Consider the following 72,089-nt stretch of genomic DNA (forward strand, 5'->3'; position numbering starts at 1 on the left):
AATGTTTCTGGGCATCTACCACCTCTCTGGGCAACCTGTTCCAGTATTTTACCACCCTCATTCTAAAAAAATTATTCCTTGTGTCTAGGAAAATAGAGAAGAAGAAAGAGATGCTGTGAGATGCTATCTTGAATTTCCTTTCGGCCACCCGTGTCCTTATGAACCTCATAACAGTATTGTGGAACAGGAGGAACCTAACCCTGCAGTTCCTCTGTGAATTAAATTATTTTTGCTCTGACCTGTTCCAGATCACTCCCAAAAGCACTGTATACGTAAAAGGACAGAAGTCCATTTAACAGCAGTATCTTTGCACAGAGGTAGTTGCAGGAGACGGACAGGTGAATTACAGACAGCATCTTAAGCAGCATTTGCTTCATTGCGGAGCTATTAATCAGATGAATTTGCATCTACTGTTTCAGATTCATAGAACGTAACAACTAAAAGACTAAATTATTATTGTCTTGAGTCTTTTCTACCCCGAGTGAGACTGCAGTTTGCTGCCAGGAGCTTTTCTGCTTTGGATGGGTGTTCTTCTGATAAGATAATATATTTTTAGGATGAGTTGTGATGCTGTTATTTTGCAGAAATAGTCCTTGGGATATGGGCAAAAGATATGGATAGTAACCATGACAGTGAATTCAGGAAAACAAACAAACAAACAAACCACCCAACACTCTTCAGGGGCTGGTAATTAGTGTCTAAGTCAATAGGTGGTGCACTATGTGCGTGGAAATGATAGAGACCTGCTCTGGCTGTTTCACTAAGGGTGTTAAGAATTGGCACTTGGGAAAACTTGTTTAATTTCACCCAAATAATTGCTTTCAGAAGCTTGAAAACTATAAGAGAAAATAAAAGATATAGGTGTTTTTAAGATGATGTTGACAATAATTATTGGAATGGATTATATATATTTCCAATGCTTGTGTTCAAAATAGGATTCAAATGTTGTATTTGTTTCTTTTGATAATTACACTTGGCTTAACGAGAACCAGAATTTCCTGAGTACTTGGAGAATATACTCAAGCATGGAATCATGTTTAGGAAATTTTGCTCATGTAACACCTGTATTCAACCACCTGTTTTCCAGGAAAGGACAAATTTACTCCAGCCAAAGATTATGAAAATATAGTAATTTCTGTGGAAGATCTTTCTTTATGCACCATAGATTGCATTCATTTTGCATATGGGGCTTATAGGGGAGCAATACAGAAAATTAGTGGTATTTCAATGAGATCAGAATGAAGCCTGCATAAAGCCAGATGAATTTGAGATTTCTTCTCGTAGCGTATCTAAGAATTTCTTCACTTGAACTTGCTATTCTCTCATTGTTTGAAATTAGTATGCATTATTCTAATACTGTAAAACACTGCATCAAGTAGGTGTTAGAAAAACAGCTTCTAGGAGATCCTGTCTGAAACCACTAAGCGCGACAGCAGAACTCATCAAGTCATGTCAAAAGCTGCAGCCTCTTAATGTTGCTTAGTCCATTACTTGTATTAAAGGAAATCTGTCTATTTGCAGTCTTTGGCACAGTATTTATGTTTTAAACTGATGAACAGAGATCTTTATGATGGTGATCAGTGGCTCATGATTCTCTTCCCAGTGAAGGAGCCTGTGCAGTCACAACTGTCCCTTCTGCAACAGCTTTCCAGGTTTGGAAGTTTCTTTTTGCTCTGCCTTGCTTGAATTTAACAAGGTCACATCACCTCTAGTTTTAACGTACTTATGCCATATTCATGCAAAAGCACAGGCTACAGGGAGCCCAACGTACTGCCAGCTGAGCCTGTGGGAGTGGGAAGCAGCATCTGCCAGCCTGACACTGGGCCCAGGAGAGCAAGCTACACTCAGGAGGAGAAAGGAGAGGGGAGACTGAATTCATTCATCACCCCCTGGCAACTGCTGTTTTGTTTGATTCGCATTTATCTGAACAATTCCCCCGCATGCTGGGATCACAGGCTGACTGGGAGGGTCTTGTGCTCATGAACAGAACATGCTTATAAAAGTGCAAACCAGCCTCAAGAGCTGTTGCCCATCACAACTAGTAAAATTCAGGTGTCAAGAGGACTATGTAGGAATTCCAGTTCATATGCACAGAGGCACTTTAAACACTTACGAAGACTTTTTAATAAGACTCATGCATCTTCTCCAGCAATTTATCTTTCGCTTAGTTACCCCAGCTATTTTCCTTTCCTTCCAGGTTCCTTTCTTGTTCTGAACACAAACTTTAACCTATTTTAACCCTATTGTTTTAGCTGATTTATGCTAACAGTCTAGTTGCATTACTGCTGATATGTACCCGCTTCTAGTTAAATGCTCCAGAGATAATCCTTACAGAGAGGCAGACCACTCCCAAAAATTATTAATTTCGCTTTACCGGAAGTTTACTCATCATTTTATGTTCCTGAAATTTGACAGTATGAAGGCTGCCTGTGCTGCCTGCAGTTCATCTCACTGATTTTCAGCTAGGGTTTTTGAGAGGAAAGACAGTTTCTTCAATATTGTGCACAGCACAAGCAAAATGGACAGTAAGTTCTGATGAGCTCAAAACCTGTAGGCCAAACTGAGTATCTTCTTGATGCTAATGAGGATAGAAGTTGAGAGGTAGGTGCTATGTATTTTTTTAGCTTTAATTTCCAAATGAGTCCACTTCTGTGGCGAAGGTGTGAAAACACAGCAGAATTTGGATGTTACCAATGAGCTGGTAGAAAGGAAGTGTTCTGTGCCTGGCAGGACGTGCTGTGGAACAGATCACAGAGAGCAAAGGAGAAATCAGAAGATGACAAAAGAGACAGGATTTGCCTTTTGTACTTTCCTTGCTAAACCTCAAGTGTTAATTTAAATGTGTTGTGGTTTTGTTTTGTTTTGTTTTGTTTTCCTTCCTAGGCAGCAAATCCACCTCCTAGTCCTAGCAATAACGTTTGCATACATCCTAGTGGATTGTGTGGACTGAAAGGTGTTATTTTATCTTTTCAGTCCTTGTAGGAACTTCCTGTTGCATAGATAATCTATGTAAGAAGAGACACTCTTGCCATGTTAAAGCATTTAACTATTTTCTTTTTAGAACAACAATAAAAATTATATTTTGACATACCAAGACAATGACTGAAATACTAACATTTTATGAATCATCATGGTCCAATGAATCAATGCAGGTATTTACCTGTAGTATGTTTTACTCAAGAAAATATAGGCTGTTATTTTATCATAGCAATTCCCCTTGTTAATTCAGCACACAGCTGTGGGCACATAGCAGCTACATGCAGGGCCCTGTTTTGATATTTGTCCATTTTCCCTTAAGCTATTAATTGCAAGCGAGAACTAAAAATTGTCTTTAGAACCTTATTCCTCCTTGCACTGTTTGGAGGTGCCTTCAGACTCTCAGCCACTAACCTCTGGAATGGTGCTTTCTCCAGGTGATAGGGATCTTCTCCTGGATATTTTCTTCATGCTTCCCTTTGGGGGTTCCTGCTGATGAAGTCTCTCTCACCTCTCACCTTACCTGCTTTTGCTCTTGTCCTCATGGTCCTTTGTGTGTTCTCCCGAGTGCCTTCCCCATTCCAAAAACACGGCTGTTGGAATTACGGTTCATTTAGGGTTTTCAGAAAAGCACTGTATGACAGTACTCTCTTAAAAAGGCCTCAGAGAAGTCTTTACTTCTTGTGGTGTGTTTTTTGTGACAGTGAACATTAGCAATACCAGATACTTCTGTGTCTCACACAGAACTGAATGAATAGTAAGAGCCTAACAAACCCTGATCTCCCTGACAAGACAATCAAGTTTAGAGGTTTCTTGTATGGACTTCTGCATATCCTTTTGAAAGCACACAGCACAATTCTCTTAACACCAAGGAGCTTTCTGTCTTCAAGGGTAAGATGAAGCCTCATTTTCCTTCTTTTGGCCATTAATCCTGTTTAGCATTTGGAAAAAAGGAAGGAATTATTTCTACTTTTGAACTTCTCATACTATATTGTGGACTTTTCAAAAGGTGGTGTTGAAATAAAGAGTCAAATAGACAATCACACCTATAAGACAGTTGTAGGCAGACTTTGAATGCTCTAAGAAAATATTTTACAGCAATGGGCTAAGATGGTTGCATTAATGAAACGTATTGTAAATTCTGGGTATGAATATCTGCCAAGGCATCTAAGCAAGCAACTTAACTCATTGAATAGCTTCTTTTGGAACACTGGACATGCTTTATTTCATTTTTTTTTTTCACAATTTATTTAAACATCTCACATATACAAAATACATTTTCTTTCTTTTTTAGAGAAATGATTTTTTTTTTTACCCATTGTAGAAGATGGAAATGAGATTTGAAAGCAGGAGCACCTGATTTTGGAGGAAGAAGACAAAGATGAGGAAAATTGATCCACATGCTTAAGCTGCGGGTGAGACAGGACATTCTAAGTTTTGAGACAGACTTCAAAGAAACAGAAAAGTGATACTTTAAATGCTACTAGCACCATCGAAGTTCAAGTATTGGAAAGATACTCTGTAATAATAATTAGCACCACTATATTTTTGAGTGGAACTGAAATACCTCAGATCATATGGAGAAGTTCCTACAAAAGATGTGGATCACACTTGACTTAGTGTATGAGGTAGTTTAAACCTTTGTAAGTCGTGGTTTTAAACTTCCTCTGTGGAAGATATTCAAAGGCCACAAGTGGTGCAAACTTTCATGATTTTTTATTTTGTTTATTTTTTTTTCTTTACAAAGGTTGACATTTCCCAAAGCAAGGTGGTAAATCCTGAAAGACTTCCAAGTTCTTTTGGGGCTGTATTAAATTTCATTGCACAATGCTCCAATCAATTCTTCTCCTTCTCTTTCGCCCAGAGTTTAAGCAAGTAGATGAACAGAAGAAATGGAAGGAGTCAGCTTTCATTATAAAAAGAAATGACAAGAGAATAATTTGGGAGAGGCTTTAAGTTAATTTTAGTTCATTCATTTGAAACAGACTGGGCCAATGTCCACACCAAATTCTTGGTCAGCGCCGCCAATATCCAAAGGTGCAATGTCAAGGATGGGCAAGCGAGATGGCTTATTTGTTCTGTATTCAATAATTGTTTTGCCCCATTTATTGTTCTTTTTCTGCAAGAGAAGATTCATTACAATTGTTATTGCATTGTTCATAGTACTGAGAATTGTTTCACCTGAATGGATAATTTCTGAAAGAATTTCATATTAATTTTGCTGAACATTGTTTGCAAGTCAGATACCCATGTCCAATTTATTTAGATCTCTGATACAGAGAAAATATTTACATTAATCTTCTGAAGTCATATGTGTGATGCTTTACATAAACTACCATATTATTCACACTGATGTTAAATCCTCAGAGAACCCTGCCTGAGTTTTTCAGGACTTAAAGATCCTCCCCCTCCCATAGCTTGTGCACAATTTTCTCATCAGTCTTCAGCTTACACAGGATCTGGGTCTGGTCCCTCTGGAAAGCTTTGTCTTTTTCCTTGCCACACTGCACAGCAGAAGGTGGCTTTGTTTGTACCCCACTCCTTCCCACTTGTTAAAGATCTGGCATAGTTTGTTTTGTAAGCTATTTATCTTAATTGCACAAAATTTTGCTGGTCTGACTGAGAATCTAATTCTGAAACTCTGTTCCTCATCACGTGCTTAAGCATGGGCAATCATGGTGCCTGTGGTTTCTGCGTTACTTACAGAACAGCCATCCTCGAGAACACTGAAAGTGAATCTGCTGTTGCCTTCAGCTCGTAGCTCAACATCATTGGATCCCTGCAGTATAACAGCCTTTTTAAGATTGCCAGTTTCCTCATCCATGTAGGCAATGCTGTTCTTGCAGTGGTAGGTGATGTTCTGGGAGGCATGGTTGGCCAGCAGACGCATGAAGGCAAGTTGGGTGGCCATATCCTTTGAGGTGACTCCTTCATCATTGTATTCAAACTGGAAAACAGAAAGGAACCCGGTCAGTTGTATTGCTGGGGAATGGTGGATGTTTGTAGTGGAAGTATGTGATATTTTTTCTAGGAACATGAGAAAAAATAATCACATAAGTCTGTGCTCACTTGTCTATTGCAACTAAAGAACATCAAATAAAACTAGTAGGAGGTAGGTTGAAAACCAGACATGAGTGGATGTAGTCAATTAAATTGTAGAAATTGGTTCCAAGATGGGGTGTTAACATAAACTTACGTGGAGTCTAAGACAAGATCACACAAGTTCAAGGAAATCTATTGTTTCCGTAGATAGACAGAAACAATGCCTGTCTCAAGAAAAACCCCAAATCTTTTTTTTTTTTTTTTTTAGTTTAATAGAATAGTGTCTGTGGTTGTTACAAATATTTACTTCGTTCTTATATTCTTTTACAGGATCTGCTTTTAGCCACCGTAAAAAACATGACCCCAGACTACCCTGGACCCTTGTTCTGAGCCAGTGTCATCAGTCTTATGTTCTTTTACTATAGATCTTGGACACTGTGATTTCATAAAAACATCAACGCAATTTCATTTAAGAATTATGTAATTACATCTCCTTAGATGTACAAAAGCTATTTATTTGCAATTGGCTAGTACAGTGTCTAATGTGCAATTATGTTCATTTCTCATTTCTAATTACACTGGCAATTCTGAATGTTACGATGGCATACACTCAGGATCTGTGGTGTGTAATATAAATATCTTTCCAGGAACAGTGTCATATGTAAAAAAATCTCAAAACAAGAAGCAAAGATATTTGTCTTACTTTTTCAGACAGTTTCTGGGCTGTCTTTGTACTAATACACCATATTTCAGTCCAGGCTTCCCTTGGCAATAGCCATTAGTCATATGGAATTGATCGTTTGCAGTCACCAAGAAAAATTAGAACAATACTGAGAAATCCTTTTAGTAAATTGTGATCCTAACCAGAACTGGAGCTCTGTTCCCTTGAGATAAAAGGTAGTTCCCTTTTTCATATTTCTCCTCTAGGAGAGTTTATGTGTTTGCTTGCTGAGAGCCTGTGAATTGGGAATTCTTCAGACAGCACTGTAGGAAATGATCATCCTCCCATAAATCACTTACCTGGCTGCCACCATTGATAGTTTCACCAAACCACACATGCTTCTTGTCCTTGGGGTTCTTGTTGACATACCAGTTCTTAGCAGGAATATTGTCGGGATTAGCATGGATGCAAGTCTCACCAGTGGCAAAGTCACAGTACGCTCTAATGGCATCCGCAGAGCAGCCTTGGTTAGGGTCAATCCAGTAGAAGCCTGTGATTGAGGACAGAAATGCGAACAATAGTTCACTCAGCCTAACATTTGCATTCAGTTTATATTCACTTCTTTGATATAGGAACTCAGAGGTCATAAATATCACAACTAGGTACAATACTAAGGTGATAACTGGTATATGTATTTTAGATTGTTAATGTATAAGGAATTATATCCGAAAGCTGAGTTAAGTATTCTTGTATTATTTTGGAAAATTATTGCAATAATTTTTCAACAATGGCTATAAAGAGCTTTTCGGAATGTCCTTACATCTATTTTCAGTGGAGGCAGAGAGAAATTAATTAGTCATTTAGTATTTTCACTGGGTGGCCAAGGATACCATTCATCAAAGAAAGGGAACTGCTCCCTGAGCCAGAAAGGGCAAACATCTGGCACTAACATACCGCTGCTCCATTCTGGGTGGCTAAGTCTTAGGTCACGGCAGGTGCGAGCTGGGTTCTTTCTGGAGCCTTCTGGGGTCAGCAGGGTCTCAATTTGGTTGTTCAAAGTTTTCAGAGTGGCATCAACTTCATAATCCTTGGGTCTGAGAGAAGGCTGATCAGCCCGGTAGTATTCTGCATCATAGCCAACTTCGTATCCACCGCCATTTGGACCAGGGGGACCAGGGGGACCAGGAGGACCAGGAGGACCCTAAAGTTTTTCAAAAGCAAAAGACAAGCAGCATTCTGTTACAGATATGGTTCTCTCGACTAAATGCTTCCACAAATGCATATTCCTAATTAACCCCTAGCACTCTGAGCTCCAATCTGAGGCAGCACATATGGACCCACCCTGTGGTGACTACTATGGGCCTCAAGCATTAGAAGATGCACAGCGTAGGACTACCACATTTTCTTTGGGTATTTGCTCTCTGGCCATAAGGAATGAACAAGGACTTCAGGTTTAGGCCTATCAGGGGAATGTTTAATGCTAAATACCAACAGACATTTGGAATTATTTTTTAATTTAATAAATAAATATTTTCCTAAACTGCTAAGGTTTTGAAGTGGCTGTCTTGTAACTGTGACATAAATATGTTTATTCAATTAACAACAATAAGTTATACTCACAGCAGGGCCTTGGCTACCATGAGAGCCACGTGCACCAGCAGGGCCAATAGGTCCAGGGAGACCATTGCGACCATCTTTACCAGGAGGACCAGAAGGACCAGGTGGACCCTAAAAGGAAACTCAAACAGTTTAATAACAGTAGAAAACACTACGAATAGAGATTCATATAAACAGGAGTGTACATATATATTGCACAAAAGGAATGGGAGAGTTATTTGTATATGTTCTTAAATTCACATACCCTTGGGCCAGCAGGGCCGATATTACCAGGAGGACCTTGATCACCATGTTGGCCCTATAGGGAAAGATACATACATAGTAATTAAAAAGATGCAGTGGCACACATTTGTATTAGCATGATTCATGGAGGAGATATTTGGGCTCAGAGAATGAGAATCTAGGGCTAATGACATTTATTAGCAGAGTTGGGGTATAAAATGCTGGGTTTTGGGAGGGAGGAGGGAGAGCGTAAAGAGGCATTTAAGAGAATAACTTATAAAAGCCTCTATATTGTTTCTTCAGATTTTCAGAGAAGACTTTAAAACAAACATCAGAATTCCTAAAGGGGATACCAGAATTTAAAAAGAAGAAAATCTACATGTTACTTCTGTTACTCTTTAACACAAAGCTTTACAATTTATGGCCAAAATAAGAAATAATATTTAAAAAAAGGCAGAGCTTTTTGAGCTCTGTGCAGGCCAAATGCAGTTGAGTTTCAGGACAACTAATGCTACTTACAGTTTTAAAGCCAACTATCAATGGCAATATAAAAATTCATCATTTTGTCTGAAGACAGCTGAGTGTTAAAGAGAATCTCATGGCCTTTGAAAGATGATACAGAATGCAGTAAGTGGTATCAACCTGCTGGGTTGTGCATATGTAGTTGCACACTAGGGTGACCTTATTTCCTTTTTTTTTGCTCTTTATATTCAAAATACTGAAAATCATTTACTTACAGCAAGACCAGGAAGACCCTGCAATCCATTGTGTCCCTTCAAGCCAGGCAGACCTCTTGGACCCTTATCACCAGGTAGACCTTTCTCACCACGTGGACCTTGTGGGCCCTAGAAAGGGATATAGGTGTATGAGAAATAAAATAGAAGGCTTCAAGTATGTACCACTGTCAAAGCAAGAATTAAGCATGAGCATTCTACCTTATGCCACAGGTTGCTCCTGTTATATATATATATCTATATACACACAACATATTAACATACCCAGGAAGAGTGTCAATCCCAAAAGCTTCAGGATTGCTCCCATACAAGAGAACACTCATCTTAATTCTAGGTCTATAAATATTTGCAGCTCCTTAAACACTACTTTTTGGACCCATATCTTGAGCACAGTCACAAGTTCTTATTAATAAAGCATGTTTTCTCTTCTTGTGTCAATGTGGTATTGTATTTAGAAATCAGACTTACAGCAAGACCTCTTGGACCAAAAGCACCAGCAGGACCCACAACACCAGCAGGACCCTGAAACAGGAATAGAGCAATGCTTGTCAGTGCTGTATATTATACCTAAGGAAGATTCCATGCTCAACACATCTCTGCAGAAAGCAAAATAATTATCCACATATTGTAGGGACTTGAGGTATAATGTGTATATATGATGGACAAATGTTAGTGCTGTGTTAATAAAAAAAATTAAGGTCTTATCAACTTACAGGTTCACCACGGTTTCCAGGCTTTCCAGCAGGACCAACTTGGCCATGAGGACCAGGAGCACCCAGTGCACCACTGGGACCAGGGCTACCAGGAGCTCCACGCTCTCCCTGGGAACAAAGGAGTGGAAAGGGACAGACAGTGTGTTACTACTGACTTATACTGGAATATTTCTTCCATGATTACGAAATAAAAGAACAAGTTACCTTGAAGCCAGGAGCACCATCACGGCCTGGAGGACCATCATTTCCAGGGTTGCCCTGTTAAAATACCATGAAAAAAGCATTAAATTCCATCAACCTTCATCTTACATGGAACTGTGTGTCAGTCTAATTGCTCCCAATGAGAATAAGAAGACATTGAGATGAGATAGCATAAATTTTGACAATAAAAAACTCTTCCTTATAAATGCCACTTTCAAATCCCCTATATATATTAAGTGTTCTCAGAAAAATAAGATGGCCTTTTAGGTCTTTGCAAGTTCAGTACAAGAAGAAAATTACTGGATTTTGCTATATTTCTCTAAATGAAAAGGTCAAGACAATAGTGGTCTTCATACAGTTTGCACTCTTCTAAAAGTGAGACTTACTTGTTAGATGAAAAATGCCAGTGGCGAGAAAAGGACTTACACAGTAGTCAAGCTAAATTACTTTGTTGTGGTACTTCACAAGCTTAAATGACTTCATTTGTGAATGTTTATTTCACTTCAACTGTTTCACTGTGTACGCTAGCAAAGCTTTTTTTTTTTTTCCAGAAAATTCTCATGGAACAGAGATTTTATTTCTCTTTAATACTTCTAAAATAAAATTACTTTTCTCTGATCTCTTTGAAATCCTGTGAGTTTCAGGACTCACAGGAGTCTCTTGTTAACAATACTTCAGGTTATCAAATAAGTTTTTCTGATAAGGTCCAGAGAAAGCTTTATATAGTCATCCTTACAGTAGACAAGTTTAACTGTTCTTATAATGTAAGTAATGTATAATCACTGTATTGATAACTTTCTTCAAGGTGAACTACTAACTTGGATGGTTAAACTGGATGGGTAAGTTTATTTGCTGCTCTGTGTAGAACTGGGATCAGGACCCTGTCCTGCAAGTAATGACCCATAAGGCAGGGCAGCAGAGGAAGCAGTTTGTTCCACTTCAGTGTTCCCACATTCTCCTTTCTGCATAGGACTCAGGTCTTAACTTGCACTGATCTCTGCTGTTCAGCAGAACCGACCACACAGGCCCGAGTTTGTTCCATCACGTTTTTAGCCTACAAGTATACTTCACATTTTGTGGTGACAGAATGCACATTGGAAAAACATTATCTAGTTCAGCCACAATGTTAAAGTGCACCCATTTTGTTAGGGCTCCAAAGTAGTGCTGAGTGTTGCACACGTCCAATAACTGAATTCCAACATTTTGTGTAACGTGCTTCATATGCCTTCTGAGTGGGCCTAAAGTTAAATAACACTTTGTCTTTAATGCCACAAATCAGGAGGCCCCTCAAGTAAAAGTGGCTGCAGTTTCTATACTTCCCTGAAAGATATGTATATTGCATCTAATATGATCCTTATGAAAATTTGGTGATAACAAGCTTTCCTCATATATTCCTAGCAGAATAACCTTCAGTCGCATCTGCTTTTTCTGTCTGTCTTTGGCTCAGAATAAAAGAAAAGCAATCCTGAAGAGGAAATAAGATGTAGCTTACATCACGACCAGCTTCACCAGGAGCACCATTTGGACCAGGAGAACCCACAGGACCAGAGGGACCACGGGCACCAGGAGGACCAGCAACACCCAGAGGACCAGGTTCACCCTAAATACAGGAACAGTGATAACAAAATGTGACATTATAATACAACACAACCAGTCTTACAGAACTTTTGGCCTATATCTAAGAGAAACATTTCTCTGCAATCAATTCTGGAAGTGAAACAAATTCATGACACAAGAAACATGCCTAACTATACAAAATATTATCTTCATTCTAAATGTTCATCTTCTTCTATCAGAAACCTCTGATTCCATTCAAAAATATGCTCACCTGCAGACACAAGTCTTGTTTGTCTGCAGCAAGCAATAATTTCTTCCACTGCTCTAAGTCTGTGAGGTCCATATCCTCTGTTTGCAGCAGCAATGGAAACAGCAGATTCCACATCTCCTTTTCCCTTGTTTCCCTTAAGAGGAGACCTAAACTTTTTTCTCTACATCTATCTGTTTAAATGAGTTAACTAGCCATATACTCACTGTTGCTCCAGAGATGCCTGGAAGACCACGTTCTCCCCGAGAGCCAGGCAGCCCAAGGATACCAGGAGCACCAAGAATACCTTGAGGACCTGGGGCACCAGGAGGACCCTATGACATGAAGAGAATATTATTTATATTAACAGAGAAAAATATAATTTTTATGGCACTTCACATTTCTCATTTGATTTGCTCTACAACAATATCAACTGCTTTTCAAGGATCTCAATGTATGTTAATGCTAGATCCTAGAAATTGCAACCAAGCCATATGACTTTAAACTACAAAGCTAAATAACTGTAAGAATGTAAAGCTGGTTATACTCCCCTCACAACTGTTTTCCAGTGCAAATGCTGTTAAAGAACAACACTATATACATTTTTTCCCATCCCATTCAATAACCGTGGGTGGTGCATGAAAATTGGGGTGTTAAGTATGGAGAGGATGACTGTGTGAGGGGATTCCATAGCAAAGAGACTGACCATCTGAGACTGATCCAGAGACAGCCTTAGAAGATCTCTTAGGTGGTATCTGACACCTCCAAACAACCCTTAGAGCTCTATATTGACCATTTGAAGGGTAAAGGTTATCTAGTCAAGTGGCTTTTCCATTTCCTTGAAATTTGAGCATACATAGCAGTAAACTTGGCATAAGTAATCATCCTGACAGATTACCCAAAATTATTATCCTAATTTACAGTCAGACCTACTAGTTCAATTACATTTTTCACAATTGAAATTAAATTAGAGAATAAAAATTAGAAAATGTATTGCTTTATACTGGACATTAAAGGGGAAATTTTCAACTGTCACTTTCAAAATTTTAATGTAGATGTCTGACAATGACACTGAAGATTTCATTCTTAGCTGCAACTTCTGCAGATCACAGAAGATATTTGTATAATTTTTTGAGAAAGACAGAGTGTTATTTCACACAAATGCATACTTCCATAAGACATAAATATGTCTGATTTTAAAAATGTCAGTAATTCAACTATCAGGCACTCAACATTAATTAATTTATTTGCATAATTCTAAGCCATCCTGGGGCCAGACAGCTTTAACCTTGTGATCCCCTCAAATTAGCATTTCTGATGCAGAAATGAATAGAGATTGTTTTAAATGAATGTTCACATGTTCCTTCTTTTTCCATCTGTGATGCTCAATTTCAAAGTAGGAGACTCTGCTTCCCTTTCTCAGACTAAGTAGCAATTTCTTCTGCAGTTAGCCTTTTGCTTTCACGTGGATAATTGCAGAGGAAGATGCAATTTACCACAAAAAAAGAAAAAAAAGATAAAAACCTGACCCTGAGACCAGGTTCACTTCCTATGACGTATTTGTCAAACATGCCTACAAACACTTGCTTGAGTCTCAGTGGAGCTTCTGCTTAAAAGCTTTGCTAAATCTGAGGATAAAAAAGGAAAGCCCTTCACAAATGGCCAAAGTATCTTAGAAGCCATAACATTTACATGAAGAAAAACATTTTTAATGAGATATCATGCTCAGGAACTTACAGCAGCACCAGCCTCTCCAGCTGGACCTTTCTCACCAGCGAAACCAGGTGGGCCAGCAATACCTTGTTCACCAGTACGGCCAACTGGACCAACATCACCACGTAGACCTCTAGCACCATCTTTACCAGCTGGGCCAGGAGGACCAGGGGGACCAGTGATGCCCTAGGATTGAGTATGAATATGATATCATTACAATATAGACCCATTTAGTGGGGAGAGCAGAGATAAGTTTCATTTTATAAACATCATAAAAATCGTGCTTTGCAATAAACAGGTTATCAGCTGTTCTGAAGCAGCAGCTTCTGTTGCTTCTGTTATCAGTAGATAGGTGTAATCAGTAGAATTATTGGACTGAGATTTTTTTTTTACTCAGCGCAGGTGAAAGTGGCAAAATTTGTCAGGAAAATATTGATTTGGCTCTGAATACATTAATATAACTAAAATCTATCAGAAAAACCTATTCAAATTCAACAGGATTATTTGGTTTGGATACTGAGATTTAAAATATATTAAAATGTAGGGTTTCTAACAAAATAAGTGCCTTTTGGTAAAGGTCAGAAACCTTTAAGAAGAAAACTACAAATGTTAATTTGAGATTAGAATTTTTGGCTGAAAAATAAAGATGCAAGGATTCACATTCCTAAAAATGAGAGGCTGCCCTACTTAAGATAGGAGCTGAGACTGCAAATACTTTAGAAAGTGTGGACAGAAGATAACCTTAACATTATTTTACAAATAGGACATGACTTTCTTATTCCACTCAAAATCAGTGGCTATGCAGTTACTCACAGTGAACAAAAGCAAAAGAAACACGGATTTTTTCAAATGGTTGGGCACCTCAAGATGCAAAGGGATGCTTGGTGGATTATAAAAAAACCCAAACAAAACAAAACAACCAAAAACTAAATGCATAACTCCCCCTCTGGGAGTTTAAATAGTTTAGAGACTTCTTATCCAGTCCTCTAAGGATCTAAGGTGATTTCAGTGCAGTTAGAATTAGTGTCCATGTAACACAAATCAGGATTATCTCTAACCGGTGCAACTTCTGATTTATCGCCCCTTAGAACTTCTTCACGAGTTACTTACAGCAGGGCCAGGAGGACCAACTCTTCCAGCAGCACCAGGGAAACCAGTCATGCCCTAAAAATAAAAGTGAAAAAGAAGATTTGGTTTAAAGGAAACAATGACTTCATAAAAAGCAACAATGTCAATGCCAAGAGCCTGAAGACTTACAGGAGGACCAGCATCACCACGAGGGCCAGCAGGACCAGCAGCACCAGCGGGACCCTATGTATGAAGGATTGAAAAAGACAAATGAATCAATCAAACACTGTTAATCTTCCCTATCTAGAATAATGGCTCCATCTCACTCTCATTGAAATTAATGGAAATTTTGCTTTTTTAACAGGAGCAGGACTTGGCCCAAAACCACAATTCCTGTCCTGATACTATTCTCACAGACATTTAAAATCAGTATCATAAGGACTGAGAAGAGTTGCATAAGGCATTTATAACTCGAACGAATTTGCCTTGCAACTATTACGTGCATCTAAGAAAATCTGAAAGCCAAAATGTGAAAGATATAGTAAAGCAGAGAACAGCAAGCCCTCTGTTTGCACTGTATGACTAATAATAGCCATATAATGCAAGGATCTGGTATTGCTCTATTAGAATGATACAGTAGGAACCCCAAGCCATGTTATCTTACACTACTTTACGGTACTTGAAATACCAGGGCATGATTTTCTATATAATTTCAACCAGTTTCCCAGTAATGCGCTGCATGTATGTGAAGTAGTATATATCTTTGGGCTAGAAAGGTGTTAGCACATGAAAAGCCTGCGTGCAAGTGAGTGCATAGACAAATTTGCACATTTGCTTTTGGATGACTGGGTCTGAAAGTGACAGAACATCCTGTCTTTGAGAGGAAGATACCATCATCCTCAGCTCAGAACTTACCCACAATCACCCCCTGAATGGTCCAAGATATACTGATTTTGCTGATCTTCAGGGCAAGTTTTTTTCTCTTCATTTCAGTTCCAGACTTACAATCTGAGCCCACATAAATAGATTGACAAAGTTTATATAATGTGTGAATATCAGTATGGTGACTTTCCTCACAGCCTAGTTTGAAGTTTTGTTTCTTTTTTTAATTATCTTTTCAAAATTCAAGGCCTTCAGGGTACCATATTGCTTGCACAGCACAGTTAGGAACCAGAGACAGTGCACTTACTGGTGGTCCAGAAGCACCAATTGGGCCAATAGCACCTGTTGGTCCACTTTCACCCTTAGGTCCCTTAGGCCCACGCTCGCCTTTAGCACCAGGCTGACCAGCTGCACCCTATGGGCAGAAAAACACATTGAACAAGGAGTTGGAAAAGCATGCACAGAAAATACAGCAATGGTGTGGCATCCATAGGAGGACAGTACAAAAAATACTCACAGGAGGTCCAGCAAATCCACTAGGACCTACGGGACCCGGCTCACCGCGTTCACCCTAAAGAGAGGACAAGGAAGAGAGGACTAGTTGGAATGGGCTTTTAAAGGGCATTTTTCTCAATATCATGTCTCTGACACAGGAACAGTGGTAGGAATTGCTACTTACAGGGATACCACGTGCACCAGCAGGACCAGCAGGACCAGCAGAACCTGCTTCACCCTAAAACAGATTTCCAAAACGTTATGACATCACTGCAGTCAGAATAGGGGTGACCTTGTGGTACAGACACATTTGGCAATGGAGAGAGTGCTACTGAAAATACTTCTGTTTTGACTCACCCTGTATTTATAATTTCTAACAATACTCAGACAGGATAAAGAATCATTCTGAGCTAAGTGTTGTGGTTCATCACCATATCAAAAGCTCTTCTCACAGGGTGAGGAGGATTGTGAGATTAGCCTCAGCTGGGAAGAATTCAGACAAAGCCTACATCAGAATCTTCTCCCCATATAACCCACTGCCATGTAGATGTGTATCTCTTTCCTGCCCTTTTAGGAACAGGTTGGGGCTGCTATGGGAAACTTCACCGAATAGCTCTACAGTCCCAATAACACTTGCATCCCTAATCTGAAAAACTTGCAGAACTCATGCACATTAGAAAGATGGAACTGTTTTTTACAGAACCCCTCATCTTAAATATTCATGCATGGGTAAACTGCATAAACAAACAATACACTTTTTCATTCAAAGACTAGACTTACCCGGTCACCAGCACCACCAGCAGGGCCAGGAGCACCAATAGCACCAGGGAGACCCTATAGGTCAAGAGACAGGATGTCATTTCTAACACAATGTAAGCAGGAGTGACTATTAATATTTTTTCTCTTTCCTCCCGGAGACAGGTGTGTGACTTTCTTCCAGCTGTTTTCAATATAAAGGACACATGATTTTATAAAACAAAATCTATTCAGCTGTTTTCCTTCCAAAGTATAAAGCCTAGGACCAAACAGCCAAAACCTCAAATTAATGACAATTTTGTGTGGCTTTGCAGGCTGCCTTTAGGATTAGCTGTCTGGGCTGAGCCCATAGAGTTAAACAGGATATTGTCACACTGAATAACTGTCTATAACATACAAGGCTCTCTGCTGATGTCGTTTCTCTGCTTGTGTGCATGAGAAGTTATCACTTTTCTCTCCCCCCAGATTTAAACATCCCTGGACAAAGGGCAAAAAATCATATTGATTTGTATCGAAAGTGAGCAGATATAAGAAAAAATGCAATGCAGTGGGAGATATAAGTCCTGAACATCCTTTTCAGTCACTCAAGTTCTGAGGTGTAGCAAGGTAAACTCAAGTAGAACCAAAAGATGCTTACACGAGCACCATCTCTTCCTGTTGCACCAGCATCACCTCTTAGACCTGGGGGACCCTAGAATACACACAGCGGAAGAAAAATGCATTATTTTATATATATATATATATTCTAAACTATGAATGTAAATCTCTCCTCAAAATCACTTTGCTTTTGGTCGAGAAATAACCACATGTAAAAATTATTTTGGGTATTCATGTTTTACTTTCTATTTGAAACAGGAAAAGAACTGTTAAAAACAATTATGTCATAGGAGTGATCACAAAATGACATATGTTGTGTATAACAAAAAGTTACATCCAGGCCATCACTAGCATTAAGAAATCACACCTGCACTCTATTCCATCTCCTTTTTTAATATATCCTACTCTTCTGCATTAATCTGCATATTAGTACATAGTGTTTTATAAAAAGTTGCAAACAGTTTTCATCTTAATTTCCTTACAATTTCATTTATGCTAAATGACTATGGATTTTTTTAGTCAAAACAAATAAAGCAGTTCTAGAAATTTCAGTTTACAGTTTAAATAATGAACAGAAGAGAATATGGAATGAGATGTACATAAAAAGATAAAAATCGATCTATAGATAATTTTATAGATAAAGCAGAGGTAGCAACAGGGCTTGCAACCAGACTTCACAGCTTTATATAAAGGCTTACATTGGCTGAAATGTTTTCTGTTTTTATAGACAGCTGATTTTTGTAACCGATTTACTTATATCATAGTCACTGCACCTGGAATAGTCAAGGATTGGATCAGAGACTCAGTCCTTTGTGACTAGTAGGCACATTCCTACTATAAAGCCTGTACTCAAAGACAGCTTTAGTATTTCTGTGGTAAAGATAAGCTCATTGTTAACCAAACCTGTGAAGCACTAACTGCCACTTAAACCAACTCCAAATATTGAGCAAAGATCAAAATACAACCTTAGAAAATAGTCAGTCTGTTGGACCAACAAACCCTTGACTTATTCACTACTAATGAGTCATCATGTAATACAGCTTCACAGTAAATAAGTCACATGGAGGTAACCTGCAGTTTTTTTTAAGTTCATGAAATCCAAACATGTCCCAACCTGTACATGCCATAACAAAGCAGGTTAGACCATACACCTTACCTTTTCACCCTTGCCTCCTGGAACACCAGCAACACCCCTCTCTCCTGGGATTCCACCAGGGCCAGCAGGACCAGGACCACCAGCAGGACCAGCATTGCCAGGCTCACCCTGCAAGCAACAGCGTATCATGTAAGACAGGTCGAATCATTCACACAATTTTGAACAAAATTTTGTCATTACTACTTTGCTCATCATTCTGCTTGCTTATTAACAGTGTGAAGTAGCAGCATTTCATCTTAAGATATTCTACTTTTACTTTTTCAGCTAGTGAAGGTGCCAGATGTGAACACTGATTCTGTGGGCTCCTGAGCTTTGGGGTGTCCCATATTCTAAAGTGAACTTCTGTGGAGAGACTACCCACAAAATATCTTGAAAACTAAGCCACATATTCAATTAGCATTGAGCCAACATTATTCTGGTAGATAATGGCTCATTATTGTGCTTATGTTTTGGGGAAAATACTGCTTACTTGACACAAGAGCTTCCTGTGTATAAGGTGGGTCTAAATAGAAGTCAGCATGAATTTTGCCCAAAATATTGGGCCCTATCATAAAACAGAATAATAGTATATCCAGGTGACAAGTTGTATTCAAAATGATCCCAAACCGCAGTTCTACTCCCGCTGCCTATAGTGCTAAACTAAAACCTTTAATATTGGTGTGGACTAGCTGGGATGGAGCTTTACTATGTGAAGAAATGACCCAGTGGGTATATATGGTGTATAGGTAACTACCTGTTACTAGGAATCACTTATGCTCTCAGGAAAGAGAGTTTTGGATTGACTTCATCAGGAATTCCACAGGGAGGCAATGGCATCTGGAAAAGACGTACCTTGTTACCATCAGGGCCTGGTGGGCCAGAGGGACCACGGCTTCCAATGGGACCAGCAGGACCAACAGCACCACTTTCACCAGGAGGACCACGTTCACCCTACAGGAGACAGTCTGGTTTGAGTTTTTCCTTGAATTGTTCTGTAGCTTAAAGGCTTAAGAGCACTGACCAGTAGGAATGATGATGCGACACATTTTTAGCTGAACAAACCTTTAAGAACTGTATTAGAATTGTGTGGATATTAACTAAACTGGACATAAGAATTTGCTCTAGCTTTTATCAAAAATATAGCAAAGTTAAGTACTAAAGTCTTGCATCATCGTAACACCTGACAATTAAAGTACAGGTACTTCTTGAACATGGATTTTGGCTGCTGTGCTCATTCTGGTAACAGTGTCTTGCATGCTATTGTCAAATGGAGCTTCTTATATGAATTTGAGAGCATGTAACAGATTCTAGTGAAATTAGAGGCACAGTAATTGGCAAACAATTATTTTTACAGTGTCAAATGCCTGGTGAATATTGGAGAACACAGGCTAAAGCATACTAATGTGACCTGTATGTTATACATGTTTAAGGATAAATTCTGAAACAGAGGTTATCTGGAGAAGCGGAGGTAGCCAGAAACTGGGCTTAAATGCACAATAGATCTAACAAAGGTAGAAATATCAGTTTTACTAAAGGCATCTCAAATTATCCCAGTGTGATCAAGCTGGACATCAGTGAATAATCTGATAAGGCATATTGGAGATTTTTTGTTATGTTGGAGAATCTAGGAGTTTGAATGAGAACTATAATGTGGCCAGAAAACTGACTCAGGGAGAAGTACCATACTGCTGAAACGTGCCAGTGATGCAGAATGCTAACTTATGTTGTACAGATGTTCCCCAATTAATATATCTTTTCATTGTTTTAACATATATTTTGTTAATATCAAGAGAAGCAGAAAAGGAAGAAAGGTATTTATGAAATATGCAGATACCACAAAGGTAGAAGCTCTTGCCAACAGGAAGAAGGGCTGACATATTACACAGAAGAAGTGAAGAACCTGCTCTCTGCCTGTCACAGTAGAAGTGGCACAAAATTCAGGAATAGAAAGTACCAGGCCATTTATTTAGGTAGAAAAATGAATATTTGTGCTGTAAATGGGGGGATTCACCTGGTGAAAATGACAGAAGGGGAAAGGTAATATACCGTAGACAACGATATGATGCAGACATGAAAAAGGCACATGTGACGGCACAAGTAGTGAGGTATTTTTAGGAAGTGTTAATTTTGTTGTACAAAGCATCAGTAAAAATTTTGTTGTACAAAGCCTCAGTAAAACCTAATTTGGAGTACTGAATGAAATACATTCTGGCTGGGTACAAGGTGCTTAAGATAAGCTAGAGACAGATAAACGCCACTACAATGATAAAGGGAACTTGGCTTGGATAGATTCGCAATATGAAAGTTTAAAGAGTTATTAATGCAGCCTCAGGGTACTAAATATAGGGAGGAAAAATGCTATTTAAACTGATTGACATGACTGATAAGAGTGAATGGGAATATTTGTCATGAATACATTTAGTCTGGAAGTCAGAAGAAAAGAAGAAGCACTAGAAGGAGTTTAAATACCAACCTCTTTATCAGGGGATTTGGAAAGCAAATAATTAATCAAGCATTTTATAAACTACTGATTGCTCTGCATAAATGGGACTTTCCTGCCAGGCAGGATGGCCTCCACACAAAGCTCTATACAGGTGGAGGAATAAAGTGAAGTGGGAGGTATAGTTACTATTATTATTGAACACATTATTAAGACAGTCTGTACTAAATTTCAGATGAGTTACTCACTCTTGGGCCAGCAGGACCAGGGACACCAAATTCACCATGAAGACCCTAAAAGAGAGTAGATGTATTGGTAAAGCTTATTTCTGAAGCAAACTCATTAGCTTAAACTGTGCTTTGTTTCTTAGCAGTAAATAGAAATGCTTCTCAAATTGAAGCAGCATATTGAAAATCTTCAGACTAAAATGCACAATATCTCAAAGCACACCTGAGATAGTAGTTTCTTATCTGAAGAAAGAGTTAGCTATTAAATTCCAAGCTCATTTTTCAGGTACATGCAATGTAAACTCTAGGGACAGAGAGGGATGTAACTATAAACTTTAGGGTGTTATGACACATAGCATGTGCCATTTGCAGATTATATCACACGCTTTAACAGGACAGAACCTAGAGCCTGAATTACTACTGAGCTACCTCAGTTGTATGCCATTGTAAATCAATTGATGTGCAAAAGCACACAGTTGGAGTAATACAGGTTAGATTGAACCTTGAAGACTTCAAAAGAAATGTGAAGTAAAATATTTTTCATGTACTGACTTGTCTGTTGGAGGGGGGGCATATTTTATTGCTGCTTAAGGCCTGGAAAAGTAATGATTGGCTTTCCTCAGTTTCATACCAAAACTTTGAAATAAGTACTATGTTGGAAATTCCAACAAACCTTCTTCATTTGTGGCTAGCTTTAACAAAAGGAGCTATTAAACTTTGCATATAACACAGATTGCTTTGCTTTGGCAAATGGACCCAACAGGCTTCACCACATGTGCAATTGTAAACATAACGCTTATGCAATGCCTGCCCCTACTTGTGGAGTACTGTATCTGTCACTTACCCTTTCGCCTGGTTTACCAGCTTCTCCAGCTGGACCTGAGGGACCTGGCAGACCCTAGGCATAAAGAAATAAGAATACAAATCAAGTTAAGGCAGAAGCACTTCCTACTTTGTAAACCATAGGTAAGACTGAGCAGAGCACGCAGTTACTTACCTGGAAGCCAGGAGGGCCAGCAGGACCTTGTTCACCCTTTCCACCTTGGTTGCCCTGGATGAAATGGCAAACAAGTGATTAACTTGGAAGGAGGAATACAGGACAATGGATTTTAAAATGAGAAATCCCAGTAATGAAAAATAAATCACAAACTGGATCTGTGAGGAGGATGTTACTTACAGTGACTCCAGGAGGACCCTGAGCACCGTTGTTTCCCTCTGGACCAGGAGCACCCTAAATGTGTTCAAGTAGAAAGCTGTTATCAGTTTTGATTCGTTATGAATAATATCCCTCTAAAGTGATTCTGTGCCAAAACCAAAGGTCTCCAACTGCGTATTTTGAACTTAACCATTACTTGTGAGAGCTTCACTGTCAAAGGGTACTAAAGATGCCTACAATTTTTAATTCTGGTGACTGTTTTTGTTATTGCAGCACATTCATCCTTAAGGAAAATTATTTTGGAATTACAGATTATAGGAACCTTGCTGATAGCATTTTCCCCACAATAGACCAATTATTTGGTCGCTTAAATACAAGAAGGATAAACTAGAAACTATGCACTGTCCTAAAAAATTTGCATGGGGTGTACTATTTTTTCCTCTTCATATGAAGCTCATACCGCATAATGAATTACCCAATTAATACCCAAGAAGGGTAGTTTCCATTTATCCCTTAAGTAATAGTCCCCACTGGCATGAAGCTAGGTGAATGCATTCCCAGGTGCTTTTCTATTTCATCATCTATCCATGCTTGCATAAGACAATGCTATTTTATTACAGAGGTTTTCAAAATCTACGTTTTTCTCTCTAGGGGTATGAAAAAGAAAACATATCCACATACCCGTGGGCCAGCAACACCAACATTGCCTCTTTCACCAGGTTTGCCAGGTTCACCCTGAAGTTGAAAGAAAAAGATATAAAAATTAGCCAAGATTTCATATTAGATTTAGTTTAAACTACTAAACAGAGACAGATACTCTCCTTGCCAGAAGTTTTATTGTAATATTTCTTTAACTGTAACTAAAACACCCACAAGTGTAATCTGCCATTCTATCCACTTAGAAAGCACAGCTCAAATCAAAATGTCTCTTCAAAACTCAATTCCTTTATTTTTTGAGATCATAATTCATAACGCTCTGCATAGTATCCTATGCAATACACTATACATATATATATGCATCAGTCTCTATGTACAACAGCACCACAAATCCAGCAGATGATTTTTGCTATCTGTGGCCTCTGCGTGGCAGGTCAAGAGCCCCCCCTGAAATAATTAGTAGCTTTCTTCTAAAGTGAGTGAGCTTTGGATTGTGCTCCATAAATAATAAGACTCTGGAATTGAAACTTAGGCCTGGTAGCCAGCCTGTACAGAGCTTTTACTGAAGAGTACATACAGAAATGATAAAATGGAAATGAAGAAATTATAATGTAGACATATATTATTCTAATCACTCCAATGTCTAAATATTCCTAAACTAATTACATTGTTTTCCATTTTTTTTAATCATATTTTAGAGAACTGGAAAATAATTTAAAACAGAACTCTTGAATATAAGCAGATGCCATCCAATAAGCTGTACAGGATGACACAAGATATGTTCAATTGTTAGAGTCGGGGACCTACAGATTAGTCTGGAAATACCTTCATAGTAAATAAAGTTTCTGTACTGTACTTACAGTGGGACCTTTTGGTCCAGGGAATCCAATGTTGCCAGGCTCACCTCTATTTCCAGCTGGACCGATTGGCCCAACCCTACCATCTGCTCCAGGGAAACCCTAGAAAAAGAAAGCACATTGTTAAATGGCTGGGGTAATTTAATTAGAGTTCAGTTTTAGGAAAAAATGTGTACTGACAAGAAACAAATGCCCTTTAACTTTTAATCACTGCTTATGCATTGCATGCTCATGCATCCCTCCATTTTTCTCCTTTTTGCAGAACTGTGAATTTCTTCTTCCCCTTCCAGCACACAGGCTAGATTTGAGATCCATAGAAATGAATGGGAAGTTTCTCACTTACTTTTCAAGTAATATGGTAGTAAAATATTGCTGGTTTTACACAGGGTTGTGTTAGAGCTTAGTGCTGAGATCTCTGCTTTTTAGAATCTCAGTCTATGTCTATGTTTCACATGCAACGGGGAAACAGAATGAAAAGCAAGATACTTACAACAGGACCTTCCTTGCCAGCAGGGCCTGGGCTTCCAGGTTGACCTGGGAGACCCTGAGGAAGAAAGGGTTTCATGTTTTTACAAGGAAATCAACTCACCCAAAATTTAACCAGTGTTTTGGTTTTTTTTTTCCCTACATGTATGCATACACAGACAGATGCCAATGTATCAATATACGCTGTGGAAACAGGACTGTATCTCCTATCAAGTTTAAATCTAAACCACACTGAAGTTTAATTTGGTGGTGTGTGCTCCCATGTCAGCTGAAGATAATTATAGGTAAGTACCTGTGTCACTCAGATAAATTAATTTAGGCTCTATATAGCAGAAAATGTGCTTAAATATTTGCAGATGCCTAAGAGAAGAGTTCACTCTTCCACTTCATGGGGTGGGGTGGGAAGAGAAGATCAACTAAGATAAAATACAGTTACATAGACATAATCTGGCTGCAGCCAGCACCGTGGAAAGTGGATGGCTCTTTTGCAAAATAAAATTGAAATAATTGAGATCAGCCATCTCACATGATTTTAGCAGGGTTTGCTTTTATTTTAGTTAGCTATAGAGGATGCACACACTTCAGCTGTGATCTTAATGATCACATTCTGTAAATAATCACAAGTGGAGTCCCCACTCAGAAGTCAGTGCTGAATGCAGTACAAGGGTGCACTGCTCCACGACAAAGCAATCAAATGCTACCACATGCAAAAGAAGCTAATTTCAATAAACATTTTGATGCTTCTTAATAATTTCCTCAAGAATGTTTTTTCGATAGAGTGGTGGAAGTGCCCTAATTATGGGTAGCAGAGGCTGAATTTTTGCAGTTGGATTTCTGAATAATTCTGTCCCTAAATTTTAAGTAATTTTCTTTTTGCATAGTTCAAACTTACACCACAGAGTTTAAACTTACTCTTGGACCCATAAGACCAGGCTCACCAGGACGGCCAGCATCACCATTAGGACCCTTAGCACCAGCAGGACCAGTAGCACCACGGCTACCAGCAGGTCCCTACCAAAATAAATAAATAAAATTAGGCAGAGGTAGAAAAAAGTATCACACATCTGTATATAAAAGAAGATGGTTTAGAAGTAGTGACCCAGACAAGAATCTTACCATTACACCAGCTCTGCCATCAGCTCCAGGGAGACCACGAGATCCAGGCACGCCCTGCAAGTGAACACAACGCAAATCAAGAAAAGAAAAGACATAGATCTTTTCCTGTAAGGTGCATTAGTGATTGCTAAATTTCAGCCTTCCAAGCAGGCCTGCTGAATTTGAGGTAAGTGCAGCTCTGAGCACATGTACCTCAGTGTAAATGTATACTGTGAAATAAATCTCTCTCACTTCCTTTAGATTTCTTTAAATTCTAATCTGCTTGTATCAGAGCATTTTCACTGTTCATTGTAATCTAAAGGTGGCTCCAACCAGCAGTCAGGGTCCCACAGCCTGGCCCACACAGTTTCAGCCTTTCTTCTGTGCGGAGTTACTGGCTTCTCTATGACTCTCTGTATCCTACCCAAAGCACAATACTGAAACTTTATCTCTACAAAAAAAACCTGGTTGAAACACTGTCTTTTTTCCTATTATTTTCCAGTGAAGTTCTGCTCCTGCATGAAGCCACATGTCTCCTGAAATTCACTGAGTTATTTCCTCACCCAGTGAAAAGGGTTCTAGGCACTCTTGAAGACAATGAAGTGAAACCTTCTGCTTCATGCTACATGTGAACCAATTATCTGATTTAAGCAGTTAAATCTCATTACAAAGCTTTAAGAGTAATCAAAGAGAATGCACTAAATATTGCACAATGGATAAATCAAAGCAACCTCTAATTACTTCAGGGATAAGATAGTACACAGCATTAATACAAAGCAAAAATAGATTTGCTCCCAACTAATAAAAAGGCTCAGAATGGCAAATGATCTTTGCTTAGCAGCATTAATATAAATGTAATTATTCATAATTACTTAATTTGCATTTCTGAGTCCAGCTTTATCTCCTCTTTCTTTTTTTGCTTCTACTTCTGGAACATGTATAGAAAACCTACTCTTAGACCAGCAGGGCCCGGGGGACCAGCAGAGCCAGGTTCACCATTGCCGCCTCTCTTGCCTTCCTCACCGCTAGGACCAGGAGGGCCAGGGGGTCCAGCAGCACCCTATTTCAAGCAAACAGACAAAAAGAAGAAATCAGATGCTGTGTTGCAGGTACTACCAGGCTTTATTAATCAAAAAAACCTTAACATATTGCCATACTTACAGGTTCACCCTTGTTACCACTTTCTCCCTTGGCACCAGCAGGGCCTGGTTCACCCTAGAGTCCAAAACAAAAAGAGAGCATAGAATTAAGCATCATTTAAAAAATCTCTTTTACCTGAAGAACTTTTACATGAATCAAAATGCTCTTTAATCATCCACTGCCCTGCCTGCCTCTATTTTGATAAATAGTCAATTCATCTAACTGTATTTTTGGCTTAACAGGCATGAAAATAAACATCTCAAAGATACTTAGAAATGGCAATTATTGAACAATGAAACATCCAGGGCTGATTCTTCTACTGAGGATACCCACTGAGGGCCTGATTGTGAGATTGCTGCAACATCTCTCTCTTGGTAGTATCAACATGGATAGAGCTTAACAGTCCTTGCACCCAAAGGGTACAAAGTGAACCTCTTTAGTCTCAGCATCTGAAGCAGGCAGCGAGACACAGAAATGAACTACAATGTTTAATTATAGTGGAGCAAGACATAATGTCTGCATTAAAGCCAAAAATATATGCGGAGGAAATCTTTTACAACTGTGGACACTGTGTCCAATTTTCAAATGAAGACATACAATATAAAAGGTCACTTACAACAAGTCCTCTAGCACCACTAGGACCAGCGGGACCAGGAGGACCAGGAATACCACGGGGACCGGGCAGACCAGGAGCACCAGCAACACCAGGAAGACCCTGTCCAACAGAAGGAAAAAAAGGTATTATAAGTCCATTATCTTTTCTGTTGAATTAACTGATTTTTTTTTTTTTTTTTTTCAGAGCAGACAAGTGTGAGTAAGGTTGTACTTACAGCTGCACCTTTAGCCCCTGGAAGACCATTAGCACCAGGGTTGCCCTATTAAGAAACATAACAATACTGGTTAGGTCAGAGTCTCTTGTGCACCTGTCCAACAATAGATAAAGTCTGGCAAGTTACTCACTGGAGGGCCAACAGGACCACTAGAACCGGGAAGTCCAATCTCTCCTCTTGGACCAGCAGGACCAGCAGGACCAACATGACCAGCAGGTCCAATTTCACCCTGTTCGAGAGAAGGATAGGGCCCTCTATCAGCATACACAGTGTCAGGGCAATAGTGGAGTAATCCTATATCAGCCTGACATTAAGAATACAAGTTGGTATATATATTCCCACTTCAGAGGCCAAGAAATCAAGGAGTTGAGAGCTTTTTTTGAACTCTAAAGGCACTGAAGCTAGCTAGGAAGCCTAGCTAGGCCCCATCAAAGCTGATAGCTAGCATGGGAACAACAGATTCTCAGCATATCTAAGAAGCTAAACTATCACTGAGGATTACACAGAACCTTGACCTAGAAAATCAGGATCACAATCACATTCTTATGTGCAGCCATGTGACTCCGGCATTGGCCTGAAATGATGCATGGTGTATGAGACCTAATTGACCATTATCTTGCACCTTAAGATGCCATTTGCACTGATGCAAAATGCAAAAAGATGCCTGATTGGAGTGCTGAAGGATAGTGTTCACATTGCAGTAAGTGACAGGAAAAAGGTTCTTGGTTTTACTCTCTGAAGCTTGTAAGTTTACTACCAAAAAATGAATATGACAACTTCTCTTCAGCAATTCTCTGGACTAGTCAGAGTTCATCCTGGACACACAGCCAATCTTCTCTTGAAATTACATGCTATAACCACACTCACACCTGCATCAGAGAAGACTTCATGGTTTCCTAAAGTCTCGCCTTTTGATAAAAATAACCAGAATGGGATCTCATTTTTTCCCTGTGCTCTCTGCAGTTAATATTAAGAGGTCTAGCAAACAATACTCTAATTTCTTCTAAAGTTGATCAAGATAAGAATTTTATTTGTTGTGACCTGGAGTTCATGTATTGGTGTTAAGGATGAAAAACTGTATCACACTACATGTCAGTGTATGCAGCTTTGAGCTTCTTGGTAAATGGCAAGTGAATTTTTTAAATGCACTGTATGGGGACATTCTGGTCCAAAATCCTCTGTCCTTCCTTGTACAAAGTAAAATTCAAAATAATGAGAGTCTTACCCAGGTAAAAAAAAGCTAAGATCAGAGTCATAAACTGAATTATCTAAGTTGCAGTCTACAAGAGCAATATGGTATTGCGCTAAATCTGAAAAGTTTCTCCATTGTAATTGCAAGAACTTATACTGGAAGGAGTGCAATACTCAATTGCAGCTTCTTGGCCCTCCACTACTTCTGTAAAGCAATGTAAACTGCTACTCTGTTTATTTATAATGATCCATGTTACCTTTGTGAGGTGTATACAAATGCACCATGTAAGAAGTAGTAAAAAAATAGAAAGAGGTTATGTGTCTTTCTGAACCTGCCTAGCATCAATCTTCAGCTGGGAAATAACTTCTGTATTTTAAATTAGCATCCGTATATGATTTAACTAAATACTACAGGGATTCGCCCTCAACCTGATCCTGATAAGAAAGCACTCTCATTTCAGATAAGGTGGTTTTTTTGCTGCCTAGCAACACTAGTTACTATAATTCATGTTGACTATGAAATGTACCACTAGAAGCAGATATTCATACCTTAGCACCAGGAGCACCGGGGAAGCCTGGAGGACCAGCAGCACCAATAGGGCCCTAGGAAATGGAAAGGAAGCAGTCGTGTAAAAGTATTCAATGATGACAATGACAGAAGTATCTCGCTTGCTGAAGTAAACAGATTTTTTAAATGTACATTTACTTAGACACTTCTGCCCATTACCACCTCAGAGCATCAGTTGCCTTTTGCATCTTCAAACTGACAGATTTGGTTCATTACAAATGATTAAGAGCAAGGTCAATGCTGAAAAATATTTGCAGTGCAGCTAACAAAGTGTGAATTAAGCAGACGGGTAAAACCTTGCCCTGAGGCCAAACACCTGAGAAAAACTAAACAGAGGATGAGTAGAGGCGGGCGTCTATCTGCAAGGCAAGATGTCTTGCTCTACAGTCCCACAAGGAATGAAGGGAATTGCTGCACCCTGCAACAGCAAGCATCAGGTGGCTGTTTCCAACACCTTTACCGTGCAGGGTACCTCTGTACGTTTCCACACCAGCAGTCTTTCTGGACTACTGGTGACACACAAGAGCACTGTGTTGGTGACAGGATTTGTCCTTCTTCACACGTGGGAAAAGGGCTGGTAAGATCTCTGCACCACTTTACAAGCCAGTGCTTGACACAATTTAGGCTGAAGTCAGTAAGGATGTACTAGAAATTGGATTAGGCTTAACAGCAGCTGAGGTCAGGAGTTGATTCTAACATGTCAATGTATTAAAACTCTTGATTCATACCCAGAATATACTTCTTAAGGCAGGGAACACATGCAGACCCCATGCTGTTTCACTAGACTGTTTTCTTATGGCAAAGCCAATGGCACGTCAGCTTGAAGAGAACTTCCACTGATTCTTCTGTGTCTAGATACTGCTGTGAGATTTATAATTGCGATGGGACGAGCATCCTAGCGTACAGTACCCAGACACCACAAAAGGAGATATGCTGATGGATTCGCAGCCTTTGTTATTCTTTAATGTATACAAGAAGAAATACAGAGTTTTTCTTCAGTTATTAATGAAATATTCAACTAATTCATAGCTATTGGGGATTGATATCTCCTTTTTTTTTCTTTTTTTTGTGAGCTAACATCTTTCAGTTATAAAACTGCCTGAGAAACTCAAGGGAATAAAATGGGTCAGCTGCTGTAGCAAAGAGGAATTGGCTTCTGACATTCTATAACCTACTGTGGTTGTTATAAACTGGGTACCTGGAATTCTCACTGGTTTTGCATAAGAAGAAAAAAAAAAAGACAAAAAAAGTAGGAAGACTAAATGCCCTGTAACATATGTATGAAAATAGAAGTTTTCTGAACTGCCATGACAGTGACTCTTTTATGTTTTAAATTCCCAGTGGCAAGGAGAATATAACGATATTTCTTTAGGTTTTTTTGTTTTTTTGTTTTTTTTTTAAAGAGTGTTAATAAATACTATACAGAATGTTTATAGCATCATATGTGTAAAATAACTTTAGCCTGGTGTAGATGCTGGGACCCAATGCAACTCCCTGCTGCTGCCCATTCAGAGTAGCACCTCTGAAGCCAGCAGCTCCAGAATATTTTTTCTATGGTAACTCATTTGCCTTCAAGGTGGCTAAAATGCTTTGGTTCTACTGTGAATTATAACATCAGATCTTGGCTATAAAGTCTCTATTTGCCTGCAATTCAAATGCCCAGTCACATATATTTTTCAAGTATCCAGTGTGGGAGAACTGAAATGAAATACAGATGTGTTTAATATAAATCCTCAGGCTCTCAGGATACTGTCTGCAAAAGGCTTTTGTTTTAATATGTTTTTTTGTGATGGTCTGACAAGGAACAAAGAACTGTGTTAAAAATGTCCACACAAATGACTTATCAGAAATCCAAGAAATCCTCTATAAACAGAAAGAGAGACACAAGGCCTAATGAAACATTATTGTCAAGGATCAAGACTGGAACTTACAGCAGGTCCAGTGGGGCCAGCGCTGCCATCACTTCCACGAGCACCCTGTGAGGAGAGAACATGATAAACAAAGTTTGAAAAGAGATTCAAAGATCAGGGAAAGCCACAGTAAGGGGCTGGTCATGATCACAAACAGATAGATGAAAGACACTTACAGCTGGTCCAGGGGCACCTACTCTTCCTCTCTCACCAGGGAGACCACGAGCACCCTGAAAGAAAAATCAAAATAACTCATTTATACCTATTCACTGAACAAAAATGTATAGATTTTTGTTTTCTTCTACTAAGTCTCTATGTAAGGTGTGTTGCAGCCAGACAGTTCCATTCTAAATATTCACATACTATCACATTAGGGTATCTAGCAAGCTGGAGTGTCAGTGATGACAAAAATTGACTAAAAAGCTGGCTGAATCATATCTATCAGATTACTATTTTTGACAGGATCAGGAAATACTTACAGGTTGTCCTGGGGTACCATTTTCACCAGGGGCACCAGGTTCTCCCTATGAAAAAGAAAGATTGCAGGCTTGAATTACTTAAAGGATTCATTAGACAAATAGCACAACACCATCTAGAGAGATATTCGAGTGCTGAATCCTACTGTCCATGTCTTCTGTACCACTTAAACCACAATGTACAATAACATCAAGTCCTGAGGGTGCAGAGGCTGTGACTGTCCCTGCATACACTGGAACATGGACAATTGGAATTCTCTTAAAAGAGAAGGGCCAGAGCAAGTCACTTCACTTGCCAAACTCAGCTTTCTTTACTCCTTTCTTTATTCTGATATTTAGTCTGTAGCACACCCTTAAGAGATAGGGCCTAGATAGTCAGCTACCCATTTAGATCTATCAGCTCCTGTTTTTTTTAGCTAGAGCAGAAGCAGAATGCTACTTTCTTTTGCCTTATGTTAAGGTGTCAAAGTTCCTGTCAAATGGCTGGAAATAAGGATCTGCCTCAGATGTTTTTAACTTCAGACCAACAAAGCTGAGATATGAGTGACAGCTGTCAAAACATGACTCCTCTCCCTTTAGTGTTTAAGTGTTCTCAACAAGCCTGCAGTTGGTCTAGACTGGTCTATAGTCACAAGATTTGTCCTAGAGCACTGGTATCCTGAATAGACCTGATGCACATGGTCTTAAATGCTGCAAACATCACAACTTTTTGCATTCATCACTACCTTTAGCATTGTTATGGGTGACCTTGATTTGTTATGCTTGTGTTTTCCAGTCAGATTAGCACTCATTAATAACTCTACTTAATTGCTTTGTCTGCTTTTAATATCCAAAGACTGGGCAGATCAAGTATTTGCTATCTCATTACCAAACTTTTTCTGGAGATTAACAACTTGCTGTGATATTGGAGAATGCTATGTTACAGTTAGTAACTCTAAGCAAGTAGTGCCAAGCAATAGGGAGAATTAGAAACAAACAATAGGGAGAATTAGTATTTTAACTGTTATGTTAAAAGCTCTTGAATGCACATCTCTTGTGAATAAGTCTGCAGAGTTAAAGCTTCCTACAACTCAATGCTGCAATGGTGTTTTTTTAAGAACACTGCTGTTAGACACTAAGGCGGAATGGGAGAAGAAGAAACTAAGAGAGGGAGAGTTTGCTAAATATGTTTCTAGACCATGTTTAAAAACATTGTTTTAAGGATAATGTTCCCAAGGTGCACTAATCTGAGTAAGGTAAAAGGAAAAACACTGTGAAGATCAAATGGCCTTAACTCAGAAGAGCACCGCATCTACTCAAAGTTTGAGCAGAAAGCTTTACACTAGAGCATGCCTCATACAGAAGAAATTTATAGAAAAATGTGATCTTTTCATTTTAGTGTGTTTTACAAAAAAATCCCACAAAAACCTAAAGTACAATCCCTAGAAAAGCAGAGATATCAAAAATCAGTTTAAGCGCTTCTGGATAACCAATCATAAGGAGCCAAATTCTGCAGTTCTTATTTACTGAAAGTACTAACCTGACTGAGGGCTCAAGAATAAGGCTCCAGGAACAATTTCTCATGTTAAGGTGCATATATTTGTCCTGCATGGATCCACTGACTTATAGATTATTACAGCTGAGAAATGTTTAATGATAACATGGAAGACTAATTCGAGAGGACTTGATATGTCTTTCACTAGAAAGATCTACAAATGCATCCTAAATTTTTAGATTTCATCCTTACCTTAGTGCCAGGAGTACCGGGTTGTCCCTTTTGACCATCCAGACCATTGTGTCCCTATATTGAGTAGAAAAATAACATTAAGTATATATTTTCCCACTAATAGCTATAGACAAACTCTTAGTCTTGTAAGGTAAATCCTTCCTCCCATGCAAAATGATTTCCTAATATATATTTTTTAATCACTCTTTCATATCAGGAGATACTAAAAACTTCAAAGAGGTTCATGCACTTAGAATACATATTCTTAACTTTTAGGGGATTTCCAGGGGTTTTCAGTACGCTAAAGTGTTGTCAGTCTTAACTATTCAGGGAAAAAGTAGGAATAGACTCACCCTAATTCCCTTAAAGCCGGGCAGACCAGGAGTTCCAGGGAAACCACGAGCACCCTAAAAAGACACAGCACATGAATGATTGTTTCTCATATTATATACTGCAGTTAAAAATAAATAAAAATCATGCCTTTCAAGAAAATTAATGAGTAGATTTGGGCCATGATCATTGAAGTGAGCAATTCAGTCCATTCCCTAACCTCCCAGGACCAGACTTGTTCCAAGACTGACAGTAATCACCCTGATTTTCCAGTTCTGAATCTCAGAAGTTTCATGCATTAACATGTGACAGCACAGCTGTTTTAGCTTTCTACGCCAAGGTGCCTGCTCACCTGCTCCTGTGTAACTCCTCACTATGTCACTTCTGTTACTGATTACACTAGCTTTACTGAGGGGGGAAAAACACAAAACAAAATGGTAACTATACGATAACCCTGAAGAACTGAAATTGGATTAATGCATATAGGGAATATTACTAGACTGTTAATTCAGATATATCATTAGATTTCACTGATAAGAGAAGTGTTTTGTAATGTATGCAGTAGACTGCTACATACCTGAGGGCCAGCAACACCTCTCTCACCAGGTCTTCCAGGTTTGCCAGGGTGACCCTAAAAAAATGCAGTAAAAATGCAGTGAGAAGGGAAACTCATTTTATACAACAATTAAGTAAACTATTAAAAAAAGAAGACATTGGCAAAGTTTCTCTTTTTCAATAAATGCAGAGAGCTTGTTAGCTTTCAAGTTTCCCTCTTCCTCTATTCAGAAAGCTAAATAATATATTTGGAGAGATTTTGAGGTTATCAGTTTTCCTATACATTTCCAACATACAACATCTCTTGTACTATAAAACAGATGTTTTAGGAGTTTATTTACTCTATCCAGTTATAGTACAACATAAAAGCTATGGCCAATAGAATGCTTAGCTTAACCACAACCTACTGTCAGAGTTGAGTCAAAGCCCCAAGAGACGAGGAACATTTAATAACAACTTACATCTTCACCAGCCTTTCCTGGAGGACCAGGGGGACCACGAGGACCCTGGGGACCCTGTTAGAAATAAATTGAGAATTACATCAAGCATCATTCTTCAGAAAATCCTTTTCACTGGTTTCTGACTTGAGTTGGAGCATAGCTGGACCCTGAACTGAAGCAAGGTCCTTCCATCCTAATTGACTTTGTACTTCATGGTTCCAGTCTGAAGGAGTCTGAATCTGAGTGTTCAGTTCTGTTTCTGTAACAGGATCAAGTAGGAATATGCAATTCAAACATCCAAGGACATGCACATGGACAGGAGAGACGGGTCTAAGAATCAGAAGCCTACTTTGGTGCCCCATTTCAAATGCTAACAGTGTCTGTATGTGAAACCTGTACTTACTGTTTGACCAGGTTCACCAGGCTCACCAGGAACACCTTGAAAACCAGGAGGACCCTAGAAGAGGAGAGAGGTTTTGTTAGTGTTTGAACAGGCTATTTTGTAATTTTATAGGTATGTTAATGTTAGTCAGTAGGAGAGATGAGACTGTACTTACAGGGGGTCCAGATGCTCCAGGTGGGCCTCTAGGTCCCATTAAGCCCTAGGGGAGAAAAATTGCAAAATCTTAAAAAAATAATCACCATTATCCAAACTTATCTATAACACCAATTCCTGGTATTCCTAAAATACTGGTAAGCATTACAGTTTTCAGTATGCAATGTCCACAGCAAGTCAGAGGAAGTTAAGAGATCTGCCTGAATTTGTACAGGCAGTCTAAGTGCAAACGGGTCTTCTAATGACAATGAACTAGCACAGAATCCAGTGAGATGATTAGGAACATACCATTACAGCTGGGAACCTGGCAATGAAGCTTCTTAATCTATTCTAGCTTGTTAGCAAATCCACTGGTTCATTCTTCTATGTACCCTCTCCCTTACTGGGCATGAACTTCCCGAGTTTAAAGATGAGAGTCATAACAACACATTAAGAAAGGTTGTATTTTGGGGCCTGTAAATTTTATCATGATTTTCAGGAAGAGATGTTGGAGGAAAAGAGCATTAAATTGGTGGACAGGTAAAAAGAAAAATAAAGATATATAAATGGCAGTATTGCCACAAACTGAGAGGTTCACACATAATTTTGGAAAGATATCGAACAATTCTTACATGTGTTTTGTCTACATCTATTTCAAATAATTATCTACTTCTATATAAATATTTCATCATTTTCTGGTTTTGATTGAATTATCTTCATTTCACCTCCCAAATAAGCTGCTGACATACTCTCCTTGACTTAATTTAGAAGTTACATATATCTTGAAATAAAGGTCAAAAAAAGGGAAATTTCCATAGATTGCTGTACTTTCTTAACAGTTTTCTTAAGCTTTACTAAGCAAGCAAACAACTTTGAACTGAAATTTAATTTAGGCTTCTATTGTCCAATCAAATTTTTAGGAGATGTTTCAAAATAAAGCATTAAGGTTTTAGTTGGTTTTAATTGTTCATGGGAACTCTTTTATAAATGTTCCCATTACAAGATAAAAATGACTCACTTTTCAATGGCTTACCTAGCTTTCTTGTAAGGAATACTTTTTATCTACATTTTCTAATTTATTGTCAGACACTAAGTGCAGAACTTGATTAAAGACACTCCTAGTTTCCTATATTTAGTATCTAAATGGATGCAAAACTATTTTCAAAAAATTATTTAACATTACATTACTTTCAGGAACAGAAACAAGCATTTCACCTAGAATAATCCTGGGCAACCTTCGTCCTTGCTGCTCACCCATAAGATGCACGGTATGTAATGTCAGTGTGTGTGCTGAATTTAACTCCATATTCTGTTATCTATGTACACTGAAAATATTTGCTAACATCAGAAAGGGATAGAAATTCATGTGGAGAGGCAATAGACTCATTAAATTCAATTTGGACACAGTATGCAGTAAGCGATAAAGATTCCTCCTCAGAATAGTCTTGTAGTAGCAAGTACTAACATTCAGATGTTGAGAACCAAAGATGGTGGCCAGCTTCCTACCAAAGCTGTGCAATCCAAGGATATTGAAAGGGTTATACAGCCATGGGAGAAAAATGGTCACCAACTGGAGCTGTGATACCAAGTTACTTTCTAGACCTGTGTCTGCTTTAGCGAGCAGCTTTGCAATCAATCTCATGCCTAAAACACAATCTTCTGTCTCAATATGGGTAAAGTAATATTATATCAAAGCATGTGTGTTATTTGACACATCTGAGATTCACTGATTCATAAAAGCGTGGTCAACAGCCAGAATTAAAGCACAAGACCCAGTAGTGCTGTATTGAAGTTAAATATACAGTCCTAAGACCATATTTCAAGTCCTAAGACTGTATTTCAAACATTTCACATTGCCTTACATCATAGGATCAGATTACAGTCTGACTCAACGAAAGATCAAAATGCTAATTTTAAAACTATGCTTTGCATGAATACAGCTGTATTAGACTCAAAGGAAAATACTAAACACATTATCTATGAAAGTTATCAAGTGCTAAATCATATACCCACCATAGGTCCTGGGCCAAAATCAGCTGCTTTAGATGGATCATACTGAGCAGCGAAGTTCTGTAGGAGATAAAAAGTTTGAAATTAAAATACCAAAAATTTTACTTTTAAAAGTATTTAGGATTAGCATTCTACAACTAACTCATATCTGACTTGCTATACTTGCTATATGGTATGTTGAAGCAGCATATGTAAAACTTAGTAAATTGTCTTTTACAAAGACAATTCTATTCCCTTCTTTCCAGAAAGACTTGATTTTATTAGGAAGATCCTTTCACACAATGGCCTCAAATATCTAGTAGTAGTGACAGAGAGGCATTGCAATAGTGGGAACAGAAAATTAAGACTGTAAATCCAGTACTCATTTAAAATTGAAAACATTCTGGAAACTCTCAAATTGTTCTGCCTATTTTCCAATGCAGGAAGCTATGCATATTTTTTCACCACATTGTTTAGGTAAAATTCATGTACCAGCCCTGGTTGGGTATCAGATGAGGTGGGCCCTGCAGCTTCAAAAATATCTGGGGAGCATACAGCCTCAGAAACACTGCCCTGGATTTTTGATCTTTTATCAATATAAGTTTGGTACACAAATATACATCTAGTTTTGTAGAGTACACTTTCCCTCTTCACTAAAATGGAAAAAAGTTCTATACAATGCACTTGAAAACCCCTTTTTTGCTTGATTTTATTAGCATATTAAAATAATGGAAATTAATTAAAGCAGTTTGGGGTTTGCTAATAGGAAAATAAACTATTGCTATTTATATTGAATGCAAAAGAGTATTCCTCCATGCAGGAGGATTTACGAAACTTGATCAATATGGCGTTGTCTGTGTCTTCATGCTCCACGCTGTACAAGCTAATGTCAAGGAAAGAGTTAAAGCCAGTATTCTGCAGAGAATACATGATGGACACTCCTGCAGAAAGTGTGCATGCAACACTGCCACGTATGTTCTGCAGTATGAATACAGATAAAAATTAAAAATTCTAAAGGAAGATATTCTAAAATTCTAAAGGACTTTTAAGTATGGACTTCTAGCTTAAGAGTAGTCTTCTTCAGCTTATTCCAATGCAGTTGCTTTCTCCTGAACCCAACCACAAAGTACCGTTTCTTTTCCCCCCCTGCTTAACAGCATCGGTTTCATTGAGTTGATTCTTAATCCATACACATTATGGCTGTATAAATTTAATGCTAATTAACAGGGTTGATTCGCTCCTGTGCATAAGTTGAATACAGAATCCAAATTTGCCATGAAAAATATACATCCCAAGGAGAGTTTCATTCGAACTGGGATAATTAATTTATTTCTGATCAGAAGAGAATGTTTCCTCTACTCTTCAGTGCAACACCAGCGTTTTCCAGCAGATATGCATTTAGTCTTAGCCACAAAGCACAGATTATTGGTTTCAGAAATAGAAAGTTTGGATGCCTTACTCCGCCAAGACCTGGAGGACCAGGAGGGCCTGGAGGACCTGGTAGACCATCTTCACCATCTCTGCCTGGTGGACCTGGTGGACCCTAGAGTCAAAAAAGGATTATAAATGGAGCATTATCAGTGGCTAAAGAAATCTCTGAAATGATAAATTAATTAACAACCAAGCACTTGCAGCACACACTACAGCAGTGCTCTTTATGCAGTTTCAATACATGGCTAACTTTAGGAAATAAGTATAGTCTGAATTTACACTGCCTTGCCCACACCCTGTATCAGATATTTAATGTAGTTTCATATATGAGAAGATTTATGGGGGCAATATTGGATCTATGCTACCCAAAGTGTAACCTCCAAATTGGAAAGATTCATTTTAAGCAACCAGATTTTGTACCCATGAACCCCAGGTGACCCATGTGGACCCAGACAGCCAGTCACATTCTGTTGGTGAGAGCCTAAAATTCGACCAGCAGAAGATTAGCAGAGGTCAGTCCTACTGGTACAAACTGAAATAGATCCAGAGTAACTCAAAGGCCAGTTTTTAAGCAGTCTTGACTGTTTGCTGGTCTAACTGAAAATTCTATGACAATAAAACAGTGCTTTCCTTCAGATAATTGATACAATCACTCCGCTACCACTACCATAACTTTTTACAACAGCTTGAAATTACACATGTTCAGTCCAGCAACATTTGCCCTTCTATTCTTTCATCCTCAATTCACAAAGCTGGTCAAATTTTGCCACCGTGGCAATTGAGGTGAGGTATTTCATTTGGACTGTATTTTGGATTCAATTCAGTACTGGATGAAATCCATAATAAAAGTCTTTATGGATTTCTAAAGGAGTGGGATTAGGCTTGCTGCCTTCAGCATAAAGTATGTATCTAATTTCATTAAACAAATCTATTTAGTGGTAGCCTAAAGCAAATATCCAGTTGACCATAAAGATATACTCTTCCTAATAGTTCCCACTATGTTTGTCGGCATATTATGATCCAAGAAACCTTCAAGAACTATCTATCAGTACTATGGCATTTTCATTTTCAGAAGACAAAAACGACATGATTACTACACGTCTCCCCAGTAAGGATGTGAATTTCAGAATAACACTTTACAAAAAGCAGCAATCATGCAGAGCAAAACAGTAAAGTAGATGTCAGCAATATGAATGAACATTATAACTAAATTATTGAACTCTCCTTATTTATGGTTATTTTTACGGTAGCCTTTAACAGTACAATATCCACTTTGACTAATAGAAAGTAGATGACAAATGCCTAGTTGCCAAGAAGAGAGCTTTTTCAAGCCATCTTCGGAGGCATAGACCATGAACAATCCTCAAAGCTAGCTTCGTCTATTCAGGCTTGAAGTAGAGAGCTTATCCATATACCACATTGTTCAAAGACTGCATATATATATATATATGTCAACTTTCCCTTCTGAATTTTCATGCACTATTTCTACTATGGGCAGTTGGAAAAAAGCTTTTAAAGCCATCACTTGGAGTGCTAGGCTGCCGTCTGAACTCAGTCACATCTGCTCAGCCACAATGACCATGATTAGGTTGGTGCCGTATTTCCAGGGCATAATTTGGTACCTAGATAACTTGGTTTCTTTTTAATGAAATCATACGTGCAAGCTTCTACAGGAACATTCATATAATCTCACATCAATGTCTAAACTTAGTTTTTTCCTAATGGTTTTCCAACAACTGTTTTCAAAGACCACAAACAAATGAACGCAAATCTCATTCCTTACCCTTTCTCCCTGTGGTCCTTTGTCTCCTCTAGGGCCCTGATGGAAGAAAATAGAACGTAATGAGTTACCACGGAAATTTTCCAGGATGATACAAGAAAATAGATACATTAAAGACAATCAGTGTACATGAAAAAAGGAAAGACAACTGCACATGCAGGTCTAATAGCTATTTTCCAGAGAGCATATTATTTTTCCACAATAAACTACTGGAAATAGGGTAGTCACTGTCATTACTGTTAAAAGCATCACTGCACAGTGCACATAAGTACTTGCAAAGTTGGTTTTAGTGTCTAATAAATAACTGGCTCTGATTTAACTGTAATAAGTTTTAGAAGTAAAACAGAAACTACTTAGCCTTATAGACCTGTATGGGTATTGCTGTACTGTCCAATTCATGTAAGTCTTTCCAAAACAACTCTGGTTGAACAAGAATGCTACTTTGATGCGCTTAGTTCTTGGTAGGCTTAGTTCTGCTCTTCTGTAAAGTACCTTAAATCCAATATTTGAGTTTATCCTGGTGTTAAGATGTTGCACCCATTGTTCCCTCCCTTTTACTTCCTATTTATCCCAGTGCTACTGCTGTTCTCAGGGAATGCTGGAAATAATGACTGTAGTCAGCTTTCCTTTCACTCAATATTCAACAAAATATTAATCTATCTAAGAATATCTGATACAATTTCTGTTTCTACACAAGAAAAATAAAAATGCTTACCTTTCGCCCTGCAGATGCCTGGAAAAAATAAATAAGAGAATTTTTAAAAAGATACAATTTCTCCCAATATTTTAAACTAAAATAATGTACAAACTTAGACTAATCTTCTTACATAACTATAATTTTTCTCAGTACAGTATAGTTAAGTATGCCCTATGGTTTTAAATTACTATGAAGGCTAGGAGTTTATTACATAGCAAAGATACATGTAACTACATTAGAACATTCTATTGAAGACTGACAATTTTATATGTATTACAGCCTACAAAACTGGTATAAAAAAGTCACACCTGAGTTCTTTCATAATCCTTCTGTGCAATGAAATTTAGACTGGAAGACTGTCTTTAAAGTGCAGTCATCTCCGATCAGAACTGCCAGGTATAATGTCCAGACACCACTGCTCTGTTACTTTAGCCTCATGGTCTTTACACCTATGAAGGCAGTCTCTTAAAAAGGCCGTCCCACTTGAGAAATTGGGGTGGGTACATTTCCAGGCAGTGCCTTCAGGACTTAATCTGTATTTTTCCATGACCATATTGGGAATTGATGTTAGTAAATAACACTGCCACAAGAAAGAAGCTAGCCTCTTAATTGAAATTGTGTTACTTATTAGATAAAATAAAATTGTACTGACCTCATTCACATCTGGAAAAAGAAAGAAAAAAAAAAAAAGAAAAAAACCACAGTTTTGTTAATTTTCTCAATACAAGAAACACTTCCTTAATGTATTTCTTACTTTTAAGGTGATTATCTTAAACTGTAAAGACTCACAGGTGAGATTGCAATGTATTTCAAATTCAAAACAGACTTGTTAATGAAATTAAAACACATAATATGCTTGATACAGTAAAAAGGCAATTATCTTCTATAAGCCTGCTATAAATATGCTTAAAGATATCTCCATGGAAAAAAAAATGCACATATATATTTTCATATATGTGTGCATGCAACAGAAAAATAAACCCAGACAGGCTAACCAATGCAAAGATAATAAATTGTAAAAATAATCTTAATTTTTAATCTAAATGGCCCCATCTCACTTGTCATGGGGAATGGTTCTACTCAAATATACTCATTTCCATGATGTCATGCAAAATGTCATAGAGTGTAACAGAGAACAGTATGAAGCCATGAAACACCAAACAGCAAATAAGTTTCTCTCTGAATGTTATTTACTACAAAGTACACTCTTGTTAATTAGCTGGAGATAATTTTCAAAAATCCGTTTTCTGAATTTCAAGAAATTAAAAATCTGATTTGGCTTAAACTCTCCATGCTAAAAACGTCTCACATCACACCTTAATGCCAGCAATTTAACCTTATTACTAACTGACAGGTTGTTGTGTGTTTTTCCACAACGTGTCACTTTGGCAATGTATGATCGCATTGAATTCAGATGATTCACACAGTCCAGCAAAAAAAAAGTAAAAAGCTCTGAACACCATAAAGCATGGAAATGTCATGGCAGAGCACCGGTTGACTAGACTAACTCTTCCTAAAATTAAAACCACTACTGCCCCCAGGTGATGGTGACCCTGGCGACTCCGCTGTCTCATTTCGGGAGAAGGGGGCGGTCGGTACAGTGAGATGTCCGCGGGAATCGCTCCGTCTCTTCAGCCTTTGCCCAGGCGCTGCTACCGCCGCCCGGCACCGGGTGGGAGATGCCCGCGGTGCCCCGGGACAGGCCTCAGCCCGGCCGCTCCGACAGAATGGCCCCGCGGCGGGATTCCTCCGGGCCACGGCCACCGTGCCGCCCACGGCCACCGTGCCGCCCATGGCCACGGCTCCCCTGTGGCCACGCCAGGCTGCTGCTCCTGGCGGGTGGGGCACGGGGGGGCACCTTCCCGGGGGCTCCGAGCGCCCGGAGCGGGCAGGGCAGGGTACGGCTGCTCCCCCCTGCCTCGCCTAGGAGCGCGGCCAAACCCCAGTTCCAAGCCAGTCCTGCATAAGAACAGCGGCGCGGTGGTAAGGGGAGTGCTTCACAGGGTGCTACCCAGCAGCTTCTCCCCCAGCCAAGTCCGGGGTGCGCGTTTCTCTCCCACCGCAGTATGCGGGGAACCGCATTTTTCCCGCAGCGACGGAGGAGACTGAATCCTCTTACAAGTGAGGGGCGGGGAGCCGCGCTGCACCCTCGAGGAGCCCCATTCCCTTTTCGCTAAGGGATACGCTTTCCCTGCCTCTCTCTTCCTCCCTCATACGGCCTTTCCAGACACCCTAGGGAGTGCGGGTTCAGTGCGCGGGGGGACACTCGGGGAGCAGCGAGCACCGTCCCCTGCGGGGCTGGCTCGCAGGGCGTCCAGCAGCACAGAGTGCGGCAGCGGCTTCTCTCCGCCGCCAGGGGGCGCGGCCGTGCGCAGCGCCGTGGGGCAGCGGGTACCGCAGCGACCGACCCGCCCGGCCCAGGGACGGAACGGGGGAGCCGCCGCTTTCCCGCTCCTGCCGGCTCCCCAGTTTTGCATAAGCGCGCCTGAAGTCTCGCAAAGTGCAGCCTGGATTCTTCCGCTCGCCGTAAACGCTCTCATCCGAGCCTTTAAGCATCTGCGCTTGAATTAGGGCTTTGCATTTTCCTTTGGATACGAGCCCGTCTTTTTAAACTTTTTGTTGTTGCTTTTAAAGGGGGGAGGATCTCTTTGGCCTTTCACCATCCTTTTCTATTTCTGAGGAAAGAAAAGAAGCTAAATTCTGATTTGGGATGGAGGTGGCAGTTTTATGAGATGGTCTCTATAGCTCGGGAAGCTGTAGCTCCCTCTTCTCTCTCCATCTGGATAGAGCGCAGAGTAGGACAGCCACCCCGACACCACCCATGCCACAAACAAGCTGAAAGCACTTACGTTGGCCTGTCGCTAGGTATGAAGTTACTGCAAGCAGCAACAAAATCCGTGTATCCACAAAGCTGAGCATGTCTAGTTGCAAGACATGCAGACTCCTTGTGGTGCAGAGTCCCTGGTCGGTGGTTAGCTATTACCTATGGGACGCAGGCATACAGTCTTGCGGAGTAACTCCAACCTTAGCAGAAACCTGCTGCCCGGGATGCTAAATTAATCAAGCCCCGGTCCGCCCTATTTATACAGCAGGAGGGTCCCGGGGCTGCGAGTCACCGGCGGCGGCGCAGCCAATGGGCGCGCGGCGGCCGCGGGGCCCGCGCGGCTCCCAGGCCGTCACGTGCCCGTGTCTCCGGCCCTCAGCGGCAGCCTTGGCAGCGGCGGCCCAGGGGTCGGCCGGGGGGGGGAGCGAGGGAGGCGGCGACGTTAAATTGGTTCCATGCTTTGAGGACGTGGACACTTTGAGGCTTTCGGAAGGAAAATCTGACTCGTCGTCTGATTTTTTTTTTCAGACGTCCCCCGCCCCTCGCCCTGCTTTTCTGGGCTGCGCGGCCGGGAGCCTCGCCGGGCGTCCGGCTGGCAGCGGGCGGAGGGCGCTCCGAGGGCTTTCAAAGCAGGAGCTGTCCAGGGCCTGCGGAGCCTCCCGCCCCGCTAGGATGCCGGCGGGGAAGCTGCCGGGGGAGCCGCGAGGAGGCAGGATGCTTTGCCCGCCCCGCCGTCCCACCGCAACCGAGGGCAAAAGGCAGCGCTGCCCCTCACCAGGGGTCCCGAGGCGCCCGGGCCCTCCAGAACGGGGTGCCCGCGCTCGTTCTCTCCTGCCCCTCCCGTTTCCCCGCGGACAGCCGGCGCGAATGCTCGGCTCCCCGCGGAGAGCAGGGGCAGCGACAGCCCCATCGGGCCGCTCGCAGCCGACTGCGGCAGAGCCCGTTCGCATCCCGGCGGTTCACTCTCCCGAAGGAGGTCTCTCCGGCCCGGGCGCGGGCAGAGACCCGCGAGTTTCTCCTCGCGGCTTCGCGGCCGCCCGGGCAGTGTGCGTGTGTGAAGGGGAACCCGGGGTGTCCCGGAGCCGGCCGTCCCGAGCACTCCCCGCCTCCCGGCCCGTTAAACCGAGCCGTGTAACGGGCACGGAGCCCCGCGGCAGCTCTCGGTGCAGGAAGGAGGGAGGGCGCTCCCGGCAGCTCCCCTTCCCGCCGGCCACCCGCGCACCCCGCTGGGGGGAAGGCAGGCGGGGGTTGCTTGCCACGTCTGTCCGGCAGCCGGTTTCTCCCTTCCCCCGGTGGAAAGGAGCGGGGAGGCGGGGAGGGGGGGAGCGGGCGGCTGCCAAACTCCCCATGGCGCTCAGAAAGGCCAAGGGGGGTGACAGGAGCTGCCCCTGAGGGCTGGCAGGGACAAACCGCCCCTCACGGGGGACAGCGGACACCCGTCTTCTCTCCCCAGACGACTCTGCCCCGGAGACTGGGGTCAGGGGGCTGCAGTCACTTAGGGTCGCCCATCTCGGCCCCGCCAATCTCTGAGAGGAGCTGACGTGGTCCCGCCGGCCAAGCCAAGCGGTGGCCGCGGCCAGCCCCCCTCCCCGCCCAGGGGCTCCTCCGAGGCAGGCAGCCGGCCCCCTCCCGGGCCCCCTGTGCTCGCTGAAGGGAGTCCTGGGCAGAGGTAACTGCGGAGGCCAATGAGAGCCCCGCCCCAGAGCGGGCCCCCCCGCGGGGCGGAAGGGTCGAGGAGGGCGGCGCGGGTCGCCGTGCTTACTCCCTTTCCCTCCCCCAGCCCCTGGGTGTTGGTCGCCATGCAGGCGGGTCCTGCTCAGACACACCAGCGAGTCGACACCGGCCTCCGCGCTGGCGGGGCAGCCGCGGCGAGGCGAGCCGGAGGGGCTGCCGGCAGGGGGGCCGGCGGGAGCAGCCGCCGCGCCGCCTCCTGCCCATTCCTTCGCGGAGGGAGTCCTCTCCCACAGCCTTTGGGGAGATGCAGCGGGTGTATCCAGCCCTTATTTGTAAGTTGCCCCCGGGAGACGTGTACAGAAAGCGTGGGAAAGAGGGGACATGGGTGTCCGTCTGAGGGGGGCCCCCACAGAGGTTGTGTCCAAGGAGCAGCAGCTCCATTCCGTGGTTTCACGCGTGTCAGGGAGACCCCGCCGATCCCAGGCTGAACAGCCTGCTCGCAGCCGCCCCCACGAACGGGACATCCCCTAGCTACCAAGAGTGCCAGTGAAATGGATAACGTGAGTGTCAATGCACGGAATTAAACTGCATCTGAAATTAAAGCTGTAGTTTGGCTGAAAAAAATACCATCAAGATTGTAAGACGGCAATCTAACGAAATACGACTGACCACAAAATAAGAGCCCAACAGATGACAGATCGAAACATTGTAATAAAAGTAGGTGGCAGAAACGATACATAAGTATTCTTTCAGATTGTGTATTTCATGTGAATGGCATCAATTAAACCAAGTAAGATTTAAAATTAACCTTTGCAGCAGAGTTAACTGCTTTGAAGTTTATACCAGCATGAACCTGCAATAGCTCAGTGAGCTTCGAACAAGTTGAAATAATGGTTGAAATTAAGCCCAAAGCACTGAGGCTCAAGTCCAAGAATGAGTATTTCTTGACACTTCTGCTTCCAGTATTTTTTTTAAATTTGTCCCTTGAAATCAATCATTCGACCCTATAGCTAGAGTTTTTCTTCATTTTGTCCGATGAATTTTGACCTGCATCAGCAGAACATTTATTGACTGCTTATAATAGTAATTAGACTCTTTTGAGTAAAAATCTCTTCTAATTGTTTATACATAATTTCAGACACCTATTGTTTGCCTACTTTTTTTGAATGTTTTCAAGCAATGATAGCCCTTTTCTTCTAATGGAATACTCTGATGGTGCAAGAATGTGAACACTTGTTTCCTGACCAAACCAAACTAAACCACCATTCCCCTACATCCTACCCATGAAATTTCACACAGGAAAGACAAGCCCCCACCCCAAATAAGGGAACGCTCCCAAAGACATGGATTTCCAGCTGCCACTGCTACCATAAAGCAAATGGCTGAGGAAGAGACGTAGCCAGAAGCTCAGCAACACACAAAACCTGTTAAGGTGATGTGAAACTGCGGCTCCTAGGCTTCAACAGAGGTACGTTCTTGGTGTGCTCCAGGCATTACAGGATTGGTGCATGTGGGTAAGGATGCTCTTCGTTAGAAAAAAAAAATAAAAAAGAGGAGATATAGAATAATGATTAACTGGTATGCCTCTTTTCCCATATCTACAGGTCTCTCTTCAACAAACCACTCTGCTGAAAAACCCATACCTGTAGTTCTCTAGGACCAGCAACTTTGACATAAGTCTCAGATGTATTCCTGACCTTTGGAACCTGTCAAGCCATTGGACATTTTCTTCGCTAACATTCATTATAGTATTTTCCCATATTTTGAGGAAAGATGAGGAAGGAAAAAGAGGAATCTCTTTCTCTCTCTACTGTCAGCCCTAATTGAAGCAGCACCAAATTATTTTAGTGACAAAGGCCTATTAAGTTGATTGTCCTGCAAAGTATTTTTGTCATACAGATACTGTCACAGCTTCTGTTTGGAAGGTAGGCTACGGTGCTCATTTACTCTATCTAAGCATGCAAAAGAAATCTTAGAAAGTTTGGGAAAAAACCAATATATTTCCAAAAAAACTCAGTGAATTTGGATCTACAGTGTGAACTCAGAAAACATATTTTCCTTAAAATACTATTATTACAAATGATTGCTACTATGCAAATATCTTTACTACAAAGGGCCTCCTAAATTGACAGAAGTAACATGACAGCTTTTGAAATCATTAACATACCAGAAGTGATTTGATCAACTAGCTTTAACAAGGAAACACCTAAGAACTCATTTTCACTTTGGATCACATCTATTTAAAGGAAATATTTCACATTGAGGCCAGTAATGCCTATGGCACAATTTAAACTGAAACTGATAAGAAAAAATAACCTCTGGAAAATTTATTGTTATGACAAGCTTTGAAAGAGATGAGTTTTCAGGTGATATCAAAGCAGATTTATTTCTCATCATTTTGAACAATTCATTAGAATGCAGGTCTAAAATTCTGAAAAATAAAACTTTTTAAAATATGAACACCAGGAAGCATTTGCGTTGCCTACTCCTTCAAAACTTATCAGCCAACAATTGAGCCGTTATCCAGTCAAATGGTTTAATATTGCCTGACCACTACCATATTACAAGAAAACACAGAGCAGTGACAGAGTTTGCAGAAAGATCTGCATCTCTTTAGGCTGTCTCCAGATCTCATACCCCAGAGTGGATAACCGGGTGTGGTGTGCTCTGAGATCCTAGCTCTCCTCAGGCTGATATTAAGGGGAAAGCCACAGTATTTGTGGTTGGTGCAAATAGTTACTGATTTTTTTACATCTATTCCAACACAAAGCTTCACACATTTCTCCAGGTAATAGATGTGTGCTCAACAGTGTAGCAGTAAAGGATGAGCAATGAAGCTGCATAAGGGAAGAGGTTTTCTGGTGGGAGTCCTCTGAGTACTGGGGCTGGTTAAGTGACATGATCTGGCTTTAGCCTTTCTTTTGTAGGATATGTACACATATGAGGATCTGTATGATTTAATGCAGCACTAAGCTGAATCCTATGTAGGTTCTACTTGGTGTCTACTGTGTAGACATATCCGCTTGATTAGGGCTAGGTTTCATGAAACTGCTTGTGATTCTGCACTTCACATCTTAGCTTGCTTATAGTCAGCATATTTTTTCTGAATAACAAGGAGACTAGCGTGATACTTTGCCTGTGGAGAAAATGCAGAAACAGGACAACATGTCCCCCTCACTACAATTAATTGTTTCACATTTGCTGTTTTCTTCCTGGCTGCTTAGTTAAACAAACAAACAAACAAACAAACACTTGTGCTACTCTTTCATAGGAAAATTCCGAGGAGATACAAGAGAGTGCAAGGAGCTTCCATCAGTTCTCTGCACCCTGTGTTGGAGGGTCCATTATGTTAAGCTCCTGTGGTCAGGACATTGTTCCCATGTAGGACTAAAGGTATACAGAGATGTAAGAGCACGGCACAGGTAAAGAGAGTAATGACTTGGCTTGTGCATGTATCATCATTTAAAGGGAGCCTGTAGAGTGCCAGTAAACAGTGTGGAAGCAGGAATATTGTTCCTTGTGTGAACAGCTCATAGCCATTGACTGGTGGTAATACTTCTTTGATATTTGAAGACAATTCTTTCAGAATCATTTAAAGCGGCTTTTGAGAAGTAGTCCAGCAAATTGCCTTTTAATGAGAAACAAACAGGTTCTATATGAACAGCTATGGCAGCTGCTTCCTGTAGTTCCTGTTCCCCAGTGGCTGTGTACACTTGAAATAAATCATCATTCATTATTCTCAGCAGGAGCAGTGGTTTTGGTTTCTCAAAAAGGAACAACTGATAGGCAGAGAGCAGCTCAGCAGCCCCTGAGATAGTGCTGTTGAAGGAATCAGCAGACAAATTTAATAGAAAAATTTCCTTGATTATACATAAGTAAAGACAAAAAAGAGGACTACTCAAGGCTGTTTCACTGAAACTGAGATGTCTAGTTATCCTTCTCAGATGTGGTAAACTTCTGCAGTGGCATGCAGTGAGCTTTCTGGGTGGCACTTAATTTTTAAAGCATATATTGTTTTTAATTTTTTTTCCATTTTTTTTTGTCCCTCAAAGGTTACATATTTAGGAATTGAGGAGGTCAAAACAAAGGTTTAGTCCTTGTATTGATAGAAGGCTCACTTGGTCATTACTGGACCCAAACCAGTTTATCAAGTTTAAGTAAATTCAGGACACATAGACTACTTTAAAGATAGTTATCAACTCAATCTATTGATCTATGACACTGGAAGTCATCCAATAAAATAATGGTCTTGTTAATATGCTGGATTACTTTACATCTGAAAGCTAATTTTAAAACTAAATTTTTAAAACCATTTAGACTTCACCTCCATTCCATGTAATAAAGCAGTAAGTCTGCACAGCTGTTATAGGCAGTCCTCCACACCAGCTCTGGTTCTGTTCTCACCCAGATAATGGAATGGAAACTCCCATTAACTTCCATAGTAGCAGAGCCAGGCCAGTATTCACTATAATTGTAAATCTCACAAGGTCAGAAAATCTCACAATTATTTAAGCCAAATCACAGAATTTTGGACTTTTTTTCTGCTTTCAACATTTTCCCCCCCCCCATTCTATTTGCCAACATTAGAATTTTGGCTTAAGGCACACAAGATTGTCACTCAAAAAAAGAAGGCAAGGTACAATTAAGGCAGGTGGTCCTTTTAATATGATCATCAGTCTCAGTAAATTCTAGTAAAAGCAAATTAAAGTAATGCTGATGAGAATACTTTCTCAATATGAACACAAATATTAATGGATGTGTGTAGGCAGACTGTAAATAAGCTGCAAGTTTCTGCTGTGGCAGTGTGTTCTGGTATACCAACTTGTACCACTCTTAATCAGCATATTGCTGAAATGGAGGTCAAATAACTATTAAAAACATTCCATAGCATCTTCATGGCTTAGCACTGTGAAGTGACAGCTACAGACCCTCAGGTCCTGGGGACTTCCAGAATTTTATTTCATTGACAGAGAAAATAAAAATGCAAATGCAATGAACATCACTTGTAGTAGATCTGTATCCATTCCTTCACATTCTCAACAGGCTTGGGAGTGATAAGGTCAAGGGCTCAGAAGTACATGTATAAAATAAGCACTAAAAATGTAAAAGAGAGAGATCTGTGGAGTAATTGAAAAATAAGCAAACATGATCATGGGTTGTATTTGTTTTGTGTGAAAATGTATTTGCACAGAAGGTTGTGGAGTGTATCATATAAAGCACTAGTTATTACCTGATACAGTTATTATAGAAATCAAAATCGGATGGGCAATTTACAGGATAATGCCAAATCATTGGTACCTTGACTTGAAATTAACGACTGAAATTAACTGCTGCACAGTTAGAATAAACAAAACAAAACAAACAAAACCAAACCAAACCAAAACCAAAAACAAACAAAAAAAAAAATCAAAACCACAAAACAACAAAAGAACCCACAAATGGAAATATTTATAGCAGGTGGAAAAATAATCAGTCTTTTTGTTTGTTTCAGGTCTTGAGTTTCAATTAATACAGTGAAAAATGGTAGTTTTCTGTATTAGGTGATGATTTCCAGCTACAACAAAAATTACATAACCGATGATTAAAGGGAAAGAAATCTGTCTCAATGAAAGAAGCACCTTCAACCTGATCCTTCATTATATTGATACCATTTGGTATGCATGCTGACAGTTGAAAATAAGCAGCAGTGCAAGTAAAAGCTTGTTTCAGACACCGCACGTGCCTGATGCTACTTTCTGAAGCAGCTGAACTCCCACAGGCAGTGGGTGTAGTTTTCAAATGCATCTTTGAAAAATGAGGCAGCATGCAGATATCAGTAAGATTCAGAAACAACATTGCCCTGTCAGTCCAGGCTTTTCCATGACTTCAACACTTTTCACCCCTTGTCATCCTGCAGAGTTAAACAAAAAGTTCTGCACAGGCCTGAAAATCTTTCAGCTCCTACAGCAGCTAAGGATGGGTGTTTGTTCTGCTTCAGGTGTAGTTAAACCCCCTAATTCTGGAGGGAGGATGCAGAGGAAATCTGCATGATGATTGCTTTCAGATGTTCTTCCCATAACTTTCTGCCCCCCGTTTGCTGGGAAGATAAACAAGATCCCCTGTTGCATATTAGAGAAAAAATCTTGGGGCATCTGAGTGCCAGGGCTCATGGTATGTGCTCATGTCACACAGAAGCAAATGTGGAACCTCTGCAGATGCAGTCACTCATGTAAGGCCTGAGTGCAGTATCTTGCTGTGTCCCAGAGTTACTTTTACACCACAGTGTTCCCATTTTTAACTGGTAGAAACAATGAATGGCATGCAGTATGATGCTGTTTCTCCCTATAAGCATTTTTAAAGCTGGTTGTGCTTTATTTAAAGCATTACAGAATGATTAATAGGTCATTGTTCATTGTAATAGCATGTAGTTTTGTAAAAAAACCCAGGTGACTCCATGAGTGGTGTAACCAATAGACAATACAGATAGATGCAGGATGCATCCTAAATTCCTCATCTCCTCCCTTCTCCCAGCTTTCCCTCCCACATCTGCTATATCCAATCCCTCTCAGCAGGCCCAGCCCCTCCTGTACAGTTATCCACTGGGCAAAAAGCAGCCCACGCTGGGCTGGCCGCAGGCAGGCCAGCGTGGTTGTGTCAGGCTGGACTGGCTATGACTCCCGCTGCAGCCTTTCCTTCCTGGAGTTGCTGCTTCCAGGTTTTTCCCTCTGTCTACCTGTCAGTTTCATGAAAATTGCTGAATCTTAGTATCTTTGTGCTTTTTCCCTCACTTCCATGTAACCAGGCTACAAGGTTAGGAGTTACAGGGGATGCAACAGGCAGGCAAATAGAGTGCAGGTGTTCTCTTACCAAGGTCTGTTGTACCTTCAGACCAAAAATATGTTTGCTGAATGTTGTTGACACTCTTCAGCACAAAGTACTTCCTTACTATTAACTTTTCTTGCTAATAAATACTGCTAATGGGTAAAGAGTGGTAGCTCTCCATTCTCTCTCCTGCACCATTTTCTACTATTTGAAAATGTTTGCTCACGTTGACTTGGTCTACATGGGCTTGTGAGATGAGGAGCACCCTTGCTCTAACAGTGTACGCTACTATTTTTTTCACAGAATGACATTTTCACGTATTTTCATATTTGAAACTTTAGGCAATAAATCGGTGGACTCATTGATGCTCCAGAAAGGGCAAATTGAAAGTGGAAGTTGAGGCTTGTAGTTGTTGCACCATAAGAAGCAATAAGAATATTTTAATAAAATACTACCTCTCCTAGGGTGGGGTTTTTTGTTATTGTTTTTGTTTTTTTGTTTGTTTTTAGTGTGTGCTATTGGTCACTGTCAGAGATAAAACACTGTGTTAGATGTACCTTTGATGTGATCAGATAGAGCAACTCCTGGGTTCTAATGCACTTATGAAACACCCCCCCCCCAGTATTGAAAGAAAGCTGCATTCTTTCAAAAGCTTGATCACATCTGTTTATTTTCTATAGCTGTTGTCAGTACTGAGCCCGTGTATTTAAAATAATTTTTATTTCCTATATAGTTTGCAGATTCAAAGTTTGCTTTATTTCTCCTCAGTCTTCCTTGGGAAAAGTCTGTAGTTTAGAATATACCTGCCACTGCCATTGAAAAATTAAATGGAAAACTAATGTAGCTGGCAAGTATACCCATGGGACTATGAGAAAGCTAGGAATATGCCTGCAGAATCCATGTTACTGAGCAGGTGGTACATGAGAATAGCTAAACTGTCTGAGCTTGACCTGATTTTGCTAAACAGACAGGGAAAAATATTTTCATTTGTAAATTTATTTTTATTTTGTGACATGAAATGAGATGCTTGGTGGTGGGTATGGACAAGATTTGTACAGAATACCTCCAGATGAAAAATGCATGTACAAATGTCTGCTGTCTTACAAATGATACTATATTTTGATAATTGCTCCTTTTTCATCATGTAAGAAATTACAAAAAGAATGGTTAAGAACTGGGATGTCTTGATGAAATTTCTGTGTGCATATGGGCCTTGGCCCTAAAACACTGGATAATCTCAGTGTGTCCACCTCAGGAAGCCCAACAGGTTGTGTCTCAGGAGCTGCGCTGGGAACTTAGCATGGTCCTCAGTGGGATGGATGCTATGATGCCCTATAGGAAAGACAGTGGTGTAGAGCAGGGCTATACCATGAGCGAGCAAGCTGTCCTGCTCAGAGGTGACTGCAGGCAGTGCATAGAAGTGAATGCCATGGTGCAAGGCTCCAGGGCAGGAGCTGTGTGGATTCTCTACAAGCCGTCTGAAGTGCAATGACATCTCATCACAGGATAATTTGGGGCTGCAACCTCAGTAGACTGGGTAGCCTCAGGAGTTGTGATTCAGCACCTGCTCAGCCTCCCCTGCAGCCATCACAGGACCGAGACCACAGGCTGCAATTACATCAGAGATTATCAAAATTGAAAATAAAGATGTTTTCTTAAAATGTTTGTACTGAAAAAGTCTCACAGAATGCAAAAGGGACAAGCCAACAAAGGTTTAAGGTGTTTCCAAAACAAAGCAGATTGGCTCATTAAGTGAATAATTACAATTTAACAGGTGTTTGGCTTTTGGAAAGGCTACTCTGAAAGGTTTTGAACCACAGAGGATGGTTTCTCAGTGTAGACACAAAGTGGAGGGGTGGCGGGTCATTCCCACCACAGTGCCCTAAAATGAATGCTAGCAAAGCAAGCTAGATTCAAGCCTGATTCAAGCTGCCTTCTATTTGGCTAAACTGCAAATGAGATTAAAATATCACCATTTATGACAGAACACACAGATATATCCATTCTTATGCTATATCCCTAGCAGATTTGGACTGTGGATTATGCAGCCAGCTGAAGCCAAACTCTCTCTTAGCCATCAAATCAGGTACTATACTCATGAGGTGATATTTTTGCTGCAAGTGAAATGTGCCTCCCTCCGTTAAACCAAAAGACATTCAAATGAAGTCAGCTTTTCTGAGCACTGCAGCCATTCTGAGCACTGCTGTGTACTACTGGTGATACAGCCTGTGTGTGTGTCCTCTAGACTTGGTTCATAAACTTCATCTTGGTTTAAATGCTCTTAGGAATTATTGCATGAAGCTATTTACATTCAAATACAGAATGTGAGAAAGTCACGTGAGGCTTAGTTCATTATTTTCTGTACTAAATACTCATGCTTTTATCTCTAATTTTAAATATTGAGATAGTTTGTGCTCTCATTGGTGCTCAAACTGTAGCTCTGCATTGCCAGCATCAGCCGTGTCCAAGAGCCCAAGGCCTTTGCGATCTTTGTACATATACAGGCACATCAGCATAGTCAGCCTTGCAACCTCTAATATTCTAATATTCTAAAATCCTAATTCTAATACTTTAATATTCTAAATTCTTGTACTCTTAAGAATTCAATGCTTTTAGCTTGGGTAGATTAAGGCCTCATCGTGTTTCTGCCTCCTCGGGTCAGGACAAGATTTGCTTGTTCATCACATGCAAACTTCAACCTCACTGAACAGATACTTGATCATCAGAGGAGTCTGAGTGGTAACAAAGAGAAAAGCAACTGCATCAGAAAATGTGTATTGCAGCTTGTACAAGCGTTCTCTTTTTTCCTTCACTCTGGGTTCATTTAATTTTCCTTAGCTGCTTCCAAATCCATAACTTACCCTGCAACTTAGTCTTGCCACATTCCAGATGATTTCTGACTGGAGATGCCCAGCTGAGTTTTTATTGCTTTGTTTCCACACTCTCATATTTCTCAGCTCTTTCTAAGCTGCTGGAACCTCTGCCCCTGTTGCAGGGAAGAACTCTACTGAATGGGAACACACAAGCTTGCTGTCACTTTTTCATGCACAAAGCTGAGTTTGGGATCAGAGGGATGACATTCTTGATGTGTGTACAGTATCAGCTGTGAAGACTTTTTTTGAAGTGAATTTCGCCATACAACTCATAGTATCGTAGGACTTCCTGAAACAGCAATAGGGAAGCAGTGGGCTTGCTTCTATTTTAAATCAACAGGAAAACTGTGTGGAAACTGAAACATTCTGCCTGATTACAAGGGTTAATTTGTTCCTGTGAAATTCTCATGGTTCACAAACTTGACCTAAAAAATTGGATAGTATTAAGACTAGTGCAGTTACATCTCATCTGCATTGTAGGAAATACAGGAGGAAAGAGTTCAACAGAAATAGATGACTCATAATTAGAAAACAAAAACCACAATATAACAAAAAAACCCAAACAACAAACTATTTCTTTAGCTAAAAGAAATATCATTATTTTATCCTAAGAACTGTTTTTTGACTGGTGTTTGCTGATGATATCCAGAACAACACCTCTCATCTGCTATAGGAGATATGCTGAAATATAGATTTTATGTAATAGGCAACAAATTCATCACACATCAGGTAATGTATTGATTTGTAAGCAAAGTAAAAACATGAGCCATTCATATTTAGTGTCATGGGATAGAGACCATGTGGAGGGGTCTTGATAGATAAAGATCTGTTGCTGAATTAGTCAGGCTCAAAGGAACCTCAAGGCCGCTTCGGGGAGCTGAGTGCAGAGTCTGCTGTGAGAAAGAGGGGCGTTCCTCAATCACCGGGGTCCTGGCGTGGCATAAATCATCGGATGTATCATCAGTGAGACTCCAGCGCACGGACAGCCCACGATACTCATTTAACAAATCCATGCTTGGAGAGTGGACGCATGATTAGAATATAGTTACGTATATAAGGAGACTTGTTTCTGTAATAAATGGTTTAGAGTGATTCACATTGAATCGACTTGTTTTGCTTAGTCCTTATCTCACTCTAACAAGACCACAAAGCCAGGTTAATAGGATTAGATTATAGACTTTTATCCAGTGCACTGATTTTGGATAAGGGCACAGAGCTGCATCAATCCAGTTCTGATCTGCTGGTGCATTCATGGGAATTAGGGCTACAAAAGATGAGTTTGAATTTTCTCTCCCTTGTGAGCCTCTGTTTCTGCAGCCTTGGTGCATTTGATTGATTTTTTTTCAACAACAACAACTAGGGAAGTGAGGAGAAAAAAGGAATCAAAGGGGTCTGAGAGCAATGCTTCGGGCTTTTACAAAGGAACTGTTCAGTAACTAGCTTGGAAGAACTAATACCATGACTTGGTGAACAGCTACATTTTCTCATTCTAATCCAAAATACAGGATGAATGCCTGGGAAGTATTAAGATTTTAGGATTTCATTTGGTAAAGAAGAAAACATGTTGTAAATAAATTCCTACACTGCTACACTTCAGTCCTTAAGTTTGCTCTCTCTTCAAAGGTTTTTTTCAGGAATAGTATCTCAAGAATAAGGGAAGGAGTATACTTTGACCTCAAACATTCCAGGTTCTGATGAGTTCTGTATCAAAAACTTCAAAGCAAACTTCTTATCATTGAAAGGTTGCCAAAAAGTAAAACACATTGCAAGGGATATCCCATATTCAGTGGATACAATTGTCTTGTAATTGCTGGCCTTTGTTTCTGAACTGACTGATGGGGATATCTCAGACATGGTGAGGTGGGAAACCCTTTCTTCCAGGACTGTCAGTGAAGATGCCAGACAGGCATTAGCCTGCCTATGGAAACTATTAGGACACTGAGAGGAGGTAGCAAGTAGCTGTGGTAAAAACAGGTATGTGTGACGAAACCCAACCATCTCCAACTACATCCTAGTCTAATTTCCTTCTCCAGACTGTTGACTGAAAATTATTTTTACTTAGTCATCCTTACCCTTCATATCTTAATTTTTTGCCCACAACTAGCCTCTTTTCCTACACCTACAATGCCGTTTCTACCAACAAGATTTTCTCAGTTCTGCTTTCTCTGTCTTCTAGGTTCTTTGCTTGTATACAGAACTGCATTTGACAGTTGCAAAGTTGCTCGTTAAAATTTTTTTCATGGATTTCAGGTTCTTGATTCTTTTTCTAACAAAGTAACAATCGCTTCTAAACTAAGATCAGAGCAGGAGCTCAATTATTAGAGATCCAGAACTAAATAATGATTGCATTTATACCTGGGGAAATCGGTCACAGCACACCAGAGAATTTCACTGGTGCAAGAATCACACTACTAAAAATGACAGCACTTTGGCTCTAATTCTCAGTATTCTTGCCAAAATTAGACCAAGTAAAGCAAAGAATACCTTTATATTTGCTCCTGCAATATCAGTTTCGTAGTTTTCTGCTCATGGTTTTTAACTTACTTTGTTGTTTTACCTCCCATGCCTTGGCCTACCAGTTAAAACAAATTTCATTCAGAAATTTGACTAATGAGTTATGTGATAAACATGTTTATACACCAATATTCAAATTTGAGGTCACTAATAGAGTCAACTGATGCAAACAGATTGCTCAAACAGAGCCCCTATTTGCCAATTCAACAGAGCTTAGCATCTCATAATTTCAATGGGTCATTTTAGAACATTTACACACAAACAACATAAAAAGGCAGCATGATGGTGTTTGTCATAAGACCAGCAGTCAAGCATTTTTCATCACCTGGAGCCACTGAATTACTGGTTAACCTCTGACAATTTGCCTCCTGGGTCCTTGTTTCTCCCCTCCCCGCACAATGCCTGTAAGAGCCTTCATTTACATGACTTACAGACATGCAATGCATGCTAATGGTTTCATGCTGGCATAGGTCTTTGAAGATAGAAGTTCAACCATGGTGCTAAATATTCTTCCTTTAGTCAGGCCTGCCTTTATTTCAGATTACATTTCAGAAATGTTTATATTTTGGCACAAGCAGTCCTGTGGCTGAACTCTGATGCCAGTCTGAACCTTTAGTGCTGAGTCTATTCACTCGGCTCTAGCTACAGAATCACAGAATCACAGAATGGCTGGGGTTGGAAGGGACCCCTGGAGAGCATCTAGTTCAACCCACCTGCTAAAGCAGGTACACCTAGAGCGGATTGCAGAGGAATGTGTCCAAGTAGGTTTTGAATGTCTGCAGAGAAAGAGACTCCACAGCCTCTCTGGGCAGCCTGTTCCAGTGCTCTGGCAAACCTGGGCATTACACCTCTCCAAGTCATTAATACTTCAAGAACTATGTTTCAGTCATCAGCTGTACACCTCTGTTAGACTGCTTACCATTGTTGTCTATTATCCTTGAGTATTATCTTTATACTTCCACCAAAGAGAATGTTAACTCTTATTTATTACTGAGTTGGTATAATGATGAGAGAGATTGGGAAATGACATTCTCAGTATGTGCGTTCAATTGTGGACATAATTCAGCTTTTCAGTCTTCTTCCTGCTAGGAAGGTGTCTGCAGAGGCTGTCTGGCCATTAATATGCCACATGGAAGATGCTGTCTTGATGGCCAGCTCTAGGTTAGTCCATTCTAAAGATATTTTAGAGGGAAATTTGTGGCTGATGGTGGTTCTGAGAGCCTGAGAGCTTTGAACCTCAGCAAGGTGGTGGTGTTCTAGCTATTTTTTTTTTTCACTTCTAACATATATTTCTCAATGAGTTAACAGAAAGGGATTATGTTATTGCTTTACTAGTCAAGTAAAGCTGTAAAGGAACAAGAACGAACAGGAAGCCCTTGTCTTCAAGCCCTAATTTGAACCGTATGTGTGTTTACATAGAGCCAGCTAACATCTATTTTGCTGTATGATCATGCTGATCAGAGATTTGCAGAAGTCTGTTGGGTAGGCAGAATGTAAACACACCATGCAGTGTGTTGTATGGGAAAGACTGTGGTGGGGCATGAGAGGAGCTGTACTAGAAGACAGAGCTGGCTTTGCAGGGAATGGATGCAGACACTGTAGAGAAATGGGAACTACTTTCCACTGGATATCTGGATTATTTTCTATGAGCTGCTTAACACAACGGGGTCTAAATAGCTGATGACAGAGAGCTGCAGGTCCAGGAACATGAAGTGGGTCAGCTTGCTCCAGCCCGTACAGAAGATTCTTCACTTTCTTTTCAATAAGCTTTTTTATTTCACTGCTATGAGGTATTAGAACAGTTACTTTTCCATACTGTGTGCCCTTTGATGGCAGATAAAGCATACACCATTCCTTGGAATAAAATAGTCTGTAGTCACACTGCAGAAAAGAAACACAGAGCCCTATCTGTCTTCACAAGTCTTTGTATACAATGCAACCATGAAGAAAGATGTGAACTACTGTGTACAGGTGGTTTGACAAAAGATCTGGCACCAGCTGAGCTACAAACAGTGTCTCTGAGTATGATGAAGAAATCTGTAACAAACATGAGAAAATGAGATTGCCTTATCTCTGTTCCCTTACAGGATAAGGTAAATTGTATTACCTTGCAGGTTTCATGAACTGTGTGCACATAGAATATAATACAAGCAGTTGATATGTAAACATCTTAAACCACTGATTTGATTGTGTTGTATGGATTGATACCTGTGTCCATCTAAAACTGTGTAACCATGGAAGCTTGTGCTCTTTATGAGACGGAAGGCCTAAATCTGTACTTCATGAAACTGTTTGATAAGTAAACACACATTAATCTTAATGAGATGATGGTTTTGCAGTAATATCAATAACGGAATAACATTCCCTGTTATACCATAAGTTTTCTGTTGGTATTTATATGGAGTGGTCAGTCTTTTTTTTGAACTGGTTGGAGGCTAATTTTTGATGGATTGATCCCAAAATCTGTTTTAAAAAAAGGAAAAATTAAAGCTGGAGTGAAAAAGTGGGAGTTCTTCGTAGGCAGTTCTGCATCAACTTGTGTCCCTCTGAGAGTGTCATTAGGAAATCTAAGGAAGAACCCAGGTTCAGTCCTCATGTGTCATACAGGAGCTGTTACCTAAAGTTATGGTTTCGTTTGGACTGAGCACCCTGTGCTCAAGGAGCTACCTTCTTTTTCCTGAGCAGATTAGGTAGAGTGAAACTTTCGACAAGTTGGCTGGTGTTTTAAAGTGGCAGAGAAATAATGAGTCAGAATAGACCTAAGGAATGTTTTCCAACCCAAATAGTTTATTTAAGTACAGTACAGTCTGCAGAATGGGGGCAGGGAGGGAGACAGGACTTGGACATTCTTATGATTTCAGCTGAAACTTTCCGGGTCTTGGGGAGGAGTTATTTTTCTTAACCCTCTCAATAAAAGTTAAATATCTGAATAGCTACCGTCAGTGCCAGAGACAATGCATCTTTTTTCTGACTATAACAAGAAGATCTATATTTTCATGGAGACCAGAGAAGGAGAAAAAAGACACAATAAGAATAACTGACATCATTTTTCTGAAAGGTAATGGAAAAGCTTCCCTCATTTACAGTAGTTTTAATATGGCATAACTAGTAAACTAAGTGAAATTTCTCTAGAGTGCCAGTAGTTTGAAAACAAAAGTTATCTATACCTTTAGATATTCTTTTACATTTGCTGATGTCTATGTTAGTAGATTAATACTGTAATTGACTACTCCATGAATTCCACCATAAAACTCATCATGTAAATCACAGCAAATGTGTAGCATCTGATGATGTGCACTACTGCCAGCTACCTATATATTTACAGTAGCATACACACAGTGGTATACTGGCACAGGGTTTTTTTTTTTTTGCTTTCTATTCCTTTCTCCTTCTTAACCTCCACTATTACAAACCCCCCCACCCAAAACAGCCTTGTCTGGCTTTTGTTTCCACTGTGCTCCAGGGAGCTGCTGCAAACTATTTTGTGGTTTGCCTTGATGCAGTGCAGCTGTTGGGAAGGACAGTATCTCTCCAGCCCTCCAAATGCTCTTTATAGCTGCAGCCGTTTCCTCCTCCTTCCTCTTGCTGAAACTGCTTGCAACTCCTTGATTTCAGTATTCAGGCAGAGAAAGTTCATTCTGAGTATTCTCCTTATTCTGAAGTGTTGGGGGTGGGGGGAGACAAGCCACTATGAACCACTGGCTGCTGTGTAAAAGATAGTTGTTGCTGACAGCAAATAATCACGTTTAAAGCACTTTTTTCTTTCATGCAGCTTTTCAGAAGAAGAGAAGAAGCATTAGTATCAGAGGAAGTCTGAGCAGAAATGGTCAGCACTATGCCTGGGCTTACCTGAGAGGTAAGGGGCTTGAAATAACACAGGGGTGAATTACCCGCTTTGCTAGAATCCACTTTTGACAATATAACCTTTCAGTTTTCCTGCTCCTTTAGTTCTCATCAGTGCTGTGCAGCATTTCACAGGCAGTTAACTCATGGCATAAAAACATGGACTTCAAAGTTGAAAGCTCAGAGAAGGGCACACCCTTTGGTCAGCATAATGACCATTTAACTTTTAGTGAAGTCCACATGACTCATGTTTTTTTAACCAGACAAATTAAAGAACTAAATATATCTGTTACTCTGAGATATGTATGAAAGGCAGCTGGGAAGGACTGTTTCAACCATAGTCTCTCTCTGACCGTGGCATCTAGAAGTCCTCTCTTATTTAAATGAAATGTCCAGTGAAACTCTCATTTTAGACTTCAGTGGCCATTTATTCAGAGTAATTGCATTGCATGCACTGCACTTCTTGGATGTTTAATCACCCGACTCCAGGACCTGCAACTAAAGGAAAATACAAAATGTTTTTAGAACTGGGTTTAAATTATGGAACTGTAAAGTGCCTTGGTGTATGTGCACTGACAGTAATCAGTTTGACTGAAACTCACTGACAGTTCTTATTACTTCAGATCCTATAGTTTGGGGTAGGGTTACTCCTAGAGATGTTATGATACAAGACTTTAACCCTTTTAACTTCCCTGCTTTGCTGTTCTCGGAAAGATCTAAACTCTCTGTGCCAGCAGAGCATAGCCCAAATTACCTTGGTTGATAACAAACTAATGAAAAAAAAAGTATATATCCTCCATTTTTTACTGCCTCCTTGCATAATCTTGTGCGTGTGAAAAAAAAAAAAAAAACAACCAAATATTTTATCTGATAAAATATCAGAAATGTTTAATTCTCCAGAAAATTTGGTTCAGCACTTTGATAGGGCTGGACATAGCTTTATTTCATGAAGACTGGCTTTTAATACAGATCAAGGTTTATTGCTGAGATGCAAATTATTTGAAATTGCTTGAATGGCCCCCCTCTTTTAGTTGCATTGCACATTAGATAATGTTCTTTTCACTTCTGATTAGTCTGGAGTATATACTGTTAGATTGTAACTACCACCAAGCAGACTGAAAAGCATACCAAGAATGTCTCAATTTCAAATGAAGAACATGGTCAGAAACAACTATCTGTAGCCCATGGATTCAGTAGTACAGATGCTGAAGAGAAGCAAGCCCTGAAAAGATTGTTCTGATTCCTACCAGCATGATCTCGGAGTGCTTTGGAGGCAGTTGCTCAGAAAAGTGACTTGGAAGTATAAAGATGGGAGAGAAAAGACAAGGAAATACTTTTGTAAGAAATCCTACCAATCCTAAAAGGACTGTGGCAAAGTTTCCTTGAAATTCCTCTGTCTGAGAACTGAGTCCTGGTTTGGGCAACTTACTGCTGAGCCACGTTTGCTGTGTCTTAGAGAGACAGCTGGAGAGTGATAGCGTGATTTGTTCCAGCTATGTGGCACTGCTGCTGTTGCTGCAATAGGATTCCTTCATCATTACGTTTCTTCTCTCAGGCTCCATGGGCAGTTCAGCTCTCAGAATCTATGCTTAAAGTTATGAGGTCTCATAAAAAAAAAAAAAGGAGAAAAGCCTCCTTCTGCCCTTCCCCCCTCCTAGTCTGAAGAGAAAATATTTGCAGTAGCCACACAATTCCCATTGAGCAGGCAGAATACTGTTGCATTAAATTACGCAGAAAGCAGTCTCTGCCTGTCCCCATGATGGGCTGTAAGAGCTGCGATGCTGCGTGTGATACCTAGAAGGCACACAGCCAGCTCTGTGTCTGGTTGACCTGGGAAGTGAAGTTCCCTCAGGGCCTGGGAAGAATTGGGTTCTGGGGACGATTCACAACTCACAGCAGGATGAGTGGGGGATTCCTGCTCTGGTTAATGGAGGAAGAGCTGGAGAAAAGCTTGCCTGATTTTTTTTTTTCCCCCTCTCTCTCCCATATAGTAGCAGGATCCATAGACTGAAATTCCATCCTGGACTTAACCTCCTGTATCTGTCTCCTTGGGACTGAGCAGTTGACTTGCCCTTCTTTTTTTTTGCTGGCATGAGAGTTGCTGATGGATGTGCAGATTAACTCTTGCCATTCCTGCCTATTGCTGGGGCAGTGGTGATGCCTGAGAAGGGCTGGCCTATGTTTTATCATATGTCATACATGTGTACAAGAAGCGACAGGTTTTAATCTGTGTATATTAAAGATGAACTAAACACAAAATATAAATCTGTGAAAAACAAATAGTTGCTCTCTATGCTATAGTTTGGTTAAAAGCTTTAAATGAACACATACTGAAATAGCTGTACCATAAATCTACAGGAGCTGATGTTTTCATAGAACAGTGACATACTTGCAGAGCAATCATCTCTTTCTACATTTTTTTTTCAAAAAGAAGGAAGAATATATTTTTTTTTTTCTCTGCAAATGCTTTTGGCAGGCAGGACTGATTTAAAAATATCAACCTATTATTTCTCTCATTCTAGTTAATATTTAAATTTTAGTTCAGTAAAAACTGATGGTTATATGTTTACTTTGTAATTAGCTGCTTCCACACTACTGTAAGATTCCAAGAAAACACAAAAATACACCACGGAATGTCTTTATGGATGACCAAATTAAAAATTGTAAGTTATGAAACCAACTAAGATCTAAAATTTATTCATTTAATTAAAAAAACAAAAAAAAGAGTGAGTTTTCCAGTCTCTCTTGTTTGTTTTACAGATGATACCAGGAATAACTGACACAACATGTTACTACTTTTGCCTCTATGTGCCCATATAAGCTATCCGGATAAGTGGTATGAATGAGCTTTACTGCTTTTAGTGAGCTAGTCTTTACAGAGTTTCTCTTGTTGTGGGGATGAGCGAAACAGTTCAGATAAATTACAATGTTGGGCTAAAAGGTGAGTGCCTTACTGTTTCTGCAGTACCTATATATTCTCTTTATGTGATGCTGCTCCTTTTCATGTGGTATCTGTATCTGCGTATTTACAGCATGAAGTATGGTAAGTTTAGTAGATTTTAAAGTCAAACTATCTGAAGGAACCAGTGCTGTTCCTACTTATGGTACAGTTGCATCTGGTGGACTGAACTTGTTTGACACCTCAACAGCTGTCAAAAAGGTGGTTCCATTCCCATGTGGTTCTGGCTGTGCAGTCCTTCTTTTGCCAGGTTGAAGTCTCATCTAATTCTTTGGGGAACCAGCTCTGTTCACTGAAAGAGCTGAACACCTCTGATTTTTATTTTTGTACTTGTTTTCTGGCAGATTAGAAAGCTGAATTGTCTCACAAAGAAGTCAGACAAACTGTGGTCTGTAAAACTGCCCCTTTCAAGCTCTAAGATCTCAGCTGCAGTCAGTTCACCATGTAAGTCTTCATCCTTGATATATGGCCTAATTTGCATTCACAAAAATCAGACTACCAAATTATTAAATCATAGTCTGGGATTTCTTACTGAAATCACTATTTACAAATGATCCCCATTTAATTTTACATATCCAAAGTCTAATACTGAATGTGTCACCTTCCTATCCCTTTGTTACTTCTGTTATATTAAAATTAACCAAAGCCAACCTCTATTAAGAGCTTATCTTTTGAGAAAAAATATCCTGTTGAGAACTTTTCCTTTCCATTCTTTCCAAGCATAGTATCTCTTCCCAGTTCTTTCTAGGTCATCTGGAAATTTCTCTTGCCCAGTGTTGACTAGTTTTCAGTCCCTCTTTTAACTTCTTCCTAGACATAGAGAAATGCAGTTGCAAACAAAGAAACAAAAATGAAAGAGAAGATGCTGAATCAGCCAATTAAATACATTATGCTGTGTTGGACTTAAAATGAAATTTGTCTAAGAGTTCCCTAAGCGGGTTGCCCTAGATCTGATTTTTACTGTTTGCACCTTCAGCTCAGTTGATAGTAAATGCAAGAATGGAAGCACAGAATTAAGGCAAAACACCCTTTTATGCCTGGGCTCCTGCTGCCTAAGGACCAGGCAGTCCCTGAACTTGTTTGCTGCAGCTGGTTTAGCCATTATTTTCTGCAAAATGACATGACGGCCAAACAGCAAAATAAGCAGTGCTGAAACAGAGAATTACCAATTGTATTGGAGGTATGAATCCTCATCCATTATTTTCTCAGTAGTATTATACATCTATCCTACTCTTTGGCCTGTTATTCTTCTATGATTGTACTACGAGATGTATGTGATGCTGAATGGGGTGTTTGCAAATGGATCTAGAAAGTCTCCAGACTGCTGATGAAGTAGAACTCTGTGCATCCACAGTATAGCTCAACTTTTGTTTCAAAACATCCCTGAACTCCTTCTGCAACTAAGTATCTATTTGAATTGCAACATCATAGAACACATACTGTACTAGGTAGGACTATATTTTCTATAGTTACAGGTGTCCATCCTGCTGAGTATGTAAGGCAAGCACCACGTCTGAGCTTCACACTGCCCAGCTTTAGAAAACTGCAATGTACATATCTACATTAGAAGTAGTCTTATAAGCTCCCTTTAGATAGAGAAAACGGGTGATCCAAGGATGTATAGTAACTCATCTGACCTACTTCAGACTCTTACTTTCAGATGAGATGAAAAGTATGAAAGTATGCATTTTTGTTCTTGACTGTAGATGGAATGTGGTAGAGGGGTCACTGTGGGCATGGTGACCTCAGCTACATTAGGTCTTCATGTGCTCAGATAAATCCCACCCTATTTGGGTTAGAGAAAATGTCCCTTTCACACAGTTGTCTAAATTAGTTGCAGAAGCTGGCAGAATTCTGGCAGAAAGAATTCCTGTTATATTTTTCTAAATAGTTCCCAATCTGCTTTGATTAGTCATTTAGGTAAGAAACATGATAAGAAGAAGAAGGATTGTCTTATAGTTAGGGAACCAGTGAGATGCGGGTCATACCCCTGAATTGCTACAGACTTCTTGATTAGGTGAACAGCCCCGAATACTTGAGCTCCTGTGATCTACACCTATTTCATTGGATTGTCTGGCTGTGGCTTCTGGAAGAAGCTACGTCTCTTCTACCTAAGAGCCAGCTGCCACTGGGCTGAGTGGCAGCGTTATGTCGCTTCAGCCCACACTGTCCTCCCAAATAACGAAGAAAGGGCTTAGCTGCAGTTTAGGTGCAGAGAACAGACATTTGGGTGTGAGCTGCCTTGTGCCTCTTGCCCACAGACCCAGGCAATAGATCTTGCCCATTATATCAAATAGTATGGATGTTACTAGAGACAACTACTAATAAACACAGGGCACAGCAATATGACCCAAAACTTGCCTGTCTTCTAAAAGTAAGCATATCCCATTCTGCTTTAATTGGGAGCCTACGTGAAACTGGGATATACAGGCCAAAGTTGCTCCTTATATGATAGCACTTTAGTCATCTTTAGTATAATTTAATCATTCTTGCATGTAAAATATATGAGCAATTGCTGGAGCAAATAGCAGAACCCAGGATTTGGCTGGTGATCCGATATCACAGCTTGAGTTCTGTATTCCTGCATTTCTAAGTGAAGACTGTGACTGCTGTACCTTGCTAATATTAGTTAGAGTTGTGGAGATGGTGATCATGATGTAACTTCTTTAATTTGGGCCCATCAGCCACTGGTATTCATGTGTGTGAAATGAAGAATGTGGGTACCAAGTCTCTTACATTAGCTGAGTGCGTTTAAGAGGTGCAGTAGCTGTATTTCTGGCTCCTAAATTACTTTTCATTGCAGAAAAACTGGCAACATAAGGATGCTCATGGTCTTTTCCCCCTCAGTTAGTATTTTCTGTGTCTCTGGGGTATGAGTGTTTGTTTTGAATTTTGAGAGTTTTGGTGGATCTCATATTTCATTCCTCTGTGCTTCAGTTCCTCAAGGACTAATTGCAAACAGCAGCAGGTCCTTATCCTATAGCAGTACTGTGAGAACAAATTAAATAAAATTGTTTTGAAGCACTGAGAGGCTTTGGAAATTTGAGGACATTTTCACTACTAGCAATTACTTTATGGAATTGAGGTAGAAGGCTACATTTTGCATATTTCAGGCTATATAAAACACGGAAATACACAAAAGTTAAGCTATATATTTAGGGTATAAAATAATGCTTGTGCTGGCCTTCTTTCCATAAATTTTTACTGTTTGAAAATCCCTTCTCACAGAAAGCCCCATATATACTAATGTTTAATCTCTCTTTTTTGCATAACAAAGGAGTTCACAGTTACAGGACTGAAGCCTATGGCTAAGGTGTGGATTCTGCTTTTCCTGTGCAGAAGAGCTGATTGGACACAGAGCGAGTGAAAGGGATGAAAACTTTAGAAATACATGACTCTAGAAATGTAGCACCACATTATTAGCTGTTTTAGCTGCAGTTCTCTCAGTGGAGCTGCATCCATTTACCCCAGTCAAGTCCCAGACCCAGTCTCACTTCCACTGCTGCTCTTTGAATCCATGCCAGGGCGAGGTATAACTTAAACCAGAAACAGATGTGCATAACTGTAGCTGAGCTGCAGAATATATATATATATAGGCTCCAAATGTGTTAATTTTCCATGTATTTGTAACAGAGATGCTGTAATAACTTTAAAATCTTGTCTCTAACGGACCCTGAATGCTGAGAAAGGCTTCTCTTTTGTTTGCTGCAAATTATCTTTTATTTCCGCCTTCCCCATTTAGATTCCACTACGTTTATTTTGAACTGTTTTCAGCCTTTTCTGCTAAGCATCATGGGAGCCCACGCTTAAGTGATTGCAAATGTTTCTGTGGTAATCATTTCCATTAGAGACGCCAGCTGGATCGTTCCCCGTTAACTAGCTAAAACTTCTGTCCGCTGCTTTTCAAAAAAATAAAAACACAGAGAGGTAAATATTTTTCATTTGTATAAATAGGATCCTGAAAATGTTGAGTGCAGGTATATAGGAATGAGTAAAGTGATCATTCCTTGAAGCAGAGACGCACCATAGTAAAGATTCTTTTTCAGTGCGCTGTGGTTTGGGAAGGCAGACCAAAAGAAAAATGAGAGGTTTCCAGAAAAAACAGAGTAATGGGCCAAACTAAGCAAAATACTTAAAGCGAGCAAAGCAAGGCAAGAGTCCGTTAACAGTTTGTAGCAAGAGACTGTATTTTCTTTTCCAACCTTCTACCCCAGGAACTTTGTCTTAACATCAAACAAAAACCACAATAGGAATAAACAGATTGCTGGGGATGCATTGGTTGTGCGAAGAATAGGTTACTGCAAAGCTAAAATCATGTCTGTCTTTAGATGCCATTTAATTTTTCATGGATTAACTTACAAATCAGGACTAGATCACTGTACATTGTCTTGCCTTAACTGGGTGATCTGATGAGGTGTTTAGCCTGTTTATTAAAGTACTATCAGATTAATTTATTTGTTTATTTATTTACTTATTTATTTTAAATGAAAGAACCTTTCATTAATAAGAAGGGGTGCAGTTGCATTTATCCTTTGAATTGCAGGAGTGAGAAGAATGGTTAGGAAGATTCAGAGGTTCTCATTTTGTTTTTTTTTCCTGTGATATTTGCGCAGTCTGAAATGAAGGTGGAGAAAGAGAGTTCAGTTTTACCCCTGCAAGAATTTCCATGTCTGTATTTCCCGCTGAGTAAGTCCTCACAGTCCACAGTGGTGTCTGCAGCTTTAATACTGAAATATTGAGGGGCATATCTGTCAACTTGCTCCTTCTTCCTTTTCTCTTCACCATTACGGAACAGTTCTCCATGGAATGTCACATAGACTAAGCTTGTGACCAAGATTTGCAGTCTCTGAATTTACAGACTGATCTTTTAAGTTGAAATTCGCTCCCTGGGCAGGGTACCAGCACAGGACCCGTCTTGCCACGTATGTCCCATCTCTGTGTGGATAATAGGAATGTGAAGAAGTTGTGTTGGCTCCCTGTGCCTGTGGGAGTGTAAAAATGTCATTGGTGGTTTGCAGACTGGTTTTACATCAGCAAAAAGCATTCATCTCTCCATTCTTATTGCAAAAGAAAAAGGGAATACCTCTGAGTTTCAGAAAAATCACCTGAAGAGTGTACCATTCTGCAGAGGTGACATGTAGAGGGTGTGTTGTGGGGCCTGTGCAGTAGGTAACTCATGTCTTGCATAGGCTTCAGACCAACAGTTGTAGCCTTGTCTCCAGCCTGTCTCCTGTCGCTTATGACTGGACTCTCCAGAAGGACCCTGGACCTGATTCCATTATGCTGAGTCCCCAACCCTTGGTGGACCCTGTTACCAGCACCTGGCTCTGCCTGTTGTGTTGCTGTCATCCACTCCAACCCTTATGGAAACTGTTACCAGATAACCTTTAAAACATTTCTAATTTATATTTGAATGTTGAAGAAAAAGAGTGACATGTTTGTGGGAGGTTCCAGACTTGAACCCAGGAGAGTTATTATATTGTGATATCTTAAAATATTTCACTTTAGTTGGCTGAGAGAGAGAGGAGATTTCTGTAAGCAGAAAAGTGGTCATAACTTCTTTAGGGAAAGAAAAATTCATTTGCTGAGGTACTGCATCTCATATGGGATCTAGAAATGAACATATATACATTAAAGTCTCCTGTGGTATCCTGCATTGGAAAGAAACCATCCTTTGTGTCATGGTGAAATCCATCACTGTGCAACTGTGTTCTTATTAGTTAAATGGGGCTGTATTTCTGCTCGTGTCATTCTGTTACACATATCCCTGTGTTTTGTGCAGTTAACTTCAGTATCCTACTTCAGTGAGAAGTACAGAAAGTCCTAAAGAAATTAAGTACTTTAGAAGAATGTCATTACACCTATTTATCACCCTGCTAATTACTAGGTTATTTTGAAATCATTGGAAAAAATCACAAATGCAAGAAGTAATTTTTTTTTTTTGAAAATGGTTACTGATTTGTTTTCTCAGCATGCATTCTGGTTGGTCATCAGTTGTTTTAAAACTGAGATGATAAATAAGTTAAAGAAAATGGTGTTTGGGTGAGTTAATCTTCCCTATCAACCTGCAGCTGATCAATGAAGACATCAATGTGTCTGGAGGACAAGAGGAAGTATGTATGAAGTGTTGCGACTAAAATTGAAGTGACAAGCCCTCAGGCAGTGAAATTCAATGCTGGCAGCTACACACAGCCCCCTCAGCTGAGCCCTTCAAAAAACCCAAGACACTCCACCTTCAAAGTAAAACTAAAGACCCGAATGAAGAATCTTCTGCACTGATGAGGTCTCACTCCAGGCAAATCTCCATCCATACAGAAATAAAAATTCATGATGCTTCACAGCACACTTGGCTCCCCAGTCACTAGCAGCCTCGCCTTATGAATTAATGGCATTGTACAGCCTCCAGCTGAGAAAAATAAATATAAACGTGGGACTCCCTTCACCTCCATTTCGTAGCCATAAAAGCAGCAGTCACATGTTGAAACTGGAATCTGTGCAAGGCCTTCCTCATTAACCTAGGAATTGCAGCCAACTGAATGCCCCAGCCTGAGAGATATGCTTCAATGTATAAACAAAACCCTATGGAAAGAATGACCATATTGCACTCGGCCTTAATTTAACTTGCTCTCTCAAAGTGTTTTCTTTAACAATAAAAATATTTAATTCTCTTTTGCAAGTCCTCATGCTGCTATTATCTTTTCTACCTTAGAGGGAGATAAATAAAAATATTTAAGCTGCTTTTATTGTTGTTATTACTAGTTTGCACTAGGGGGAAAAATACCAAGCTACAAACGATAAGAAAAGGTTTTAGCTTGGCAAAATAAGAGTGAACTACACTATCAGCAGTAGCCAAGTCCAGCCCTCCTGAGACAAACCGTGTCTGCAGGAAAGCAGAGCAAGTGTGACCACTCTACCACCCTCCAAGGGCTCTGAGCATATTTTGTCTCCAATCTAGGGCTTACCTTTTTGGCAAATGTGAAAATCAGTGAGTCCCAGCCATGCAAGTTGCACTCCAGTGGTGACCCTGGCATCAGCACTGCAAGAAGAGTGCAGGGACCTCTCCCCTTCGCTGACAGGGCTGTGCCCACAGGAGGAGGTGCTGAGAGGGCACCTGGGATCTTGACCCTGTGGCCAGAATTTGGGCCAAACAGATCTGAATTAATAGCCACTGAAGTAGATTTCGCACTTTAAGAGGCAGCCCTATATTGATGGCTTTTATTCAGTCAGAATAAAATCTTTCAGGGGTTGGCCCACTGTGATTTTTTTCTGAAATCTGCCTATGTGTCTTTGCATGAAAAGAAATATTTTTATATTTTACACAATGTATGGTCTATAATAGAAATAAAGGGATGAAAATCCTGTGTATATGGTGTAGAAACTTTAATTATAGAATTTAATAATATATAAAATGTACTGCAAAAATCAAGCTGAGGAATTGTATTAAAATTGCACAACCAGCAACTAAAGTGTAACAATAATCCAGATGATGA

General features: G+C 40.2%; 1 protein-coding gene across 1 annotated transcript; it reads right to left on the bottom strand.

The window, feature by feature from the left end:
* Window positions 1-3,872: 3,872 nt before the first annotated feature.
* COL1A2 (collagen type I alpha 2 chain) lies at window positions 3,873-44,030 on the bottom strand (the record flags this gene model as incomplete). Its single annotated transcript, XM_080339957.1, has 50 exons — window positions 3,873-5,095; window positions 5,681-5,923; window positions 7,039-7,229; window positions 7,634-7,880; window positions 8,300-8,407; window positions 8,541-8,594; window positions 9,256-9,363; window positions 9,721-9,774; window positions 9,966-10,073; window positions 10,170-10,223; window positions 11,659-11,766; window positions 12,198-12,305; window positions 13,708-13,869; window positions 14,794-14,847; window positions 14,941-14,994; window positions 15,941-16,048; window positions 16,151-16,204; window positions 16,313-16,366; window positions 16,909-16,962; window positions 17,522-17,575; window positions 18,638-18,745; window positions 19,469-19,567; window positions 21,305-21,349; window positions 22,128-22,181; window positions 22,281-22,334; window positions 22,461-22,514; window positions 23,121-23,174; window positions 23,957-24,055; window positions 24,444-24,497; window positions 25,352-25,450; window positions 25,556-25,609; window positions 26,487-26,594; window positions 26,696-26,749; window positions 27,291-27,389; window positions 27,505-27,549; window positions 27,635-27,733; window positions 29,245-29,298; window positions 31,195-31,239; window positions 31,350-31,403; window positions 31,653-31,697; window positions 33,376-33,429; window positions 33,708-33,761; window positions 34,262-34,315; window positions 34,701-34,754; window positions 35,083-35,136; window positions 35,237-35,281; window positions 37,228-37,284; window positions 38,663-38,746; window positions 40,418-40,453; window positions 43,944-44,030. The coding sequence occupies 50 exons, from the start codon at window positions 44,028-44,030 to the stop codon at window positions 4,949-4,951; spliced, it is 4,080 nt and encodes a 1,359-aa protein (XP_080196083.1). The 3' UTR covers window positions 3,873-4,948.
* Between the last annotated feature and the right edge of the window lie 28,059 nt (window positions 44,031-72,089).

The sequence above is a fragment of the Nesoenas mayeri genome (genome assembly GCF_963082525.1).
Source record: "Nesoenas mayeri genome assembly, chromosome: 2".
In the NCBI taxonomy this organism is placed as follows: Eukaryota; Metazoa; Chordata; class Aves; order Columbiformes; family Columbidae; genus Nesoenas; species Nesoenas mayeri.